Raw genomic sequence first — 62,433 nt, forward strand, 5'->3', positions numbered from 1 at the left:
CTAAAGTCTAGTGCTTTTTAACATTTAACATGGTGCTCATTTTGGCCATTATTTTTCAAAGCAAAATAACAAACATAAGTTGTTAGTCTATTTGTATCAGCAAAAGAGGGTCATTAACTTGCAATTATACATTTCTACACTCAGAAAAGTCAACCTTTCTTAGACCCTAAAGGGTCCATATTAATACCTCACTAGAACAAACAGTAATAAAGTAATCCTTTCCTTTCATTTATTCATTATTTTCTTTTTGGCTCAGTCCCTTGATTTATTTGGGGTCACCACAGCGGAATGAACCGCCAACTTGTCCAGCATATGTTTTATGCAGCAGATGCCCTTCCCGCTGCAATCCATCACTGGGAAACATCCATACACACTTATTCACACACATACACTACAGACAATATAGCTTACCCAATTCACCTATAATTTACCACATGTTTTTGGACTTGTGGGGGAAACCGGAGCACCCGGAGGAAACCCACGCGAACACGGAAAGTGATCCTATTCAAGTTTCTACATAGTAGCTAGGTATCAATGACCCTTTAAATAAGCTACAGACATTGTGTAAGGGTACAGTAACAGCTGCCGTTTCTAAGTGTATTTGAGATTTTTATCAAAGTTGTTTAATATTTTGACACTGTTTAAGACTATTATTAACATTGAAATGACTAAATCTTCAATTGAATTCCAACTTTGTTAAATTGTGAGCCAATCGTTTGCACACAAGAAAAGCATGAATATTAGGCCTGCATCACTAATTATTTTAGTAACCACCCAGCTTTGCTCAAAGATTGTGCAGGCTATGTTACATACACTCATTCATTTCCTTTTCATTTTCTTTTTCGACTTAGCCCCTTTATTAATTAGGGGTCGCCACCGCGGAATGAACTGCCAACTTATCCAGCATGTGTTTTTAAGCAGTGAATGCCCTTCCAGCCACAACCCAACACTTGGAAACGCTGTCACATATTAACTGGTAAAAATGCTTCAATGCACAGTTGCTTCTGGGGTTGTTGTTTTTGCTCATAGAAAATGTCGTTGATTAGATAATGTTAGCTATAATGAGTTAGAAACCACCCATTCATGGATCTGAAAGTTTATTTTACTTCATAACGATTACTTTTTATTTTTCTTATTTTTTAGTTATTCACTTACACAACCAAACAGAAATGTTAGGCTGTAGTTGATATCACTATTTGCTAAATCATTACGTTAGATTTGCAAGTAACCTACAATTTTCTCACTTTTTAAGGTTGGCATATTCACAGCACATACAAATTTTTCGTATTTTTAACGCTTATTTCGTCTTATTTATATCAAGTTTAAATGGCTTTTTGTGGAAAAAACTTAAAAGTTATAGTTTACCAGCTGAGGGACTTTTATTTGCACATTTTCTAACTCGATTCCACTACACGGAAGTGACGCGCTTTTGTTGTGTATCTCGTCACCGCAGCACTTTTGTACCGTGTGTTGGCGGGTGTGTATAAAATATTAAAATGATTAATTAATGTCTACCTCAGAGTGCGAATAAACATGACAACCGGGACGTTCTGCTGATATGACAGAAATTATGAAGGTAACGTTAACGCTACTGTAACAGACATAACTAATGTTAACGTTGCTGCTTCAGTGTAAAAAGCTGCTGTCGGTTAAAAGCCAAACTTGCATGGTAATTAAATGCGTTAAATGCAGGAAAAATAAATACAGGTTTCTTTCTGACGAAAAGGGGTTGATAAATAAACATAACTGAAGACGTATAGGACGTATGAAGTGTTCGGGTGTACATGAGTATAATGGTTCACTCTTTATACATCATACCTTCCCCTAAAAGGTTTAAATATGGAAGCCTGAGATGGACCAAACTCGCAAACGGAGACTGAATAACAGAAAACCTGGGCTTTCTCAGTGTAAAGTAGCGAGAGCAGAAGAACCCGAGGACATTTCTGAGAGCAGAGATGTTAACGTTACAGAGCCTGCAGGATCAAACTTCAGCTCCATCAGAGCCTCCAGCCCTCAGTCTGACAGCACCAGTAAGATCTGTACTTTGGGTAATACGTGAGATATTACAATATAACATGTGTCTTTCTTCATAATCTGAGACATTTGTGGGAATGCTGTTAGGTCAAGAGCAACATGCTGCATGTACACAAACATCAGAAGATGATGCTGAGAACAACTTGATCATCACATTTGGTGAGTCAGTGTACTGTCCTCATAGTGATATTGTAATCATTGTTATACTGACCAGGCGTGTGCTTCCAGCAAAACCGTAGCAAGCCTTAGTCGATTTTGGAAACAGTGGGTGACAAATGCAGCCCTGGTCAATACACACTGCAAAAATTATTTTCTTTAAAATTTAATCTTGCATTGCCTTGAAGCAAGATTAGTTTGCTTACGCTGTTGGTTGATTAATTTGCTTATTTTAAGGAAAAACTGACTTAATCTTGACATTTTATTTCTTAAAACAAAACAAAGTTTTTTTTAAATATATTTTGACTAGAAACAATAAAACTAAAACTCTTGAGTAAGAAAGATAGATGTATTTTGCAGTGCATGTTTGATATTTGGCATTAGGATTATTATGTTCATTCTGCTTTGATGACCCCTGTTGATTAACAGGACTAAGCCAAAGGAAAATAAATAAATGAATGAATGTACTAGAACAAAGAAAGAAAACAACCTAAGAGTATATTCTAGTGTAAAATGTTTAAGTGATGTGAAATGTATGCTTAGGGAATACATTGATGACATGAATTTAATATTTGAGCCACAAATTAATTCTCAGTTAGTTAATGACTGCACTGGAGTTTTGGGAGACACAATTTGAAAAGGCCTCATCATATTTACTCATCCCATTGTTTTCCAATGTTTCTTTCTTTCTTTGAGGAAAACGTGCTGTATTTTTCTCTGTATAGTGGACTTCTATGGTTACTCAGTGGTTTGAACCTCCAATTTGCAAGTTCAGTGCAGCTTCAAATGGGTTTATTAAAATATTTTTTTGTTTAGTCTCCATTTTAGAGGTCACAACAGTGAATAAACCATCAACTATTCCAGCATATGTTTTTATGTAGCGGATGGCCTTCCAGCTGCACCCCAGTACTGGGAAACACTTAAACACTCTCACATTCACACACGCACACACACTCATACACTATGGCCAATTTAGTTTAATCAAATCACCAGCTCTGCATGTCTTTGGACTATGGGCGTAACCGGAGCAGCCAGAGGAAACCCACGCAAAATATTGTTTTATTAAATGTACTTATATATTCATTTTTGATATTTAAATAAAAAAATTTATTTATACTTTAATTAATAGGTCACACAAATTCTATCATAATTTAATCACCATTGTCACAAACCTGTTGGACTTTCTTTTTTTTTGTTGTTGTTGTTGTTGATCTCAAAAGTAGCTATCTTGAAAAATGTTGTAAACTGCTAATCCTTGACTTTCATCGTATTTATTTTTCTACCATGGAAGTCACTAGCTTTGTTTCCATCCAAAAGTGCGGATGAACTGTATGCACAAAACTGGATTATCGCATAAAAAAACATGCAAATTAAGCAGCGTTTCCATTCCATTCACTTCCTGATTAACTGGCGCCAAATATCGACTGTAAAAACTGAATTTGCTGCAGTAAGAGAAGCCGCGTCAATCTTTTATTTTTTTCATCTAATAAAGGACTTGCACCTCAGAAGGCAATCTTGACACGCAGTGAATGTGCGGTGGCAATTGAAGGGGTCAGATGCAGAGCACAGACTCTCTTGATTCTGGAGGTCATTTATAATAGAATAACACTAATAGTTAAACGATGAGGTGTTTTTAAATGACCTAAACAACATTTCAGATGTTTTACAGGGTGCTCAGCCTGCTGGTTTGTCCATTTACACACATTTTCATCATTACATGATCTCTTATAACAAAGTCACATGACCTTTTTTAATGCACATACTGAAATTTGTGCGGTAAAAGTGTTTCCATCATAGTTTATGCGTTTCTTTTTTTACCGGATAAAAAGTTTATCCTACTCAGTTATGTGCATACATATTTTATGCACATTTTCAAAATTTATGTGCATCATGATGTTTCCATCAACCGTTCTTTTATGCGCGTATGCAAAATGCGCATAAAAATAAGTGGATGGAAACATAAATAAATAGAATAAATAGTGAATATGTTTTTCTTTTGGGATAAATTATTTATTTTTGGGGTAATCTATGTCTTTAATTGTATTATTTCATTAAAATTAATTAGTAGAGTTACATAAAATCTAAAGCCCTCTCTCTGCTATTCTAATAAAGATAAAACAATATCAGTCTAGCTAGAAATGTGTAGAAAAAGCAGCTGTGTTTCTCTCTCTCTCAGATAAGGAACAAGCTGGAACCCGTGGGATGGGGCGAAGGAAAGGCTTGAGAAGGAAAAAAGACGCCATCAATGAAGTAGAAGCTCAGCAGAATGAAGTGGAAGATGAAATCCAGCCGGAGGTGGAGATTGACCGAGAGCTGGACCGAGAACTGGAGAATAAATCCAGACAACATAACTTAACTTCTGCAAATGTTCGAAGCATTATTCATGTGAGTGTGACCTGAAAATGTTGGAAACACCAGTCATCATAATGATGTGTTTGACTCCGTATTCAACATGTAGCTCAACATCTTCACTGTCACTCTGCAGGAAGTGATTACCAATGAGCACGTCGTGGCAATGATGAAAGCTGCTATCAGTGAAACTGAACCCATTCCTGTGTTTGTGAGTATCTCTAATCATCATCTGCTCGGCTAGAAAGAGATTGAAAGCTGTTTAAACTCTTCTCTCTAAAAAGTCTAAAAACTCTTCGTCTGTCTGTTAGGAACCCAAGATGACTCGCTCTAAACTGAAAGAGGTTGTGGAAAAAGGAGTTGTAAGTTGCTTTGATTGTACAAGAGCCATGTGCAGTACACTATTTATCACATATTTATCATTGTTTTAACTTTTAAACCTCATTATGCATCTGGTTTGATCTATTTTTATAATAGAAAAAAATGTAATTGTATTTTTGTCAAATGATCAATTGTCAAAACTTATGTATATATGTATGTGTATGTATGTATATACATATATACATGGGTATGTATATATATATATATATATACATATATATATATGGCTGATTCCAGCGTTATGGACGTGACATTTGCAGAAAAAAAATTAAATGTATATACTCGGAGAATGTATATGTTAACAGAATATTGAAATATCTGTTTATATTTTTATTACCCCTTAACCATGGAGTTTAGGTATCAAAAAATATCAGTCTATGCAGGCGTTTTATATTTAAAATGACGGCAAAATGAATGCGTTACGGACGTGACAAAAAAAAGACATGAGTTTTGTGAGTTGACATACTTGGTTAAAATTCTGTGAATAAAAATGCAGAAGCCAAAAATATTTATAACAGTCAAAAGGATAAGGGTTGGCTCTGCATGGGACATTTATAATTCATTTTATTTAGTTTTTCATTTTTGCATTAATGAGGGAAAACTATCGTTACGGACGTGACTTGTCTTCGTTACGGACGTGACTGCTCTGAAATTGACAGTTGACACATTATGAAAATCAGATAAATGCTTTCAAAACTTGACAAAAGACCTATTTGTGGATATCTGTTGGGTGTGTAAACCAATAAACTTTAACCTCTGAGACATCTGAATGGTAAGGTTGCACAATTAATCAAACTTTAATAGATATCACCTTGTTATATTTAATTAGTATTATGGCATGTGTGTTGTTAAAGGTTAACGCACGTTCGAATGTTCAAAACTCAATTCGTAAACAGTGGTGCATGCTAACATGGTGCTTTTATCCTCTGAATAATATAGAATTGATAATAAACATAATCAGCTATAATAGGCCTATGTTTATCGGGCTCCTTTCCAGACAAACTTGAATTGAACCATTGCCCGACTGTTAGTGCGCAAGACCGCGTCTACGTGGAGAATATTCAAAATCTAGTTGTGTCACAGTTATGGCAATATTATATTTGACAAAGTTTATTTTAGTTTATTCTAGTTAATGTGTTAGTCGATTGAATAAATAGCTTAATTTGTCCACTCGCGCTTGCTTTCTTTTTCTCGTCGGCAGTCACTTCAGGACAGGTTGAAAAAATTTAAACAGAGGAACAGGATGAGAGAGAAAACTTTATTATGAAAGGTTTTGTGAAAAATAGCCATTAATTGCAGGCATGTACGATGGATGACTATAATGTTTATATTTTTAGGCTATAGTTTATAACCGATTGTGTAAAATATTGAATGACCTTACAGCTGCAGGTGCTATCGATTTACTAACAAATTAAATGCTCCTATAATATAGTTAAAGCTTAGATCAATATCAAGATTTTATTCTTATTTTGCCGCCTGTAAAATAATTTTAATAAGCACTCAAGCACATTTGCCGGGTGCTTGAAATCTTTGAAAATGTTTTCATTTTAATGTAGGCTATAGCCTATTTTCCAGCTTTGAAAGTGCTTAGATTTTGGATAAAGGGCTTGGAAAATTAATTGTGTCGCTATGATAATTTATCTTTATAAATAGTTATTAATTAATAAAATAAAAAAACATATTTATGCTTTGCATGAAATGAAAACTCCGCTGTGGCCTGTGCAAGTGCCTGCAGCCTGACCCACGGCGTGCGCATTTTGAGCAATGGGAAAAGACCAAATGCATGGAGGTTATTGATTTTGCGCCCTGCATGCGCGCCTCGCGTTTTGCCATTGCCCGCTTTGTGAGCTCCAGAGGAAAAGCATGTTACCTCAGTGGCGTCTTTCATTCTTCAATCAAATGAAAGATGAGGCGGGGTTTCCTTTGAGGTGACAAAGTGTGTTGTCAAGATACGGCGAACTTTTTAATAACGTAGTAGAGACTTGTGGTCGCTCTTTTAAGTCATCCAAAGTTGTATGACTTTACAAATCTTGAATTTCATAATATTATTTTAAAAATTAAATTATGACAACATTGACAGCAACATTAGCGCACAATAGACCAGCTGATTCAGTTGTTACCAAAAGTGACATACCAAAGAGCACCGTGCTCCTTTTTTTCTTGTCAATTTAAAATGCATTGCGGAGCGCCTCACGTCTCTGGAATGAAAAAGCGCGTTCGTTGTGATCGGCCTCTATGAGCAACACATATTTGTTAACTCGCAGAACAGTAACACGTGCAAACACGTGCTTACAGATGTATTTTGCCAAAGAAGCTAAATGAAAGTAGGATATTCTGGCCACAGTTTGACACAGGAGTTGACACAGGAGTTGACGAACCAGCGCTGATGCTGGTCGTCTGTGCAGCCTGGAGCCGCGTCATAAACTCAACTAGGTATATTGATGATTTAGTGCAGACTAACCAACAAACCAATTTTTTTCCATTGGAAAATAACAGTTATTATTAGTTCTTATATACATTTTTAAATAGCCTACATAGCCTAATCTACAAATCAAACAAAGCCAAATATTTTAGGATAACTTTCATTTTACAGCTTATAAAACATGTATGCAAATTAAAACAGTATCACATGTAAATAACAAAATTGTTATATCCTTAGCCTATATTTAACAAAAAGTATAGGTTCAAAGCCTTATGGTTCATTGTCATTATGTTTCACTATACTCAGCGCGCCCGCGCACATGAACCGCAAGTAAGACAGAGGAAATAGGCTAATAAATCATAATTAAGACATAATCTTTAAACTAATGACCTCTATTAAAAATGTTGACAGGTTTTGTAATATTATAACAGCGGAGCATTAATTGAATGCATTTTTTCCGTAAAGCAATCTATTTGATCTAGCCTAATATTTTTTTATTGACGGAAGAAAAAAAAACACGATTGGACAAACAGTCTATGCCGATTCTTAAAAAGCATTCAGTCAATGTTTTCGTTTTGTAATCTTAATTTGTCATTTAAGTAAAAAGGTTTAGAGCAGGATTTATTTTATTATTTTTGTTAGTTTATTCAGTTATTCTGTGCTGCTAAAAAAACACTGCAGGTGCGTGAAGATGCTCCTTCTGTATGCTGTTTGCATGTTAAAATAACCTAAATCAGTATTTTAAAATGCAATATTTAATGTGTCAGACAAAATAGGCACGTCAATTTTTTTTTATTAAATAATATTTTGATATTAATCTGTTAACGGTTAATATCGCTTAACGAGCGGTTGTTGGTTGGCAACATGAATCGAAATCAGCATTCCTAGTTTGGCATAAATTGTATCTTAACTATTTGATCTATTATTTGACGGTCAGTTACCCTATCTACAAAAGAAACAAGAAGTGCTTCAACACAAGGTGCTGCATCGCCAAAACACCAAGATTATGCGCCAAGATTATGGCATGTAAAATGTTGTTCTCTTTATTAAACATTTATTTTTTAAATGTTACTAAAATGGTTTATAGCTAACTGAAATGTTCAGTTCTTGATATAACATATGGATGTTATGTAATGTAAGTCAGTAATTGTAATGCAGCATCATAATGAACAAATATGCGCTAGTCATTGGCTTATATTAATAAGGAGTTCAAAAATGGTCACGTCCGTAACGCAAAATTGTAGTTGTTTAAAGCAAAGACCTGAGATGAGTTGGCGATCATAATTAGTATGGACATATTTTGGCTTTGTATACAAAGTTTCATTTTATTTGTTATAATATTTATTCCACAATATAAACTTTTTTATTAAATCGTTACGGACGTGACATGTGACCGAAGCTGCCTGATGTCTTAAATATGTAGCTCATAAATCAAAAGGGCAGTAATGTTATGAAAAAGTAAGGGTAATTATTTATACTACAGACTCCAATCCTTCTGCAGAATGATTACTGTTAACATAAAGCATGGAAAAGGTGCGTCTTTAATCCCTTTTTCTAAAGCACGAAATGTGGTTGGATTATAATGAAATTTACCATTGGCACAATCCTCATATTTCATGGATAAACAAACCAATTTCCTTAAAAATTCAACAAGAGCACATCATTACAATAAAATATAGACCTTAATGAGCAAATTTAAATAGGTTTTGTTATTTTGGTCAAAAGTTTATTTTTTCATGATAAGGTTGACATTTTCATGGAATTGACCATATATATATATATATATATATATATATATATATATATATATATATATATATATATATATATATATGTATATACAAACATATGATACAAAAATAAAATATATATATTACAAAACATATATATACACAAAACTGTATATATATGTATATATACATATATATACATATATATATATACATATATATATATATATATATATATATATATATATATATATATATATATGTATATACAAACATATGATACAAAAATAAAATATATATATTACAAAACTATAGCATCTTAGTACTGGTGTGTTACCTGTGCAAGTTGAAACTTCCGTTTTCTCAATTATAAATTAATTTAAAAAATACTAAATGCAGTGTTTTTTTGCAATTTGTTGGTTTTTTCAGACAAGAGCAATCCTAATTTTCACATTTTGCATTTTGTGCCATTTTTAAATAGCAAATCCTGAACTGAACATATATGTATACTTCTCCATTTATTTACTTCCAGCAAATCCATTTGTGCCATTTTGTGGACTCATGGGTGTGCCAGTCTAGAAAGAAGGTGTGTTAATTGTTGGCGCAATGTTGGAACTGAATTTGACCTCGCTGTTGACCAACTGAATGCAGGTCTAAATTCCAGTACAGAACGCATTAGTTGTGCGTCTATGCATCCAAACACTTACACATTGCTTAATACACACACAAAAAATCAAAGGATTAAATTGTTACAAAAAATATTATTTTCTACATAAATATAAAAACCACTGCCTTCATGCTTTCTGTATCTTGGATGGCACTTTTTTTAGTTTATTCATGACCGTTTGCTTTTGTATAATGTTGTTATTATTATTTATTATATGCATATTTATATTTGTTTTAATAAAAACAAGTTTAGCGTTAGATTTGTCCGACTGTTAGGTTTAGGACCAAATAGGGGCACAAAAATAGAAAGTGTGTTTGGATATTTTTTTTGACCACACTTTGTTATTATTGTTCATTTATTTGTTTGCTGGAAATTAGAACTGAATTTTGAAACAATTCTTTGCACTTAACAAACAAAATTTAATATGTAGATTAGTAGATGTCTTCAATGTAGTGCGTACAACAACATTTCCTTATCTACAAAAGTAAAGGAGTAAAGTAAAGAGGAAGTAAAGAGGCCAAATGGAGAAGGCTCATTCTTTCTCCTCGCGCTTCAGATGGTCTGTTTAACTGTTTTCTCAGTAGTGAAGCGTTTAGTTTTTCCACTTATGAAATCCGCCATGTAAAAAGCAAATACATCATGGCGCGATGCAACTGACTCTTAAAGGGAATGGGAGATGAGATGTTATGCTCAAACACACTTAACTTATTAAGAGAATAAGCACAACCCTGTTAGACCATGTGCTTTCACGCAAATCAGAATTTTCCATCTCTAAAATAGAAAAAGAAGTGGATTCGGACATGCCCTTAATAGTTTTGCACCATGCGCTTTAGACTTTGTGCCTAGATCGTTAAAATAAAGCTGTTTGTGTCTTTCTTTTTTTTCATTCTTTTAAAACTTGTTTTAAAACTATAATTTAGTCTATTTTAAATAATTTTTATTCTTTATTGTTATTATTTTTTATAGATATATTTCATATCTTTTTAATTTTTGTTTATGTAAAGCAATTTGAATTACTACTGTATATGAAATGTGCTATATAAATAAACCTGCCTTACATTACGTATAACGTAGAAAACTTTTTAATAATGTAAATGTTTAGGTTATGGCTGTTATTTACTTGTATGCATATTTTTAAATCTTCAGGTCCAAATGGATTTAGTATGTTGAAATAATACCGTTTGATTGCATTAAGAGGGTTGTCTCCCTGTAAAATGCTTTAGCAATTAATAAACGCAATGGAGTATTTTTGTTTGCTTTTATAGGTCATTCCCACTTGGAATATTTCACCAATTAAGAAGCCAACAGAAGCAAAGGTGATCAGCAGAGTACATTTGCAAGAAAACATGCATGAGACTGGGAGCAGGCTGTGAATTAAAGGTAAATAAATAATGGTGTGTGCACTTACAGAAGGGGCCCCAGTTTGTGGATATTCCATTAGAAGAGGAGGACTCTTCTGATGAAGAGTATCGGCCTGATGAAGAGGAGGAGGATGAGACAGCTGAGGAGGTTGGAGAGAATAACTTTTCTTTTATTTGATACTTTCTGCTCTCTGGATTTATAGAGTTTGTTATGTGTGTGTGCTTTATAGACTCTTCTGGAAAGTGACTTGGAAAACTCCTCATCTTCTCCACGGGTGAGTCGAGTACAAAGATCACACTCTGAATCTGAGGATGGAGCCAGTAGATCCAGACTGGTAAGACCTTTGCAGATGGAAATGCTATTGCTAGAAAGTACTGTTGATGTCCATTATCATTCATAGGTTTTGTGTCTGAAATATTTATGAAAAATATCTGTGTAATTAAAGTCTGTTATATTGTAAAATAATGCGACACATTCAAAAACAACTGTTTTCTGTTTTAATATATTTCAGTGTATTGCAGTGATGGCAAATCAGAATTTTCAGCTACTGTTACTCTAGTTTTAATGCCGTGTCTTTTCACAATTAATGTTAATATGTTGATTTAAAGCTTAAATGTTTATGTTGTTTTAATCAGTGAAACAAATGCATTGCTTATTATTAATGAGATGAGAAGAAATAAAAAACATATTATCACTGTAAAAATATATATTTTCTAAATTTCTTTTATAAAATTGGCTGTTCCATTTATTGATTATGATTTGCTGAGCCAGATTTCCAGTCATTATAAAATATAATCATATAAATATAATAATTATGTATAATAAAAACAATCAAACAAGAAAAGCACACGTGATCAAACTGCACTATTTTTCTCTTTATTCATTTTTTTCCTGTTTTTTTCTCTCTCGTCATTACTAAAGAAATGTTAGAACTACTTATTACCATCAAGAAATTATAAAATGTTTTTCTGTGTATTTTCTAAAACGTTGACTGGCATAAAAAAGTAACCATCTAACAAAAAGCTGCTGAAGCAGTACTGTAGTAAAAGCCATATTTTATCAATATTTACAGAACCTTTGCCGATCCAGACACCTGACAGTGGCTGCCACACCAATGGGGCCCCCGCCGCCACCGGACACCTCCAGGGCTCCACCAGAGTGCAGTTTCTTAGAGAAACTCCATGCTGTGGATGAAGAGCTGGCCTTTGGAACTGACTGCATGGACTCATATCAGGTACAGCTCATTAAAGTTCATTAATATGATAGCTAAACTAAAGAATGATCAATAGAACCCATAATTCTTTGCACATTAAGTCACACAGATATCATTACAAACACATTATCAAACCATTGTTCTTTTTGTATTGTATTGTAATTTTGTTTTTCTTGCTATTCCGCAATCTTGAATTTTATCATTTTCCTGAACATTGATCTTAAAAATCGATCAAAAAAGTGATAGTCGGGATGTGGTCAAGTATGTAAAACCCCGTACCCTGCATCTTTTCTATTGTGCACTCACACAGCAGAGAACATACATTTAGAGCAGTGGGAAGCCGTTGGCGGTACCTTGTTCAAGGAACTCACCTCTGCTGTAGTATTAAGTGTAAGAAAAAATGAGGACGACGTGGAAATCTCAATGATAATATTTATTCAGCAGTTTTTTCACACGGTAGTACCTTTGGTTCACCGGAGTAAGAATGAACCCCGAGCATGCTTAAACCTTTTATACTGTTTTAGATGTTGCCTTAAACTTGCCTTTAAATGTAAATGAAGTAGCTCCTTGGCTGCTGACCCAGCTGTTCTCTCCATCTCCCTATGTTAATGCAGTTTCAACACCATTAATGAATTGGTTCTCTGTCCAACTCACCCATCCCCATTCTACAATTGTCAACATTTGGGTTGAGATGTAGTCACCTAAAACAACGCAGAGACAAGAAACTGTTGACTTCTATTTTCTCTCATAACTCAGCCCTTTTGGGAAATGAGCATCAACACACCATTTAGGGTGGAAGTTGGGTTGAGGCAGACTCATTTCAAGGATGGTGAGAGAGCTGGTTATTGTGATTTGAACCTGCAACCCTCACACAATCTTGACATGAAGCCATGGAATTAAAGTAGTTTAATTAAATTTAGAGCAATATACTGTGTTAGCATTGATGTATTATTACTAAACTCAAGATTTTGAGGTTGTTGTGTTTTAAAATATTATTCCTAATTTTAAAGGTCCCTTTTTTATTATTGTCCTTACTTCTAAGTTAAGTCTTGATAGATTGCAGGAGTTTTGCAAAGCACATTGATACTAGGTATGCTATAATTGGCCAAGCTTTCTCTCCCGTTTTGATTTTTTTTTTAAATATATCATAGACTTTTGTTGTTATTTTAATCAAATTAGATCCAGATAATGTTTTGTCCATGCCAGCAAAACAAACTACACTTGGGGTTGTATCTCTGCATCTTAAGTTTAAATATATTTACACCAAACCATGTCATTTCTTTGCATATAGTCTATACAGTTGAAGTCAGAATTATTAGCCCCCTCTTTATTTTTTCCCCTGTTTTCTGTTTAGCGGAGACATTATTTTTTTCATCACATTTCTAAACATAATAGTTTTAATAACTCATCTCTTAATAACTCAACTCATAACTGATTTGTTTTATCTTTGCCATGATGACAGTAAATATTATTTTACTAGATATTTTTCAAGACACTTATATACAGCTTAAAGTGACATTTAAAGGCTGAACAAGGTTAATTAGGTTGACTAGGCAGGTTAGGGTAATTAGACAAGTTATTGTATAACAATGGGTTGTTCTGTAGACTTACGATACAAAATTAGCCTAAAGGGGATAATAAATTTATCCTTAAAATGGTGTTTAAAACATTAAAAAACTGCATTTATTTTAGTCTAAATAAAACAAATAAGACTTCCACAGAATAAAAAATATTATCAGACATGCTTTGTAAATTTCCTTGCTCTGTTAAACATCATTTGGGAAATATTTAAAAAAAGAGAAAAAAAATCAAAGAGGGGCTAATAATTCTGACTTCAACTGTATGTCACCACCTATTGATCAAGAATGATAAATTATTAAATCAAATTACTTGTATTTATGATTTATTTATACCACACTTAACTCTTCATTCGGCATCTTTTTAACTTCATTACTGCTATATAAATTATTTTCAACATATTTGTAGGATTCTGCTTCAGAATAACTTGAATAAAAGAATCATTTATTTAAAACGTCATCCAAGCTATACTGTCTCAACATTCTTGCTAAAAATGTATCATTGTTTTTAAACCTAATCTTATTGTCTCAAAATTACTGGTACCATTCTATGTAACATAAACAAACGAAGTATCTTTATTGTCAGTCCTTAATATATCATGTAGTAGATGTGATAAACTATTACTCAGTTTGTAAATCTCTTTTTGGCATTAGAGTCTCGGTGGTGCAAGTGGAGAAGAGAGTTTGATTTCCTTCCGCACGCGATCAAAGCGTCCACTGAGAGACGTCCCTCTGGGTCGCCTGGAGGCGGAGCTACGGGCTCCTGACATCACTCCTGACATGTATGAGTTTGGCTCCGCCCCTGAGGACAGAGAATGGACACAGTGGCTGCAGGGCCTTATGATCTCAGATATGGACAATGATGGTAGGTATGGACAGACCAAAATACTGAACGTACATGTGCTCAAATGTGCTCAAAAACGATCTTATTCGCTTGTCAGAGGAGGGTGATGATGAAGACGACCCCGAGTACAATTTTCTGGCTGACATTGATGAGCCTGATGTGGAGGACTACAGGAATGACAAGGCAGTGCGCATCACCAGTGAGTTCATTAAAGAGAATTAAAAAGGCCGGTCATCTTGATAGTTTTGATATTAATCTCCTTCTTTTCTTTGTTATTCAGAAAAGGAAGTCAATGACTTGATGGAGGAACTCTTTGATGCGGTAAGATTTTTTTTATTATTATTTATTTATAATTTTATTCATAGAGTTGTTAAAACAATCTAGTTAATAATGATTTCTGAAATATGAAATAAATCGACTTAATTTGAGGGATCCAGGCTTAAAAAAATGCATTTTAAAGCAGAATGTCACAAGATGGGACAATTTAGATGAATTAAAAAGTAGTAAATGCTTTGATTTACTTGTTTTTTTTTCTTTGTTTTTATATATAATATAATATAATATAATATAATATGTTTAAAGAAAGACCTTTGACTGTTCTTGTACTTGATAATAGAGAATGGAAATCTATGTCATGGCGAGTTGTGTTTAGTCATGTTTGTAGACGCACAAAGGAGTGTATGATATACACTAATGCAAATTACCAAAGAAAAAATATCGTTTTTTTCCATCAAATTTTTCTTTTATTTTGTATTATTCGGACACAGAAAAGCATGCCGTAGATGATCAGCATATAGCAGTGTGCATAGTTATACATGTAATAACTAGGCCCACACGGAATCTGCGCGTGCAGAATTTTGCAGATTTTCTGCAGAATTCCACAGATTTTTAGCCCATCATTAATTCTGTTTATTTACTTGAGCAAATGTGTTTAAATCTATATTTATTCAATTTTTAAATGAATTACAGTACTATTATTATGTGATAAATAAATGTATTATTATTATTGACTAATGTGAAAATGATCATCTGATTTATGTACAATGCAGTTTGTACAGTAATATTTTCTCTGTCTTTTAGTGGATGAGAGACTTGCTTTGTTTACTAAATAAAGTGAATCTACTTGGATTTGCATTTTAAACATTAAATAAAAGTTAAAACGACATTATTTTTTATTACATATATTAAGGTTTTAGTTATGATGCTACCAAAATAATTCAGCAGAAATCCGCAGATTTTTACCAAAATTCTCTGCAGAAATAGCAAAAAAACGTCCGCAGATTCCGTTTGGCCCAAGTAATACCCAATATACAGGTTGTTGAATAATAATATTAATAATAATGCCAACAACAACAATAGTGACAATAAAAAGGAAAAAACTAAAGAATAAATAACAAAGACATACTAAAACAAATAAAAATAATAACAAAAAATAATAATATACGTATACACATACACATACAAATACATAAAACAAATTTCCAAACCAAAAAGACAATTATCAAATCTTTATTTAAGGTTAAGAAATTTTCAAATTAAGCCAGTTAAAAATAAATTAATAAAAGAATTGTAATACACAAATAGAAATAGGTATTCAAAACTATGCTAAAAGAGGTCTACGACAATGAAGAAAAGTTATTAAAAGCCCAAACAGGGAACCTTAAACAATTACTATACAGAAAAAAACTAATTAAAAAATAATAAAAAGGGAAAAATAAAGAAGATTGTTTTATAGTAATATCTTTTGAAGTACATTTTACAAACACTCAGAATAAGATGGATTTATATGTGTCTGCGAAGTTGAAATTATATAAAGAATAATGTCTCCAACAGTGAATTGAAACTAGAGAAGCCTAGCACATACACAGAGAGATCGAATCCTAAGCCAAATTAAATCAAATTATTAAAAAGCTTATCTGCAAGTAACAGGGTATCAACAAGCTGCCACAGGAAAACTTTTCCATACAGTATATAACTTTCTTCTTTATTTGCAGTATGAGCACTTACAGTTTATTCAGGGTGTCTGCAGAGTCTTAAAAGTTATTACAAAAATTAATAAATCAATTTAGAGAAATGTAAGGCCCTTAAAAAGTATTAAAAGGTCTTAAATGCTATTTTACAAGGTATTCAATTCTGAATCGGTGTGCTAAAATTAACCTGAATTTAATCTTTGAATATTGGGATGCTGTGTAGTTTAATAGAGTTTTAGATTAGGATTCATTTTTTGCAATCAGTATTTAACAATGAATACTGCAAGTTAAAATGTTGACAATGTTACTGGTTGAAACCTAAAGTGGTGATGAGTTGTTAAAATGTATGCAAAGTCTTAAAAAAGGTCTTAAAAGGCATTGAATTTCAGTCTCTGACTCCTGTATATACTCTGTTATTACTGACTGACTAGTGTATATTTGATTCAATACATCAATAGAAATCAGTAAGATCCAGGTTCCCTTGTCTTAAATACCCAGAATGCTTTTCACTGTAACTACACATTCCCTTTCTCTATAGCCATTTTCTCTTCGTTCAGTCTTCACAGAAAATCTCTCCACAATATCGAGCACTAGGAATCTTTGACATGACATGACATGAATGTTAACAGTAAAAAGAGGCCTTTTTTATCCTTATGCACATAATTCTTATTTGTTTTAAATGTAACACAATTACTGCTCCGTTATTATGGTTATCTTAAATAATTGTGATTTAGATCAAATTGACACAGTCTTATGATTAATTCATTTCAAAAAGTGACAAACCTAGTCGAAAGGGCCTACTTACATTACACATGTATGTTTCTTTCTCAATGCTGAACCTGATCTCCATCACCTATAGTTTCAGGATGAATTAGGAGGTCAAGACGACGAAGGACATGAAGAAGAGGAGGAAAAAGAGGAAGAGGAAAGTCCCCTGCAGGAGCCGCCTGGCATTCTGGAGAACATTCAGTATGTTCATCCTAACATTATTTTCTGCATGATCAACTTATGTTATTGGAGTGAATTTACAGGTGAGATGTTTTCTGTGTTTAGATATGAGGACCCATTAGCTGATGTGTTGAAGCAGCGTTATCGGACCGTGCGTGAGCAGCTGGCAGCTGTGAGGAAACGGAAAGCTCTGCTGGAGAGTAAAGGAGTGTCTGTACCTCCAGCCTGCCCTCAGCGGTCCTCCAGCCCCATAACATCCATGACCCTGAATGCAGCTCAGAGACTACAGCTACAGCAGCAGATCCAGCAGGTCTGGAAAGAGTCGAGCTTTCATTTAGGCAATTTAGTGATTAACAATTTTATTAATTCAGAGTAGAATACAGAATACAACTCTGTAAAGAATAAGCATTTTACCTTATTAAAATCTCAACCCAAACTAATCCCTAACTAAGACTTTAAGGTCCCGGCTTTGCTATCATTAAATACTCCATCTTCATATAATGAAGAGAAAAGTAAAATTAAAATACAATAAAAAATGCATAGGTAAGTTCAGTTAATAACATATCACATTTACACTGTCACAATCAGTATAATTCTCACACATTTATTACTGTTCCATTTCCTAACAGGTTAAGTACTTGGACCATTTTTATACTATAGGTTTAGCTTGTCCATTTGCTTATAAAACATTTTTTTTTTTAAATGTGGCCGCTAACGTAAGTTCTGCTGCCCATTCTTAAAGGGAAGGGGTATCTTCTGATTTCCAGCTTTTAAGAATTATCTGTCTGCCAATCAGTAAACTGGTTTGGACCCAGGATTTGATCTTTTTATCTTTTATTTTGTTGTCTGTCCAACCACTTAGTATAAACAGTCCAGGACATAGTGAAATATGGAAGTCTAAAACCAAGCAAATGTGTTCATGAACTCTTTTCCAGAAATCCTGAATTTTTGTACAAGACCAAAGAGCATGAACTAAAACAATAAAATAAAAAATAAATAAATATCATACAGTGAGCATTTGCTAACACAGGAAGCTGTGTAATAGAACCAAATGTTATACAGAGTAAATGTCTTTTATTAAGGTCTTTCAATTTAAAGTGCAATTAACAAATTCATTTTTTGAAAATAAGCTAATTTAGGTTGAATTTTTGTTTTTTACTGTAGACATACAATAAAAAATTAATTAAACGGCTCGGTTGAGTGTCTGATAGAAAAAAAACTGCTTGTGGGAAAAAAACTCACAAAAACTTGCTTTTATACTTGCATTCTGTCAGTAGAAAGGCCTATAGAGTTAGAGATTCCATAGAGAACAAAAAAAAACTAATAAATTTATAAACATGCAAGTTTCAAAACTTGAATTTGTAAGTTAAGTTAGCCTTTGTGCTTTTAGACATTTAGTACAGCAATGTCTGACATTTGTCTGACAAAAAAAAATGTAATATAAACGTTGAATAAATTGCCAGGGATACAAATAATTTCATACTTGACATATATATTTATTTATTTTATTAATTAATAATAAAAAACACGTCACTGTATACAACAGTAGTTAAAAATTTACATAAAATATTATTTAGATTTTTTGCCGTTATCTGGTTTTCTAACAATGTTTATGTTTAAAAAAAAAAAAGAAAAAAAACTGTGCCTTTTTCACAATATTTTTTTAGTTTACATATTATTTTTAGGTCAAAACGACCTGACCAAAAGGTGACAGATAAAGCATCAGTGATCAAAATTGTAATTGAAATCATTATTTTCATTAATTTGCTTTTCCTCTCTTTTGTAGGCTGTGTAACACGAGTTCATTCAAAAGTGTTTGTGCCTTACACTGAGTGCCCTGCAGAAATAATATAGACTCTGGAGAAATAGTCTTAACATATTCCCATTCCCATCAAGTGGTCACAAGATTTGAATGTGTAATACCTGCTGGAAACAGTAATCCAAATCGCCTGAAAATATGTGTGATTGCCAGATAAAAACCGGACCTTAGAAGACATTATTGTAAAACATATAATTGATGTTTTTTTTCAATGGCTGTTCTGTATATCCTTCAGCATGTGCAGCTCCTCACGCAGGTGAACATGTTGAGCAGTACAGTCAAGGGTCTGGAAACCGAGGCTTCAACAAGCAGACAGTTTTTGGTGAGACATGCACCCTATCTACAAAAGACAAGCTAGAATGTATGTAGATATAGGTTAATATGATTTAAAATGTTCTCTGTTTTTCATCATCCTCTCCTAGTTGGAGCTGCAGATGTTTGGTCAGCGTGGAGAACACAACTGCGGACGTGCAGAGCATGGCTTCTTCACCAGCATCTTCAATGCCTGCAACCTACAGGGTGCTGTTTCTCTGCTGGAGGAACTAGATCAGTCACTCAAAGGAGATCCTGCAGTCTTGAGTCCATGTTTACCTGGTAATTGTATACTCTTGGATGTTCCCATCAGTGTATGAAAGCCTGAAGTTAAAGTGTTGCTTATACTGCATGTATTTTTGCAGTCGTCGGAAGGGGCAATGAAATTATAACTATTATTGCCTCAAAAATTAAACAAATGCAAGGTTCATACACTATGCAAATTTGGGAATTTCCCCATTCAGAATAGTATTGAAAAGCTTAAATAATTAAAAATAAATACAGAAATATCAAAAAGTAAATGTGTTATTACAGATCATACTTTGTGATGTTCATTTTTGTTATAAAAGTTGCAAGAATAAAACATCAGATTGTATGATGAAACAGGGCTCGAAATTGCGACCATTTTGGTCGCAAATGCGCCCGAAATTTTATCTATGCGACCTTAAAATTTATTTGGGAGCATTTCTGCGAGTGCTTAAAATTGTTATGTGCGACCAGTTTTTACTGTAAAATTATCACCACATGCACGGATTCGGGAGACATTCACGCAGAATGCATCTCTGCACTTGCAACGCGAAACGCAGCGCTCGGGAATGGTTTAAAACAGTTGTCATGTCAACTTGCTGCAGTAAACAAATCCAAGTCCGTTATGCGTGCCCCGCCTTCACGCTCTTCTTATTGGCCCACTGCTCTAGCACTGAACGCGAATGATTGTTTAATATCAGCTGTCAATCACTCAGTCATCGCTTCTGGCTTGGGATGACAGAGAGAGAGCTGCTACCGCGAAAAATTGTAAAGCGCTGAAGAGGAGAATGAAGATAACACTGACAGATTTTGTTTTAGAAACCATGGCATCTAAAGTTATAAATACTGAAACATCTTAGTAGTGATCATGTGCTAAATGTTAATCCACTATCTACACTTTTCCAAGAGTAACGTTAGAAGACTTCCATTGGCTTCAAGTCCGCTATAAAAAGTCTGTGGGATGGTGTTTAGGTAACTGTTTGCCACATCTAGCACGAGAGCTTCTGTTTAATCCTTCATATAATCGCCAGATGCTGTCTGCCATGCAAGGGGCAGCTATATGTCAAATTGAACACCACGTACACCATCGCGAACGGGCTTGCATTGAGTAAACTAATAACGCTACTCATAAAAATAAACCGGTATTGCTATTAACATGTATGCATATAATAAGCTACAATATGTGTCAAAAGCATTAGTGCAATATCAGACAGCACTTGTGAGAACAGCACAGTTATACCGTTAACAGATTCATTTAAGTGTGTGCAGGGCCGGTGAGCGCTCCTTGTATCTTTTGCTCACTCAGTTCTGTTATAAAAATCTATTTTCTTGCAATAACGGGATTTCGTTGAGACATATTTTCCTCACGCTTGCATTTATATATATATATATATATATATATATATATATATATATATATATATATATATATATATATTTTTTTTTTTTATATATATATATTTTTTTTTGCTTGTTAGTTTGATTAGTGTTGATTTCAAATACAATAAATATGTTTGTATAAAACTTGTAGTAACGGTGCTCATAATTGGTGGGTGCGCCTAAATTTTGGCTGATGCGCCTAAATTTTTAAAGTTAGGAGCACCGGTGCTACCAAGCAGAAAGGTTAATTTCGAGCCCTGTGAAAGAAACAATACCACTGACTAAAAAGAAACCTTGTCACAGAATGTTACGTTTACCCCAGAAAGCAATTAATTTCCATTAAACTCATTAGATAAAAGTAGTCTTTGTTTATAAACCTGTCATGAATATGTATTTTTATTTCATATTGTAGTAAGGCTTTATTCACCTGCTTTTGTGTTGTGACAATGAAGAGAAGTTTAAAGGGCTAGTTAAACCAAAAAGAAATATTCTGTCATCATGTACTTAACCTCCTCTTGAGTCTCTTTTGGATTTTCTAAAGAATGTTGGAAACTGGTAGCCATTTACTTACATTGTTTTTTTGTTTTTTTGCTTTAAATATCAGGGGTTACAGGTTTCCAATGTTCTACCAGGTGGCTTCTTTTTTGTTAAACAAAAAAAAAAGAAAAAAGTAGGGGTGTATTGGATCGGTTCGGAACACACGTGACACACGGATTTATCAATGTTTTTTTTTTTTACTTTACTAAATTTGTAACTATTACAGAGAGATCGCCTCTTGCATTGTTCAAATCACATGTGTGAAAGCATTTAGGCTTTCCTGTAAAATATAATGATTGCGGAAGAAGTTGTGGTAGGTTATTCGGAATGTGGTGGGTTTCTAAATGTGTTTTCTGTCACTACTTGTTTACCCTGCATTATTGCATTCAGTGTAAGCTGCATGATTAATCATTAAAAGATCTGGATCTCAATGGCCACGCAACATAAATTATAAATGATGATAATTTGCATATGTTTATTAATCCTTCGAATCGCTGCATTCAAATCTGTGTTTGAAAAACGCAAAAATCAAGAGTTTCAGTCTTTAGTTTACAAACAGTCAAATAACACAGAAGTACTTTGATAACAGTTTATAGTTTAGATTTAACCACTGATGTTTATGGTAAAGAATAGAAAAACTGTTATATGCATTTAACTTGACGCTCAAAAATTTAAGTTGTGAGCAACAATTACATTATTTAACATATAGGTGGCAACAACCAGCCATCAGAAATAATTCTTCAACTTATATACATCTAGCAATGAAACATGGAGTTTTATAAATGAATAACTAAATAATTTATTGAAAATGAGACTATAATTTGTACACCCCATATTTATTTTTAATGTTAGATTTATAAATTAAATATTATTAGCAACACTACTAGTAACAGTGCATTTTTCGTAATACTAAATATTTAAAAAAATAATAATAATAATTTTCAGCTGATTATTTATTCATTTTTATTTTGAATAAAATTACAGGTTCTGTTTGTTAAAACCAAAAGTTTCTTGCAGTGCAGTTTTTGTAATAAATAGAAAGCAAATTACATTTGTCTCCTTCTCTTTTTGAAAAATGCTCCTATCTGTGACTAAAAAAACATATCATGGGCCCTATCATACACCCGGCGCAGTGTGGCGCAAGGCGTGACGCAGTAGTCTTTTGGTAGTTTAAGCTTGGCGCAAGAGTCGTTTTGAGGCGCTGTTTAAATAGCAAATGTATTAGTGCTCATTTTTGCGCCCATAGGCATTCTGGTCTAAAAAGGAAGCCGTTCGGAGGCGGACCGCTGGCGCGTTGCTATTTTGAGAAACTATAATAGATTTTTCATTAGACCAAAACTAACCCGGTCTAAACTCCGGCGCAGAGTTGCGCCTCGCTTACGCACTGCTTAATACGCACAAGAGAGCAATAGGCGAATATCTTTACATATGAAAAAATGTAAATATTAAGGATATATATAGGATATAATAAGAATAGATATAGAATATAAATATAAAGGATTAAAATATTACAAAACATTATTTTCTAGCCTATATAAATATGAAAAACCACTGCTTTTATGTCTTCTTCATCTCGGGAGGCTTTTTCAGCTCATTCATAACAATTTGATTTTGTATTATGTTATTATTATTAGCAGTATTATTTATTATATCCATATTTATATTTGTTTTATTAAAAACAAGCTTAGATTTGCCCACCTGTCAGGTTTTAGACCATATGGGGTAAAGCATGTGTTTTAGGATATAACTCAGGATATAACTGTGTTTTAGGATATAACTCATATAAATGTGTTTTAGAGCACATTTTGCTATTATTATTCATTTATTCGTTTGATGGAAATTAGAACTGAATTTAGAAATAGTTTTGAAACGAATGTTTGCGCTTAACAAACAAAAGTAATTATTTATAGACTAATTGATGTCTGTGCGTAAAGATTTCCCTATCCAAGAGCGAAGTCATTTATCTCTCATTCTCACGCAGTAGATGCTCTGTTTAACAGTTTTCTGTTAAAAAACTGTTAACTGTTAACTGTTTGCTTGTGAACTGCTCATTTTTTCCACTTAGACTTACTTTGCGTCCTGTAAATAGCGAATGTGCTCTTGGCGCTACACAGCTGACTCTTAAAGGGAATGGGAGATGAGACTCTAATTGGTTTATTCTTAAAACACACCTATAACTCATTAAGAAAATAAACTCAACCCTTTTAGACCATGCGCCGAAGCGCAAGGCAGATTTCCCGTCCTTAAGTTAGCAAAAACGCATCCTAACACGCCCTGAAAGCGTTTGCGCCCTGCGCTTTGCGCATGGACCGTCAAAATAGAGCCCAATGTCATCCAAAATGTGAGATTTGTGATCCATTACACCACTAGAAAAAAGCTTTGGAACCTTTTGTGAATAAGTGATTAGAAAATTGGCTTTTAAAATGGCTTCACCATTTCCCTCGAGACCAAAAATATGCATTTAAACTTGAAATACATACTGATTTTATATTTAGTGTGGTAATTATCAATCAGTATTAAAAACTATAACTCAATCATCCAACACTATGAAACGGTGACTGGGACTTTCACAAAAAAGTGTATTGTATTTTCCGATTGTACTGTAATCTGTCTGGTCTTTTTGTTCTTGTAGGATGTCAGTTTCCTGCTTCACTGGCCTGGTTGATGGCAACTCGCTCTGTGTTTCTTTACCCAGAGCTACTTCCTACAATCCAGCTGCGTCCGTCTAAATTCAAAGGGCCGTTCACCTCAGCAGAAGACTGGTACTAGACTTATGGTTCAACCTCGACCATTATACATTCTTAGAAGACACCAACACTTAAATGTTTATTGTGTTTCTCTCGCTCTTCAGTCTTGTTGTTCTAGGTCATAAGCACTTAAGAGGTACCCTACACCCCCTGCAGATGACTTGTCGTTATTTGCTTGCTACAAGGAGTTTTATCAGTGTAAAATCACACATTCGTGATGCATGTCAGAAGCCTTTTCCTAGTGTCATCAAGGTGAGTCAATGAATACAATTTATGGCTAGCATTATCCTTAGGGAATGATGGCATTCTTTAGAGAATAAGGTAAACTTAGTGCTGCAGCACACATGCAAATGTGATATTGATTCTATACAACAGTTCAGTAAACGATTAATTATAGTTCTATAATTTTGAGACATTATTGTCTGTCATTATTGTCAATGAAAATATAAAGCAACAGCAGTACTGTGTTTCTGATCAACCCACAGCAGTGATTCCTATCTGATGGAATCCATGTTTTGAACAAAAAGAGTAAACCAATGATTCAATTACTCATTGATTGTGGCATTTATTTAATTTCTTAATGAATAAAATAAAATGAATAAGTGACTCATTGACTCACTCATTCGAAATGTATTGCCATCTATTAGCAGTTTGTTATTTAGAGTATTTTTCACCTTCTTATCAATTAAGACATGTATGATTAATTGTAATTTAAACAATACATATAATTAATAAGCTTAAAAATTTGAATCTTTTGACAGTTTCAGTCTCAAAAAAAAATATTATAAACTGATTATGATTCATTAAAGGGATGTTTAGATACTTTAATCTTACCATGCCTTAAGCTAGTGCTTCCTCTTGTCTGGATGGCTGACATGATGAAGTACTTGAAATACTTTTCACATTATAGTAACTAAACTTTTAAACTCTGCCACAGTATAATAGTAATTTACCTTTGCTTGACATTGCAACCTTTATCACTGTACTATTGTTTCAATTTGTACCTCAAAATCTGTGATAAACACAACATACTGTTAAATAATTTCTCCTACATTTTTCAGACGTACTTCATGGCAGGAAAATGCCCCTCCATGCCCTTGGCCAGTAAGAGGGTCAGTCCCTGTGACCAACGCCCCCCAGTAGAAAGAGAACAGAGTCTCATGCCTGATTGGCTCTCAGTAATAACTCTTCTAATTTTATTATAGGTTTTTCATTTAACCCACTGGGTCTCCTCTGTCTTTTTTTGTCAGAATTGTGTGAAACTGTGCCTATTTGAATCTTGCTTTTTTCTCATGTATACATTGCAAAAACAAAGTCACAAAGTGGGCATAAAAAAAACTTTAAAAATCTGTCAAAACTGACCGACCATAGGAAATGAATGAGAAATCTTAAAAAATAAAAATAATTCTTACAATTTTTACACAGACACACACTTATCCACACATATAAAGCTGCATCCCCAATACAGAGCAAAGTTTTGAAAATATGAAAAATCAAATAACTTGTGACAGTCTAAAACATAAAGACTGAAATAAAACACACAAACAAATCTCTAAACTTAAAAGAAAAAGTTAATTATGTCGAAAAACCTCTTGGAATTCACAAGCTGTTTTACAGGCATCTAGTTGGTCATTACACCATGACATTAGACGGGTTTTTCTTTTTTTACCACATGGTGCTAATCTGTCTCTAATTATTTTAATTAGAAATACGGCACTAATAAACAATTCTAATAATACAACATTTTAAAATCCAATTGTTTTTAATTGTGAAAATTTTAATATGAATAACTGTATTTTTTAACAAATCTTCTCAAAATGCATAATTGAAAAGAAAAAATATTATTAAACAAAAAATGTGGAATATTTTCCTGAAAATTATGTTGCGTCTTCTTTCACTTTTGACCAAAATGGGTTACAAGTGTGATTCTGATTTCTGGAGACCCAGAGGGTTAACTATAATAGCATACAATTTTTTTAGAATCTCTAACATGTATCTATTCTCTACTCTAGAAAAACCTTAAGTGCATTTATAAGCATGTAAGAACATATAACCAGGCATCTGGAAACCCCCAGACCACCGAAGCCACTGATCCTGCAGGTCCAGGACCACACTTTTGCTTTCCTCCAGGCATGCGTTACCCTCTCAGTCTCCCTGAAGACCTTGCTCAGACCCTTGAAGCTTCAGCTCTGAGTGCCTTCAAAAAGAAAAAAGACAAAACTGATAAATCTGCTAAGCCTTTAAAACCTCCCCCATCTGCTGAAAAGCTGGAGTTGGTTCTTAACCAGTTACCAGCCATTTTACCAAAAACCCTGTCGCTTTCCAGACCTCAACCAAATCCATGCTTGCCTGGAAATAGAGCTATCACTGGCCCATTCATACTGTCCAGAGTTCCTCCAGTGGGATCGAAACAAGCTAGAGCGATTGCCACTTCACCAAATATTTCAACCACTTTTAAACCAAGCTCTTCAACGTCTGCTCCTGTAAAAAATGCTGTAGAAACACCAATGGGCATCTCTTGCTCTGCAGCCCAGAGGGACATAATCATCACCTTACCTGCTGCTGTGACACCAGAGCTCAAGTCTTATCCTTCTGGGCATATAACTGTGAATCAAACACAAATAGTCACCTCTAATGTTGTTGAACCAGCCGTCCCAAGAGCTTCAAACCTCATCATTAGTTTTCAGCCGCCTCAAGTCGCCAACACCTTTATATGTCCCACTCCCATCATAAACACAAATGTCCAGATGCCTCAAAATCACATTAGTCAGCGCTGTGGCACTCTGCCTAAACTTCTACCAAAGGTCTCTGGTGGTCTAGCGCAAGTCTGTCCAAAACCTGTAAATCGATTTGTTCTTCTCCCTTCAGGAAATGTGTTTGCAAACAGCAGTTTTGGCCATCAGAGAGCTGGTCAAGAACAAACCTTAAAACAGTCATCAGCTCTGAAATGCAAACATGTGAAACTCATGAGGCAACAGACATCGCAAGACAGTTTGCACAGCGCTGATCGACTAAAAGGAGATCAATCACAGATGTCCTTCATTCAGGAGACTCCTAATGATGGCTTTGAAGAAACGGCAGAAGCAGAGTTAAATGATGATGATGATGATGATGATGGAGGAATAGTTGAGAATGAGGAGGAAGAACGTGGTAAGATCGACTCCATAGAGATGTCTCTCACACTTTCTGAATCCTCTGGGAGCCCGATGCCTAGTATAGATGGGGAAGATGCTGAGATGGAGATGGAGAAACCAGAGGAACAGAAAGAAAAAGAGCAGGAAGGCTGTAACAGGCTGTTTGGGGATGAGGAAACAGGTGGAGCTGATAATGTTTCCGGTGTCCGGTTGGTACCAGAACTCCAGGTAAGATTATATGCGTAATTACTGTACTTTTAACCCTTTATTAGGTGAAGAACCATACTTGGGACCTACATAGACATTGATTACAGTATATATTTTTTGGACTAAGTTCAAAAGCCTTGTAAAAACACCCAGCAACTCTCCTGTTTTTTTTTTTTTTTTTTTTTTGAGCATGGTATTAAGGGTTAATACTGAATACCAAAGTATATGAGCAATATCACATGAGTAGCGTTGCGGTATGGTTGTATATCAGCACTGGTGGGTAGGCGTGTGTGCCTTAGTGTTTCACCAGTGACAATATACAGTCATATTGAACTGCTATCAGTGTAATATTACGTTTATACAACAGTTCACTGGCAGAATTGTGTATATAAAAAAGAAAATCAAACACGTCTAAAAACCCATTTGTATGAGGAACTACTTTCTTCCGCCACAGCAGAAACCATTACGAATTCACAAACGTCACTTTAGAGTTAGTAGTTGAATGATTCTCTAGTGTGATATCTAAAGTAATGACAAAACAGGTGATTTTGCTGACATTTAAAGATTATAAGGCTGAACGACATGAAATGTCATCAGTTTACAGAGATTGCCCAGTATTTCTCTGTTACGATCAGGATATCACAATAATTAACCCCCAAAAAAGCCAAAGCAGCACAAATACTACCAGATTACTGTTTTGTTTGCGATAAGAATAAACGCTAAACGCATGCAGGCATTTCTTCTTTCTTTCTTTTTACTGAACTAGTCTGCACTAACAAAAACTTAATAAACAGTTGTTAATAAACAGTTGTTAATAAACAGTTGTAGTTAAATAAATGAATGGGGCACAACTGTGCAACAGAACTTCAATAAGCTTGGAAGAAGCAAAGCTTAATAGAATAAATTACGTGATTGTTTTCAGCAACAGGCGTCAGCCACTGTTTAAAATCGTCTTTCTCCAACCAGGAGTATGCAAACTTGCTTTATCCCATTTGCTGTCTTATTTGCTCTATGGTTTCGCTACATGTGGAGAGAATCAAATCATTTTCCCGATTTTGTCGCAAATCATGTGACATCAACCAGACCCCCACCCCCCAGCCAATTGTATTAACATATTCTTTATTATTATTATACCTGATCAGTGATTAAAAAAAATGTAAAGTCACATTTTGTTTATTTTTGTTTTTATAGATAATCCTAATTTACATGAAAATATGTACTAAAAATGGGCCCTTTTATACAAAATAATGTGTTTGTTTGGTTATACTTTTGTTGTAAAATGTGAACAGTTCTCAGAAGATTTTACCATTTTATGAATGTGGAGTCCTCATTTATGCATTGTTGTGTTTACGATATGTTTCCATTTAATAAATTTGATTAACCTTGTCATTGTAAACCACCAGGAAACCATGGAGAAATTCTTACATCTGGCTACAAAGACAGTATCTGAAAAGGAAGGACGTTCAAATATTAAATCAAAGCATCAACCTTCAGGTCAGTTCAGTCATTATGAATTCTGTAGCTGAAAAACGTTTGTAGCAGTTAAGCAGGCACATATACAAAACTGTTTATTAATAAGCAGTGAGCATATACATCTAAACTAAATAATGTGACATTCACAGGTTCCTACTGGACTCAGACTGAAAGAAAGACAGTCCTTCACAATGATGCATCTGACCACGATCCCTACAGGGATGCTAAAGATATTGCCTTTGCCCAAGCATACCTGGAGAAGGCAAGAAGTTTAATAATATAATATTCATATCTGTATTTCAATATTAATGTTCACTTTATTCAGAACTTTCTCTTCGTCTAGGTGTATGAGGTGCTGCATCAGGTGCCAGGCAAGGTGGATGAGTTTTTGTGCATTCTGTCTGATTTCGTGAAAAATCCAGAAAGTCACACGTCACTCCAGCTGCTGATGAGACTCAAGCCTATTCTGGAGGACTGGCCTGAACTGCTTCAGGATTTTGCTGCCTTTCTGCATCCAGATCAAGCCCGAGAGTGCGGCCTGGTAGATGAAAATTACCAATACTTTAACATGCATGACCAATTATAATTATGGGACAAAAAAGCTTTTCAAAGCTAAAAAAACATTTGAACCAATGGGGTAAGCACACACAGACTTTATTTTTCAGTCAGCCAGCTCAAGAGCTTCCAGTCAACTGTCATGCCATTATAAAATCACCACATTTAGATCTGATTTTTTTAAAACTCAATGATCTTCATTCCCTGACTGAGAAATATAAAGAGGGTATCAGACCAGACAAGAAGCGCTGAATTAAATTACATTGTTCTGTGCCATGTCTGGAAATTATAATAATAATAATATGGAAATGTTATTTTACCACTGTATTTTCAATAGAGTTATGTACTAGCCTGCTGCTGCTGATGGTACTTGCATTTAAATGATCTTTCATCTCGTTGAGCAACTAAATGATTGATTATAACTAAGTATATTTTAATTATATTACAACAAAGATGCTGTAAAAAGAACCTTATGTAATTGGAAATGGTCACATAAAACTTTCACCGAGGTATGATTTTTGTGTTTCAAAATGTTCTAAACACTACTTGCTAGGGACAACTGGAGTTTTGCTTTATTACAATTAATTTAAACAGACATTTATTAAGAAACTTGAATTGGCCTGTGATAAAGAAACTCTGCTCTAAAAGTAAAACTTAATAAATTACTAAACACTCTTGAAAATGAAAGTGTAAAGCCTACAGCTCACAACAAATGTGGAAAGTTATTGCGTATCATATTTAATAAACCGTTTAATATGAATTTTATGTAATTTTGCTTACAAGGATAATTGAATATTATTCAGGTGATGTCATTACAGTCCTGTGCTGTCAGCCAATCACTGTATTGCTGATCATGATTTCGAGTATCAGTAGATCAGTCCTTCACAACACACACAGCGATCTCAGATCAGTTCATCCAGACATTTTAATCTGATTCGCAAACTTGTTTGAAGAACCAAATTAAACAGAGATCAGTTATCAATATTAAAAGATCCAGGAATTGCCAAATCGTCTTAGATCATTTAAGCGAGGTACCAAGAATGGACCCCTGGTAGTCAAAACAGTGTAAATGCAACAAAAATGTTTATTAAAATTGTATAAAATAGTATAACATATAAAATAGTATAACCTATAAATGCACTTTTCTATTATAATTAATTAATTAATGTCTGCATAATATGCGTTCTTTTACAAATTTTCAAGGCATATGTTTTGCTTGTACCATAGTCCAACAAGACTCTATTAACTTTTATTACTTTTGATTTTATAAATGTTTAACTAAAACCTCTACAAACTCGGAAAACTGATCTGAGATTAGCTAAAAGCTATGTAACCTATTCAGCGATTCACCCTTTTCACAAGCCAGTTATGACTCATTTAATGGTCATCATAATCTTAGATGCTTGAAAGTTTTTAATAATTGAAATATATTTTTTTAAAAACGTGTGAACATTTATGTGTATTTACAAATGTATTGTATTATCTTTGCATCAAATTACAAAAACAAATTACCACTACACAAGGTGAATCTAACGCACTGTCTATGGGCAGGACTTTAAATTTGATGTTGTTCTCTCCTCTGCCTCCTGTTCTCACTCACGCAATTTTTCAAAAAAAAAAATTTCCTTTTTTCTACGAAACACGACTGCAAAGTTTTTCTTTTATTATTTCAGCAAATAGGATTGTAAAAAAATTGTTGTTGTACTCTACTATTCAATACAGCTTACCAAGCTATGATGATATCCGCTTCTGAGAAATCCGCAAATGTGGGGTCCATATGCACTCACCGGCCACTTTATTAGGGAAACCTGTCCAACTGCTCATTAACGTAAATTTCTAACCAGCTAATCACATGGCAGTAACTTAATGCATTTAGGTATGTAGACAGGGTCAAGATGATTTGCTGCAGTTCAAACTGAGCATCAAAATGGGAAAGAAAGGTTATTTAAGTGACTTTGAACGTGGCATGGTTGTTGGTATCATACGGGCTGGTCTGAGTATTTCAGAAACTGCTGATCTACTGGGATTTCCACGCATAACCATCTCTAGGGTTTATAGAAAATGGTCCGAAAAAGAGAAAATATCCAGCGAATGGCAGTTCTGTGGGCGCTAATGCCTTGCTGATGACAGAGGTCAAAAGAGAATGGCCAGACTGGTTTGAGCTAATAGAAAGGCAACAGTAATTAATATTGTAATAACAGTAATAACCACTCGTTACAACTGAGGTATGCAGAAGAGTATCTCTGAACGCACAACACATCCAACCTTGAGGCAGATAGGCTACAACAGCAGGAGGTCACACCGGATGCAACTCCTGTCAGCTAAAAACAGGAAACTGAGGCTACAGTCCGCATAGGCTCACCAAATTTGGACAATAGAAGATTAGAAAATTGTTACCTGGTCTGATAAGTCTCGATTTCTGCTTCGAAATTTAGATGGTAAGCTCAGAATTTGCCGTCAACAACATGAAAGCATGAATCCATTCTGCCTTGTATCAACAGTTCAGGCTGGTGGTGGTGGTGTAACGGTGTGGTGAATATTTTCTTGGCACACTTTGGGCCCATTAGTACCAATTGAGCATCGTGTCAACGCCACAGCCTACCTGAGTATTTTTGCTGACCATATCCATCCCTTTATGATCACAGTGTATCCATCCTCTGATGGCTAATTTCATCAGAATAACGTGCCATGTCATAAAGAGCGAATACTCTCACACTGCTTTCTTGGACATGACAATAAGTTCACTGTACTCAAATGCCCTCCACAGTCACCAGAACTCATTCCAATAGAGCACCTTTGGGATGTGGTAAAACAAGTGAGTCACATCATGAATGTGCAGCCGATAAATGTGTAGCTACTGCGTGATGCTATCATGTCAATATGGACCAAAAGCTCTGAGGATTATTTCCAGTACCTTGTTGAATCTATTGCACAAAGGATTAAGGCAGTTCTGAAGGCAAAAAAGGGTCCAATCCAGTACTAGTGAGGTGTACCTAATAAAGTGGCCAGTTAGTGTATGTGGATTTTATGGTATTAGACAGATCACCTTCAAGCAGAAAACAATTACATTTTTTAAAACTGCAATAACACAATGAAGCTTTGTTTACTAAACCACATGACATTTCCAATTTAAAGCCACTGATTTAAAACAAAAGATTCGTAAAGGTTTCGAGGCTTTATAATGCAGTGTTTTGACAGCAGCTACCATTATAGCACACACTCGGAAGAGTTTTATAACATTAATGTGATGCTGTTGTTAATGTGTGGCTTTAGCTGGCAGAGCAGCAGGCGTTTGAGCGCAGCAGAGGGTTTCTCCGCCAGCTGGAGAGCACTTTTGGAGAGCAGTCATATCTCTACAGAAAGGTGGTGCACATTCTACAAGGGGATCAGTCACAGGGTCTCGCTGATTTAAAAGAGGTACCCAAAAAAAAAGCTTACAAGCAGATTAGCAGTGCTTCATTAATTTTCTGAAATATGATAATTTTATTCATGTGTATTTATTTTTCAGATAAAGGCTGAAATGGCATTGCTGCTCCGTGATCACACTGACTTGCTGGAGGAATTCTGGGAATATTTTAAACAGATATACCCTCAAGTGCAAGAAAATGTGGAAACAAATCAAGTCCTGGAAGAAAAACAGCCGTCTCAGCCTAGCAGAAATATGTTAGCGGATAAAAAACTGGAGACAGACAAAACATCAATTAAACATAGAAGAAAAACAAACAAACATGCTCAGGTATTACTTCTTTCATATAGCCCTTCTATTTATTTTTTGTCAATTTTTTTTTTCTGTTTTAGTTGACTTATCTTACACGATATGTCATTTCTCTTAGATGGCAGAAATGAGAAGGAACAAGGTCAAGAATAGCAGTGCAATGTTGGATAAGGATTCTGAAGCTTCTTTGGGGGACAGTCAACAGTCTTTATTTAATGCCACAGGAAGCTCTGTTTGTGCCAAAAATATCTCTCACACATCAGCTGGGAAAAAAGTAGTCCTCTGGACAAGGTTAGAATTGTTGCATTCATGTCTGGCATTACAACATATATCTGTTGTTTATTTCACTGGTTCCCAAAGTGGGGGTCAGGACCCCACATTGGTTTGCAGAAGAATGAAGCTTGGTGTCGCTTAGTGATTTCCAAAAATCTCATTCATTTTTTTAAACCATTAGAATTTCCATATTTTGTTGGCGCATAAGCCTAGTGATTAGCATGCCAATGCTAATAACTATGGTGCAGTAGCACGTCAGAGTGTTCCAAGTTGGAATCCCGGCTCAAGGACATTTCCCTACCCTACCCCACTCTCTCTAGAACTTTGCTTCCTGTCTCAATACTGTCCTATCTAATAATGGCAAAAAGGGCAAAAATAATAATAAAAAAAAGAATTACCATATTTTATCCATAACCTACTGTAGATAAAAATAGTAGTTTATAATTACAGCCTTCTGATTTTTTTTCTATTGGATTTGCAACCCTTGGGGTGATTACATTGTATTATAGACACAACAATAGCGTCAGTTGCTGCAGATTGATTTTACGGCACCAGGTGAAACTTTCTGATACTTTTACAGCACTCGCATACATTTTAAAGAAATTTAATGAAGAACAGACTTGGGCTTATAAGTGTTTGTGTGCTGTTGTTCGCAAGGTTTCTATATTTATAACCACCCCAGAGGTTATTGGGGGTCACAATTCACTGGCATTGTTATTTTGGGGTCGTGGGTTGAAAGGTTTGAGAGCCCCTGCTTTATTTGTTGGTGCATTATTTTAATTTCAAATATTCATTCATTCATTCATTCATTTTCTTGTCGGCTTAGTCCCTTTATTAATCTGGGGTCACCACAGCAGAATGAACCGCCAACTTATCCAGCAAGTTTTTACACAGCGGATGCCCTTCCAGCCGCAACCCATCTCTGGGAAACATCCACACACACACACACTCATACACTATGGACAATTTAGCCTACCCAATTCACCTGTACCGCATGTCGGAAACCGGAGCACCCGGAGGAAACCCACGCGAAGGCAGGGAGAACATGCAAACTCCACACAGAACCAACTGAGCCAAGGTTCAAACCTGCAACCCAGTAACCTTCTTGCTGTGAGGCGACAGCACTACCTACTGCGCCACTGCCTCACCAATTTCAGATATATTTTTTTGTTATTAAGGTTTTGTGGTATTCAGAATTAAATGAGAAATATTCTATAAATATAGCTAATAGAATTCAAATAAAACTGGGAAAAGCAAACAAAAAGCATTAGTTTAACCGCATACATTAGATGTTCCCACCTTTTTATATTCATGTGTATTTTTATATACAGAAATGTCTCATTGTTGCACACTGTATAGTTTGGGATGAGTACAAATTTTATTATTATTATTATATATTTTTGTTTACAAGAAGAATGCATTTAATTGTGCATATTTTTATGTTGTTCATTTGACATTTCTGTTCGTCAGATAAACCTGAAACAAACTGATATATTTTTTCTTCACAAAAAAATTTTATATTGACCATAGGGATGCTCCCTTCGGGATTTTCGCCGCTGATATTGAGTACCGATTTCTTGTTATGGTGATCATCCGATACCGAGTGCCGATTCTGGTGCTTCAAGCATTATGATGCATAAAGCACATTTTTCTTCTAAGTATGATGCTTAAGTGAAGATCTCTCCTTGCCTTAAATAATTAATTAAGCATGCAGCATATAATCCCTTAAACACATCTCTTATTACTATTTAGGTATGAACATGTCATGGCCAGAAAAAGCTTTCCAGATAAAACAGCTCATGCAGCTCAAAACACTGGATATACAATGGTTGCAACAAAGAGACCCTCATTCATGCGAGTCGAACCTATAGACTGTAAACAGAGGTTGCTTCACATCTGTATATATTACAGCTGCAATCACTCACACTTGTAAACTCATAAATACTTGCGATCAGTTCAAGAGATCATGAAATGTTATTATCGGCCAATACCGATCTCCGCTGATCGATCGGAGCTTTCCTAATTGAGTATAATAATAATTGTTTCTTGATCAGCAAATCATCATATTAGAAAGTTTTCTGAAGAGATTGGAGTAAAAATACTGTTTTAAATAATGTAAAATGAAAACAGATTTTTATTACTTTAATCATATTTGACAATATTACTGTTTGACTGTATTTTCAAATAGGGATGCACCGATAAGGATAACCGATGTACTATAGTGATAAATATAAATATTTCAAAATGTTATATTTTTGTACAGTGAACAACTGATTTTATTTTTAAAACTTTATAAAAGTTTGAACTGATCTTAAAATAGTCTACTCAAAACAAAAAAGCAATAATTTCAAAACTGCTTGGTGATTATATTGACCTATTCACAATTTCACTTCAAATTGCATGCCAGAAATAAATAATTTCCTTTCTTCACATAGCAAATTAACATGCAACTTGACTGTTGCATAAAGATAATAGGTTAAATGACAAAACTGGATTTAATTAGCAAACAAGTTAAATATATTTTAAATAAAAGGAAAAGGAAAAATAAAAAGAAAGAACTAAGAACTGAAACCAGCTCAAATGGTTCTCGAATAAAAAGTCTTACAGTAATATAAAATTGTTAGTCATTTTACACTTTTAGTACTTCACTCCCACAAGATTCTCTCGTGTTTACAATGCAGGCAGTTCTGTACAATTTTGTAATTTATCGGCTTAAAGATATCGGCCTAATTGCCTAATAGCGTTAAGAATTACGGTAACACTTTACAATAAGGTTCATTAGTTAATGCATTTACTAAAATGAACTAATCATGAACAACACATGTACAGCATTTATTAATCATAATTGAACATTTACTAATGCATTATTAACATTCATGTCCATGCTTGTTAACATTAGTTAATGCACCATGAGTTAACATGAACTAACAATGAACTACTGTATTTTTATTAACTAACGTTAATTAACGTGAACAAATACAGTAGTAAATGTATTGTTCATTGTTTGTTCATCTTAGTAAATGCATTACTTAACATTAACTAATGAACCTTATTGTAAAGTGTGACCAGTATTACTATATCAATATGGCTGCCAATATATTGTGCATCCTATTTTCAAATAATACAGCTATGAAAAGCATCTTATTGACACTAGATTTTGACCGATATTATTATTATTATTAAATAGTTATTTTTTTGTTATACTGCTAGTGCAAATTTTTGGTTAGTTTTGAGCAAACTCCCCAAAAAAAAAAAAACAGCCAATTCTTAATTTTGTTATTTTGCACAACTCTGATTGTTGTTGATTTTGGTAGCTACTCAATCTTTGTACATCTGCAATTTGTGAAGTTTAAGCACATATTCAGTGTATATAAATAATGTTTCTGTGCTTTGTTTGTGTGATTAAAAAGGGAGGCAGACCGTGTAATATTGACCACCTGTCAGCAAAGAGGAGCCAAGCAGACCACATTTCATGCCATTGCAGCTCAGCTTGGCAACAAAACAGCCAGCGAGGTTTGAGCTCTTTCATGCTTTTTCTCACAAAAATCTTGTCCAAATAAATCCTAATTCAACCTTAAAACATGAAAATAAGATTAAAATAATATCACAGTGCAATTCTTTTAAGGCATTGTTCACCCAAACATGGCAAGCTATTGTAAAAACCAAAACATGAATGTTTTAACCTATCCAAGATATAGATACAAAAACTTCATGTTGCAGGTGCAAATTTTATGAAATTTTAAAGGGCACCTATGACGAAAATCATCTTTTGTAAGCTGTTTGAACAGAACTGTTTGTAGGTATAGTGTGTCCATAGTCATATTGGGGTCATATAATGACAATAAGTGTCTTTTTTTAAAAATGTCCTGACGTTAAAATATGATCCAAATTGTATGACAGCCACATTAACATGTCTTTGTAGTAACGCGAACAATCATATCAACAAGACAGGACATGTGCAAAGCTACTGGGATATCTGTTGAGCTCTCTATGATCAAATGTGATCAAGCATGAGTTTTACAAGTTAAAAACATTTTCAAAACAGTGCATGTTTGTAAAAATTACAGTGTTTATACCGTCTTTATTTCATCACCACAGTCACATGTGAGTACAATTATAAAAGAAGATGCTTCAATACTTGTTTGTGGACGTTAAATAAGGTTTATTTTGTACATTATTATAATGGATACCCATACAGCAGTAGATATTAACGTGTCCTGCCACATTTGCTGTGCAAAAAGAGTGCAAAGTTAAATGTGCACGCTGCATGTTTGTATGTGTGTGCATGAAATATGTAACGACATTGTTTGTGACTCATAAGCCCCTTTCACACAGTGAACCCGATAAATATCCAGAAAATTTCCGGAACGACTTTACCGGTATATTAAAAAAAGCGCTGTTCACACAGGCGAGGACGTTACGGAAATTTTCCGGAAAAGAGCATTCACACATCCATTCCAAAATACCGGTAAAATCTGACATCATTCACCACAAATGAGCTTTAAACGGCTGCGCTTGTATTTGTAAACATTTGACTACATCACAAACTCTGTGGATGATCAATATTGTGAACAACTTTCGCAGGATCACTTTCGCATGTCGAGATGTTCATAATATGTGCATGTGCAGGCGCTCACAGGCTGTTTCACAGGCACACGCAAAGCTTGAAGGTAAACAAACAACGGCTTATCATAAGCATCTCATCGATGATTATTTACACAGTTGACATTAAGAAAAACATATAAACGTGATCTGACTAACTTCTAGCAGCTAAATGTGTCTGGAAAAATATTCAAAGGCTTTTATCCTCACAAACCGCGCGGACGTAAATGCGTCTGACTGTTGTGATTGGCTAAGGCAGACGTCTCACGTCAGCACGTTCTAGACGTGCACGCGCTTATTACGGGAATCTTCCTTCTGCGTTCACACAGCGCAGCATTCCGGCAAATTGCCGGTAATGTTACAACTTCTCTTTCCGGAAAATAGCCAGAACGAATTTAACGGTATTTTCAAAAAGGACCTGTTCACACATACAATCTTTCCGGCAATTTTCCGGAAAGGTCTGTATGTGTGAAAGGGGCTATAGAAAGGCTTGAATTAATTCCACAACAAATACATTGAATAATCATTGGGAAAGTTCTTACTGTAGAGTTTCTCACAAACGTTTCATGAGATCTGCTTCCTTCATGTCTGTCACTGTGCTGTTTATCTGATGCAGCCGAAGCAGAAATTGAGGCACACTCTGACAACCACGTAGGAAAAGTGGGAGGAGAGAACTAACATTAAAGGCACAGGCAACAAAAACAGCTACATTGTGTTTAGAGCAGAAAACTCCAATATTCTGAAAGGTATAAGAAATTATCTGATGGGTTTTTTGAGCTGAAACTTTACAGACAAATTCTGGGGACACAAGACTCTCTTAAATCTTGAAAAAAGTTGTAAAATAGGTGCCCTTTAAATAAATTAAATTGTAATATTAAAATTAAATCCAGGTTAACAATTTAGTTATATAAATCTGTACAGAAAAAAATTTAGACAACGCATCATTTAATGTCAAACTGCTAAATAAAATAAAGTTAGTGATTTGACCCTTCATTCTTACTCCTTTTATTGTCACTTTTATTTCAATTTTTACAAAGTCAACCTGTGTACAAAGCATATTTTAATAAGTGAGTGGGGCATATTGTTGAAGTGACATTGAATGCATCGGTTTAAGAAAGCTTCATAAAATAACTTTTTTAGTATTTATTTTTAATGTGTTACACAGGTTTTCGGAAAGTCTATTCTTGGTTTTTAACATATTGTTTAGCAATCCAGTCTAATCAACTGTGTGCTGCATTCATATCAGCCATTATATATTGTTATATATAGAAAAAGTAATTTGTGCTTTTCTCCTCAGGTTTCAGAGCGATTTCAAGATCTCATTAAGCTGTTTCACAAATCCAGCAAGTTACATCACACACCAGACAATTGGACACAGTGATCCAGTCCAGTATGATTGAAGATTATCTAGACTGAAATTAAAATTGTGAAAGAACTTGATAAAAAGTTGATGAAAAGACAGTGGGTGCAGGCTGGACCTGCCGCCTGAACTGATAGATGAACAGTATAACACATCAAATTACAATTCCTAAAGTACTTGAACATGTAGTATTACAAATGTATGAAGTCAGACATGTTTAAACTGTAGGAGGACATTTTTCAACAGGATATATTTTTCCTACGTCAACAAAAAGAACCATTTATAATGCCATAAATGACCATGAACTGTCTTAATTTAATTCATAACCTTATGAATTAACAATTGTATAAAGGGCTCACGTGTGATTTTGTGAAAGAGTAACACAAATAAATTATTTAATTGTTTATTGTTATGAATACGTCGAATATTGATTCATGACCGTACTACTGCAATAAATGAGTCCCCGGGAGGAGCATTGAGTGATGGAGAAATCCGCCAATGGCCTTATTACATCTCATCAGCTGTAGAAAGACTAGCCAATCATCGCCCACTTCAGCGACACACTGTGTTTTCATCCCGCCCTTCACACTGGCACACACACATATCAGTGGAAACCGCCCGGTCAGGAGCATTTTTTAATCCAGTGTTATTTCTGCATGTAGTGAATTGTTCTGTTTTTCTGCCATGATGGATGAAATGATTTCGCGCGGGCTTTTATGTATATTGGTGTGTTCGTTGAGCTCGTCGGCGCGTGAACACAGTGATGTGCTCAAGCTGACAGACGCGGACTTCGACTACCTCGCGCCCGAGCACGAGACCCTGCTGGTGAAGTTTTATGCTCCATGGTGAGACAATAATGATTCATTTACAGATTAAAATGTGCAATTGTGAATATTTTGTTGTTAAATGAGAATATGGAGAATGCCTACGCGCGTTTGCAACTCGCGGTACAATGCTGCTGTATGTGATGGCGTGAGCTGTCCATGGTACCGGCGTACAGCTGCCAATTACGAGGAAAGTGGGTTTGTGGGAGAGCCGTTGTTTATTTTAATAAAGCAACGCAATGTTTTTTTTTTTTTTTTTTTGGTTTTTTTTTTTTTTTGGGAAACGCTTAATCCTGGTTTAATAAACGCCATACTTTTAGATTGCATGTTCATCATTTAAAAGCATTACTGCTATTATTTAATGCAAACATTCCAGCTTATCATTTGATTGATTATAAATTTCTACTCTGTTTTGTTTTCAGGTGTGGTCACTGTAAGAAACTTGCCCCAGAGTTTGAAAGTGCAGCTTCTCGACTGAAGGGAACAGTTACTTTAGCCAAGGTGAGCAATTTACTGTAGGAATTAACATGGCCATTTCTGGATCTCTTGCCTTTGACATTTGAGGAATTGACATGTACAGTAATGCTCTTACTGTACATTGGAAGTCAATGTAACAGTGATAAATATTGTCAATGAACGCCTGCATGATAGTTGATAGATGCATAGGAGTTGGACATAGGATAATTCTATAAAATCAATAGAGATGCAAACAAAAAATTGAAGCAATTTCTATATCAACATTTATTGCAAGGTTTCCCAAAATTTTTAAGCCCACAACCCCAAAAACTACAATGCCGTTAACTCACGACCCACACATTTCTTGGCGGTGGTAAGAAATATTCAAATGTTGCGCACACAACTATAGGCCTATATAAACACGAGCATATTGACAACACAAAAAAGTGCAACAGTCTAATAACTGGATACTTTTTATAGTCATTTATTTATTTAATGTAATATTAACCTTACCTAAAGAGGCTGGTGGATACAACATTTTCAGCACAAGTTTATTCTTAGTTTAATTTTGGAGATGGCCACTCAGAGATCATTCCCAATATTGATTTGTGTCCTGTATTCATTTTAAATGTATTTGATTGCCATAAAGGTGTCAGTAAGTTTAACCTGGTGCTATAAAATTAATCTGCTGCTGCTGACGCTATTGCTGTGTTGTTAATCTAACATAAACACACCAATGCTCTAAAAAAATAAGTTTGAAAGGTTGATGGTTTTTCATTTGCATGTTGTTGTTTTTTATGTAACTATTAAATATTATCTTTATCGTCTTTGGTTTGTGGATAAAATATGGTAATTGTAATGGTTTAATAAAATTTATTTGACTTTTGAAAATCACCAAGGGACGCACTGACATTGTCCCCCAACCCCCACTTTGGAAACCACTGATTTAGTAAACAAGGTATTGGTCATGTGACTTTCATCATGCATTTCCTAAAATTGCAGAATAAATGTTGGTTTTTTGTAACCTGGTACAATGTTTTATGTTTGATACTAGGATAAATACAGGTTGAAACATACACTATTTAAAAGCATCGTCAAGGGCATTAAATAGCATTCCTAACCTAAAAAAAATATATATATACAATTATAATTATAATACTAAGCTAAATATTAATAAATTTGACCTAAAGAATCGTAGTTTTATAAATCTTTTTTTCCAACTAAAACCTTATTAAATCTGATCAACTTTTCAATTATGAGAGAATGTAAAAGAAAATCTAAATTTTAATGTTTATATGTTTTACCATGATATTTAAATACTACTTATTGATTTAACTAAACATTTATTTATTTATTTAATTTTCATTGTTTGTGTAATTTTAAAAATGAAAAATTATTTGATTGTATAGATACGTGAAGTTATAAGAACATACACATATAATCATATATCATGCCATTATAGATGCAGTTAGAATAAATGGAATGTAGATCAATTCATTTGAAGCTTATGATTGTTCAAAACTGTGTAGATGTATGACACACCTACATATTTAATTTTACCCACACAACATAACAAATATTGCTTTGAAAGATTTTGACTAGTAAATTAATTTTACTTTAATGTGCATGAAAGGTGTAATATCTTTTAAATGTTATAGATCTTAAGTAATAATTGTAAAAATGTTTTTGAAATAGTACATAATGCGGATTACTCTATTTTCCCAGTCAGACTAAGTGCTTTTACTAAAAACTATTTTAGCATTTACAAACTGAGCCTTAGTGATCTTCTCCAGCAATCATCAGCACGGAGCCAGATTATTCTGGTAGACCTTGCTTTGTTGTGAAACTTTATGGACACTGAGTATTAAAAGGCCTTATGTGATGCAGTGATGTTTGCAGGGGAATAAGCAGAGATTGGTGTTATCTTTGTGTGTTCATCTGATGATTTAGGGATGTTTGACTTGCTTTGTTCAGGTGGACTGTACCGCTAACACAGAGATCTGCAAGCACTACGGTGTAAATGGATACCCCACACTCAAAATATTTCGTAATGGGCATGAATCATCTTCGTATGATGGGCCGCGCTCCGCTGGTAAGTTTATTTTTCATTTCGAATGATGTGTGTCTAATGCAAATTTGCTAATGATGCCATACTTCCCAAACAGATGGAATCGTGGACTATATGAAGAAACAGGCCGGTCCTGATTCTGTGCTTCTGCATAGTGAGCTTGATCTGGAGAAATTCATCAATCATTTTGATGCCAGTGTAGTTGGTAAATACATTTTAATGGTTGTATATATTGTCTATTGTTTATGCTATAAGTTAAAAACTTATAATGCACTGTAAATATAACATTGAGATCTAAAATGATGAGCATTGAAATATTTTCATTCAATTTGATTACATTTTCACCATCTCTCCATCTCTCAGGGTTGTTCTCAGGGACTGACAGCTCTCAGCTTGCTGAGTTTCTTAAAGGAGCCAGTTTAATGAGGGAAAGTTTCCGCTTTGCCCACACCACAGACCTCCAGCTTGGACAGAAATATGGTGTCACACATGAGTAAATAAACTTCTTATGTTTTTTTCTTTTTCTTTTAAGGAGCAATAATTTAACATTTGCAGGAAGTTTGATTGACGGTTGGTTTAGTCAACCATAACACAGATGTGCCACTATTTTCGGCCAACAGACAAACCATGCACCTGATTTGATCAGAATAATGACTTGAACATAGAAAATGGTTAAAAAAATGCTCATATTGGACTTGGAACACAGACAGCTGTGCCAAGACAAGCTAGGATAATGCAGAATACAAATCTACACTATAAATATGGTTTACTGGGGACTCCAAGGCCACAACAACATATGCGGTTTATCAAATTTTTATATTTCTATCTTTATTGATAAAGCATGAATACAGTGTGTCCGTGCAGTCTTATAACTTCAAATGTCTTCAATTTCATTTAATTATATGTTATATATGCATTAAAAATCTGTCAGAAAAAAAGTGTTTTATGTATATTCGGTCCACGAGTCCACATATATGGACATCATTTTTCTCTAAAAGTACATCATATCAAAAGATGATACTCAGGTTTTATTCTAATTAGGTTGCATTAAGCCCAAATAGCAAAGACACATTAAAAATGCATGTACAAGAACACCTTGGGCCTTAAGAGGTTAATTGTCTGCTTTACAAGAACATTTTTTTAAGTTTTGCATCTATTTATATTAACCTGTGGACAAGCAAGTAAAAATTTACGGGGACAAGTAAAAATCATTTTCATTGCTCCAAACAAACCATTAGAAAAAAAATCATTGTGAGGTTCATCGTCATCAAAGCAGACAACCAAATGGTTTTCCTCTTCATTTTTCATCATTTTCCAAAAGGAGCTGCAGTAACTGCTTCATTCCGGACATCTTTCAGGGATGTAATTGTAGACCTACCTATGCTACTATAACAATATTGTGTAATATTTCCGCTCTCACATTTGCACATCATGACTATGTGTGCTCTATGTACATTGGAAATAAAGCCAGGATGCATATTTTAGAACATGTTATTATCCTCTGCAAGTCACCTGTCCTTATGTCTTCATTTATTTAGTTCTACAGCCTAGCACCTGAAATGTAATACCAAAATATTTCATAAACTTAGATGATATTACAAATTTATAAAAATGTTTTTTTAATTACTAAACTAAGCCGAAAAAGTGAAAGTGATAAACATTTTAGCTTTGTATGATATTTTTTTCAGTGTGGAATGTTAAAGTATATTAGGCTACTCAATTTATCTGGACTTAATATTTTTGCAGTTTGAATTGTTGACTGGCTTGTAGTTTATTTATCCCGTGGAATATTTCTTCTTTTTTTTTCTCGGCTGATCACATGCCTGAAGTATGAACTTTATTTATAATGTTCTTTAAAGGTTTTTTAAAAAGACTTAAATTTTACTTAGTGAAACCTGCAGAAACCGTGGAAAGACAACTCATCTGTCATTCATGTATATGAACTGCAAAACTAGAGAATATTTGTTTCTGGTTGGAATTGGTTCATTTAAATTCCAAATGCATCACAAGTGCAATATCCTAGTTTAAATGAGAAAAGTCAAAATAGTTTCATAGTAATTCTTTTAATTCTCAAAAACAGTGAACAAAGAAAAATAATACTACCCAAACACCATTAACAGAAATTAGCTTAAAAGATTAACTGAGAGGTTTATTAATATGAACATATTAAAAATGATTTCTCAAGTATCATGTGACACTGTTGACTAGAAAAATTACGCTGAAAATGTATGCTTTAGTTTCTTGAAATAAATATTCAGTATTAAGACCAATCTATTTAATCTATTTAAATGTTTCAATTTTGGTTTGCTGTACTCATAACTTTGAACATTGCATCGTATTGCAACAATTCTGGTTATTATAGATCTGTAAACTCTTTCCCTTTAGATCCATTCTTCTGTTCCGTGCGCCCAGACTAAGCAGTAAGTTTGAGGAGAGTGTGGTTCCTCACACAGGATCACTGTCCGTCACTGGCCTGCGTCGCTTCATCAGAGACAACATGTGAGCAGACACTCACACAACGCACACAGTCCCATGACAAACATACAGACGGCAGCTGTTGACATCACCATTGTTTTTGCTCTGTAGTTTTGGGCTCTGTCCGCACATGACCAAAGATAATAAGGAGGTACTAAGGAAGAGGGATTTACTAACTGCTTACTATGACTTGGATTATCTTCACAACCCAAAAGGCTCCAACTATTGGAGGAACAGGTGAGTCTATCACAGTCAGCAAGGAAGTATGTTTTTTTTACTCGGCACACATTTGTTTTGTACTTCTTTTGTCTTATTTGTTAATATTGTATTCAGAGTGCTGAAGGTGGCAACTAAGTTCAGTTCTCAGGGCATGCTGTTCTCAGTGGCGAACCGTAATGACTTTATGGAGGAGCTGGAGGAAGAGTTTGGTCTGAGTGCATCAGATGGAAATGAGTTGCCCTTTGTCACCATCAGGACACGAACAGGAGACAAATACAGTATGAGGGAGGAGTTTACGTGAGTACAGACGCTTCATACTGGAACCATTCGGATTTAGAAAAGGTTATGCATGATTTATTGCTCAAATTTCTTGCCACTACAAACCACTAACACTAATTAAACACTCATTTTTTGTATACATTATTCAAATCATAGATGTGCAACTCTGGTTATAATAAGGCAGCATCATAGTTATCATTGGTTATCTAGATTTGATATTAATACACTTTTTGACAAAATTCTTGTCGTCAATTCAAGTTGTAAGAGCAACAAATAATTAGTTGACTTCTAGTTGATCATTGAATTGAATTGAATTGAATTGAATTGAATTGAATTGAATTGAATTGAATTGAATTGAAAAGTGGCAGAAGGTAGATTTTTCAGATGAATCATCTGTTGAACTGCATCCCAATCAACACAAATACTGCAGAAGACCTATTGGAACCAGCATATACCCAAGATTCTCACAAAAGTCATTCAGGTTTGGTAAGGAAGAAGTCATGGTTTGGGGTTACATTTCAGTATGGGGGGTGTGAGAGATCTGCAAAGTGGATGGCAACATCAACAGCTTGAGGTATCAAGACATATGTGCTGCCAATTACAATACAAAACACAGAAGAGGGCAATTTGTTCAGCAGGATAGCGCTCCTTCTCACCGGACATGAACATTATTGAGCATGTCTGGGGTAAGATGAAGGAGGAGGCATTGAAGATGAATAACCTTCCAAATAATCTTGATGAACTCTGAGAGTCCTGCAAGAACACTTTCTTTGCCATTGCAGAGGACTTTATTAATCAGTTATTTGAGTCAGTGCAGAGCTGTATGGATGCAGTCATTCAAGCTCAAGGGACTCATACACAATATTAATTCTTTTTCCACTGCACCATGACTTTATATTCTATACTGTACATTATTTCTGTTGAGCGACAAGACTTTTGTCTAATCGAAGCCAGACCTTAATGTGCTAATTAAATAATAAAAAATCAAGGCATGATCATATTTTATTTTGGGAAAATAAGCGTTATCTGGAGGCCTTTGCCTTTCATATTAGCCACTTCTGATACCAAATGATCAACTAGAAGTCAAGTTAATATTTGTTACTCCTAAAACTTTTGTCAAGTAGGGTAGGTGTGTGCTTTATGTAAGGGATAATCAACGTATCAGTTATCCTGTCTGAAAACAATATTGTTTATTTATTCCAAGGTCTGCTGAAAGTCTTGATTTTGATTGGCTGTCCTTTAATCCTTTAATGCAGAGGTAGTTCCCAGTGAGTTTTGTTTACAGTTCAAAATAAATCCTCTTCCCTCAAACATTAGCAGTAACCATAGCAACTTAGTGACATGCTTAACCCTTGGTTATTTGTCAAGGATTAGACGGGTTAAATCTAGTAATGTGTTTTGCAGCATAATATTTGACTGAATTTATATCAGCTATGACACGTTAGGTCTCCCTGAGGCAAAGAGTGCAGGTGAGAGAGAGAGATCGTGTGTGCATACACATGACAAAGGCACATCTAATAGCTTGTAGTAACATGAGTTAGCTTCCTTCTCACATATATTTTGTGCATGATTGTATGTTGGTTGATAAACATTGGCTCCCTGATACAGCACATGTGTGTGTTTTCTCGAGATGAAACCGCAATGTCTACTTCGACAACTATCACCGAGTTGCTATGGTGACTGCTAGCGTTTGAGGAAAGTGCATTTATTTAAAACTGTGATTGAAACTGACTGTAAACTACCTGTGCATTAAATGATTTTCTTTCACACCTTCTAGCCAATCAAAATAAACAATTTAAAGAGACCATGGATTAAATAAACAATATTGTTTTCAGACCCTAAATTACGGTGAACGAGAGCGCTTAATGCTCTGCAATTTAAGAAAACACATGCAATAACAAAAAAAACAGCAAATTGAGAAAAGATCTTCATTCGTTTGACAGCACACATGCTGCAAATCCTCAACGCAAATATATATTTTTTTAAAATGCTGCATTTTCTCACAACGCAAACAAATGAATAAAACACACTGCATTTTCTCACAAAGCAAGCTATTTCTGAGAACAAACTGCATTTTCTCACAACACAAACAAATTAATAAAATGTGCTGCATTGAAATAAATAAACAATATTGTTTTCAGACCCTAAATTACATTGACCGAGTGAGCTTAATGTGCTACAATTTAAGAAAGCACATACAATTACAAAATTGCCCGGCAAATTGAGAAAAGAGCTTCATCCGTTTGACAGCACCCATGCTGCAAATCCTCAAAAAAAAAAAATGTATTAACCGAACTGCATTTTCTCACATCGCAAACAAATTAATAAAATGCTCTATATTTTCTAACAAAGCAAACAACTTACAAAAACGCGCTGCATTTTCTTACAACACTTTCAAACAGAACGGAGAACAACGGAAATGTTTTAAGAGGACCCTAAAACATGACAGACCCAGCTATTTAGGTTACGTTTATTTAGGCTAATAAAATACAAAAGGCAGGAGATTAATTCACGTGAAATGCACGTAGAAACAGTGGGCGGAGAGGACTAGCCTTAAAGACGCAGTACAACAAAACCGCCACCCAGTCCAAAAATGTATAAAATAGAATCTTATAAAAGGTATAATAAAAAATCTGATGGGTGTTTTGAGCTTTACAGACACAGTCTGGAGACACAAAAGATTTATAATAAATCTAAAAAAAAAGGGTAACCTAGGTGCCCTTTAAAACATTTCTGTTGTGTTCCAATGTTTTTGCAAGTGTTGTGAGAAAATGCAGCACGTTTTCCTAAATTATGTGCGATGTGAGAAAATGCAGTGTGTTTTATTAATTGTTTGCGTTATATGAAAATGCAGCACATTTTTTTTTATTTTTATGCATTTGCATTGTGAGGATTTGCAGCATGTGTGCTGTCAAACGGATCTTTTTTTAATTTGTTGGCGTTTTTTGTAATTGCACGTTTTCTTAAATTGCAGCATGTTAAGCTCTCTCAGCCACCGTACTAAGTACTTTAATGTATAATATTAATACTTTAATTGAGTAACAATTCATAAAATGTATTATAAGTGGCATTATAACCCAATACAGAATCTGCACCAGATTATATTTAAAAATAGTTGTATATCAATAGATGACATCTAAAATTCAAGTAAAGTGCCTACTTAAATATTTTCACCATAATATGAAATGAAACGGCATACTGTTGAGGCTGAAAGGGCTTCTGCTGCGTAAAACATATACCGGAGTAGTTGGCGGTTCAGGAAGGTTCAGCCGAAGGAAATTGATGAATTTGTGAATGTTTATTAAAATATATAAAGGATTAAACCAAATGTCACAGTGACTTTTATATTTAAATTGAATAAAAACAGAAATATTTGAATTTGAACAAAGCTGAATGAAGTATGATCATTTGAAATACCAATAATTTCCTCAGCAATGAATGTCGTCAAATGATTCTAGTTCTAAATATGCTTGACCAGATATCTTTGGTAAATGAGATTATGTAGTGTTAAACTGATTAACATTGTTCTTCTTAAAGTATATTAATCATGAGCTTTTCCTTTTTAATGTATTTTTGTGTATTAATATTCTTCATTTATCTACACTACACCTCCTTGTGCTTTAATAACATCTGGTTTTAACTGTAAATCTGGACACTCTGCAGACGAGATGGCAAGTCTCTAGAGAGTTTTCTAGAAGACTATTTTGCTGGCCGTCTCAAGCGTTACGTCAAATCCGAGCCTGTTCCTGCCATAAACAATGGAGTGGTTAAGGTTGGTGAGGATTTTAATGCACTTGATTGATTTTATTTACAGTATCACTAAAAGCATGATGCCTCTGAACAGGTGGTTGTGGCAGATACGTTTGAAGAAATCGTCAATGACCCAGAAAAAGACGTGCTGATTGAGTTTTATGCTCCATGGTGTGGCCATTGCAAGAAACTGGAGCCCAAATACACAGCGCTTGGAGAAATGGTGAACTTTACAAGACATTCAAAAAATCGGTATCAGTTTTATCTCTGTCTGATTTGATTCTGATGCTGTTTTGTGTGATCATTAGCTATACAGTGATCCCAATATTGTAATAGCCAAGATGGATGCGACTGTCAACGATGTTCCTGCAGGCTATGATGTGCAAGGGCAAGTAGAAATAGCTGAACACACATCATACAACAGATTGCTATCGGGAGCCAATGTTTATGACTGAATGTTGTTTTTTCTTTAACAGATTTCCTACAATATATTTTGCTGCTGCTGGGAGAAAGAGTGAGCCAAAACGATATGAGGTAGAATTTATTCACACTATGGTGTGCATTATAAAGGGATAGTTCACCCAATATACACCCACCAATCACTTTATTAGGGACACCTGTCCAACTGCTTGTCGACGCACATTTCTAACCAGCCAATCACATGGCAGCAACTCATTGCATTTAGGTATGTAGACATTGTCAAGATGATCTGCTGCAGTTCAAACTGATCATCAGAATGGGGAAGAAAGGTGATTTAAGTAACTTTAAATGTGGCATAGTTGTTGGTGCCTGACAGACTGGTCTGAGTATTTCAGAAACTGTTGATCTACTGGGAATGGTCTGAAAATGGGAAAATATCCTGTGAGCGGCAGTTCTGTGGATACAAATGCCTTGTTAATGTCAGAGGAGAATGGCCAGACTGATTAGAGCTGATAGACAGGCAACAGTAACTCAAATAACCATTCGTTACAACCGAGGTATGCAGAAGAGCATCTCTAATTGCACAACACGTCCAACCTTGAGGCAGATAGGCTACAGCAGCAGAAGACCACTCCAGGTGCAAATCCTGTCAGCTAAGAACAGGAAACTCACACAGGCTCAGCAAAATTGGACAGTAGAAGATTGGAAAAATGTTGACTGGTCTGACGAGTCTCGATTTCTGCTGCAATGGTAGGGTCAGAATTTGGCATCGACAACATGAAAGCATGAATCCATTCTGCCTTGTATCAACAGTTCAGGCTGGTGGTGATGGTGTAATGATGTGGGCGATATTTTCTTGGCACACTTTGAGCCCATAAGTACCAATTGAGCATTGTGTCAACACCACAGCCTATCTAAGTATTGTTGCTGACTATGTCCATCCCTTTATGACCACAGCGTACCCATCTTCTGATGGCTACTTCCAGCAGGATAACATGTCATGTCATAAAGAGTAAATCATCTCAGACTGGTTTCTTGAACATGACAATGAGTTCACGGTATTCAAATGGCCTCCACAGTCACTATGTTTTTTTGCAAGATGCTGTACACATTATGAACACATAAAGATCCTTTTATCTATTTATTGTTAGTTCTTTGTTTTGAGATATAGTATGGTCATATATTCATATCAGAAAAAAAATCAGTGAGCTGTCAAATTTAGATTAAAGGCTGGCTATTTTTTTCTTGTTATTTTAGCTGGTGGGGCAAGAGTTAAGCATACAGGCGAGACTAAATAAATACCCATAGCACTTAAAAATACATTGAAGTCTTATAAAGCATTGTTCTGTGTATGTAAGAAACTGAACATTATTTAGTGTTATGTTGAGTCAATTATTGGCAATTTTGCATTAATTGGTGAACTATCTGTAATCTATGTTGTCACTGTCTAATATAATTTATTTATCACTGTGAGCTAAAAGACTATATTCTATTTCAGGGAGCTCGTGAAGTGAAGGATTTTGTCAACTTCCTGAAGCGTGAAGCTACCAAACCTCTTATTCTCAATGGAGTCAAGGAAGAACTGTAAGTGAAGGGAAACACTTAAAGAAAAAAATGAAGACTTTTGCAGGATTCTGTTCAGCCATATACAAACAATCATATCAACTGAACTGGCAGCAGTCGATTAATAAAACCAACTGTACATTATACAATGATCTTATGTCTACATGAAAGATTGAGCTATTTGTTTAGTTGTTATTCATGTTGTTTTTGGTTTGTTGTATGCGCTTCATATTTCCATTTGTAAATCTACATTAATAAGATGCTTTTACACGCCACTATCCATACCTCATGTGGAGGGTAAAATTCATACTTCATGCAATAGATTGGATAATTGATTAAAACCCTTTTGTTAGGTGTCAGGTCAGGTCAGGTGTCAGGAGACGTTATCAATGTCTACAAATTTTCTACTGAATTACTAAGAAAGCACTTTTCTTTATTCTGTATTCTTATATTGTTCCTAAAAGTACAAATTATTGTTGCAGGTTGCCTATGTTTGTTTATTGACTGCTTTAGTTTGGACTTGAGACGGATGCAGTTGACAATGTAAATGTCCATTCATGGTTTTCCCTCATATTGCATTCATTATGATGTAGGTATTTTGTTTGACATCTACATAAAGAGCTTTGTTCAGCAAGTTTGATACACAATGAGCAGGCAATGCAAAACTTTCTAAAATAAATTGACTTTGGTCAGGGATTTCTTTAGTTTACATTGATTACAAAAATGCAGAACTCAAGCACAAGTTGTAGGAAAAGACATTTATTGTGAATTCTGAACCCTGGTTCCTCAATAGCTGTAAAGGAAAAAAAACATTCAACAGGATCAAAGAAAAGAAATAGCACACACAAAAGAAATGCATTTAAACCCATTTTATATTTTCTACTCTGACTCTTCTCTACCAGAAGAAATACTTTAAACAAGAGAAGAAAAACCTGGGCCCATACCAAACATAAAAAACATCCTAACTCTGGTCAATCTAATCAAATTTGTCTGAAGAATCTGGACACTGGAGGAACGCAGCAGGTTGGCGTCAATCTGAAGAAGAGTGCAGTACCAAATATTAAAACAAAAACATGTCGAATTAAGATGGCGTTTCCTGATTACACTTGTCTTCCCATTTCTGCTCTTATCTTATGCATGCGGTGAAAGCTTGCAGTCTGTCAACAAAAAACAGTCAAAGACAATCCCAGCGACGTCACTTAAACCCAAAACATACTGCATATATCATGCAACAGCCTTCCTTTTTATTTCAATAAGCCAAATATCAGAGAAGGGGATTGAGCCAATTTAAATGGGGTTTTGATGACCAATCAACCCTACTTTTACATTCAAAGCCAACCATCCACCATGCCGAGAACTGACAAGACATCAATTCAAGACTGTTTTATATGTTAGCATTAGCAAACTAAAACAAACAGTAACCAGAGAGCGAGCAGAGCCATCCTACAGTTATCTATCTTTAAGTAGATCTTTATTTTCTATGTGGAGGTTGAGAACTGAAAGAAGTTTGTTTTTTTTACAAGGAACACCTCATTTTCTGTACAGTGTTTCAGAGGTAAGCTTTTAGTTTCTCCCCAGTGTTTTACAGTCTCACTCTCTCCACATTTAAATGTTAGTCTCGGTCAAATCGAAGGAGAAGAGTGAGCCCTTGTTGACGGACACACAACCCACCCGACATCCCACCCCACCCCATCCCATCCCATCCCAGGTGTTTAGCGGATGGCTTTGACGGGACTCTTGAAGCTGGAGGCTGCCTGCAGCTGGAGCTGGTAAGCCATTGGGTGAATCTTAAAACCATAAAGCCTGAAAGAGGACAAAGACAACAACTATGATCAAACTGAACAACTGTAGACTTCATCTGAGAAAATCAGGAGGAAGGACAAACCTGGGCACAAACTGGTTGGCAGGCCTTTTTGGCCGGTACTCGGGATGCACCATAAAGAGCATGTGAGGGAAGCCGGTGCCAAAGTAAGCTCCGTCAGTGTGATGGTGCCTGGATGACTTCGGCGTGTACACATCCATACACTTGGGGCAGTAGAGCTTCACCATAGCCTCGCCGGGAATGTCAGAGAGGCCTGGAGAGGGCAAAAGATTCATTCCTTCAAGTTTCAGTGGAGCTCATGTGAACAATGGACTGCCTGAAGACCAGCGGCCTGTACCATAACGCCAGATTAGCTGGCTAGCCAGTTAAGTTTGCACCAATTCTGGGTTTTAGGTAGCATGAACGTAGCTTAGCTTATATGCTCCATAGTACCATGAGAACAAAGAGGGACTAAAATTGAGCTGACTTCATGTTACCTAAAACCCAAGATTGGGTCAAACCAAACAAACTGAACTGGCTGGCCAGCTAATGCTACAGGCTCCACTGTTTACACTCTTTCGTCAGATCACAAGTCTTCCACATTTACTCCTTGTGTTTTAATCCGCCTTTTGGCTTTTAACATGCAGTAACGGTTGTGCTCATGAAATAAATCAGCAAAGTAGGCGCTGTGAAATACAGTGTACAAGTTACATTATATTTGTGCTTAAATGCTAAAGTGAAGACATGGTGAAATTAAAAATAAAAAAACATTTATTTTTAAATAAAAAATACATTTAAAATAAATAAATAAATGACAAATTAAAAACAAGTACAGATTTTTGTGCCAATATTTTAAAATATGACTTGTTTTTAACTGTATATAAGGATAGACCTACATAAAACTTTTAAAGACAGAGCCTACAGTGCTCAATCAAATGATACATATTCTTTATTATTTTTATTAATATTAATGTGTCGTTTAAATGGTTATATTTAATCAACTAAATAATTGTATGTCAATATGCAACTACTGCAAATACTTTTACCTTATACATTTTTCTACTACATGAAAACTGGGTTGGTAAAATAACATGCACAAAACAGGCTGAGGCACTCACCAATAGGCAGCATTGGCTGATTCTCACAGTAAACACGAGGACAGTAGCCAAAGTCTCCCTGCTGATATTTCTCCAGCTCCAAGAGAAAACAGCACATCATGTCACAATACAATAACATCTTTCTTAAATGAAATGATTCAAAAAATTGAAAAGGAGATCATACCATCTGGGCAATGCCACGGTTAGTGAGGATATAGCGAGCATGAATCAGCCCATAGAGCATCTCAGCAGCCTGCTCAATCAGGTCACTCTGGTTAGGGTTATCCTCCAGCTCCTCATCTGATGAACACAAGAATCATCTCACTATTCACATGACACTGCTTTCCAACAAGAACAAGAAATATTTGGCAGGACTTGACGTCATCCATTGGCAATTGACTGAATGCTGGTTTAGCTATTGGCTAGTCTCATGTAAGTGACAGGTTGGGCCGTTAATGCGTTTAATTAAAGCTTAAGGTTGAATTATTTAAAAGAAATGCTGACCATAATGATGGCACAAAAGTGGGATTGTGTAGAAAAACTAAATGACTGACCAGGTTCCAGATCGAGGATCATGTCCAGAGCTTGTCTGTAATGGGGAACTTGCTCGTTGAGTCCTGTAAGATTAAACTTGTCCTGAATATAGTCCTCATCCACCTGTATAGAGGGGAAGAAAAAGAGCAAAGCACATTAGGAATGCATCAATGAAAATAAAACAATTGTTCAAAAAAACTAAACAAAAAAACTGATTTCTGCTTTATTTTTATATAAAAAGCAGTTTCAGAGAGTTTTTGATGCTGTTTTAGCTAGACAGACAGATGGTGGTTTGTTCTGTATATTTTATTCCACTTTAAGTGCTTCCCACAGATTTCAAATATACTTGCGGTGGTAGCCGGATTGAAACACCTTTTACCCAGAGCACAAAAATAGTTAACCATATGCGACAAACAAAACATAATTAGATTTTCACAATATTTTGATTTATTAAGGATCTGTTTTAAACTTTCTTTTCAATGGCTTAAAGTTTGTGGGAGTGTTGACAGTTCTCGCGCACACAGAACGAACAGTACAAAATGGGTCAAGGAGAGATTTTCCACTACTTAATCGCTTGCGGATGTTTGTTGATATTGGGCGGATACAAAAAAAGTGTAAAAGGAAGATGATGATGATGATAATAATAATAATAGTTAAAAAAAAAAAAAGTGTCACTAAATATACTTGAGCGGACGCTTGATATACCTGGGCAGCCTGCCCAAGTAAAGCCTATGCATGGGAAGCACTGAAAATTCATTCCTACAACATCGTTTCAGAATCAGCACAAAGGTGATGCTCATGTCTACTGGCAGGGCTCGAAATTAAACATTTTGCATGGTAGCACTGGTGCTCCCGACTTTAAAAAGCAAAAATTTAGTCGCACCCACCAATTATAAGCACTGTTACTACAAGTTTTAATGTTATATTAAGCGATTTACTGCAATTATATTAGCTGCAATATAAGTTGTATGTCGATAAATGCAAGCCACTTTGCGATGGTGTTCGTGGTGTTACATTTTACATATAGCGCCACCTGCACAGCTGACAGCATCCTAACGATTTAGTCATTTTCATAGCGAACTTTTAACACTGGAAGTCTTTTATCCACTCTTGGAAAAGAGTAAACGCTGGATTGACATTAACCACATGACCACTAATCAGACGTGTCTTTATTTGTAACTTTAGGTGTTTTCTAAAACTAAATCTGTCAGTGTTTTCTTTTTTTCATCTTCAGTGCTCTACATGTTCGCGATTGTAGCTCTCCCTGTCATCTAAAGAAAGCCATCGACCAAGTGATTGACAGCTGATATTAACCAATTTGTTCGCATTCAGTTCTAGAGCAGTGGGCCAATCAGAAGAGCTTGAGGGTGGGGCAAGCATTGTGCGCTTTATGGCAGCAAGTTGACTTAACAACTGTTTTAAACTATTCATGAGCGCTGCATTTGGCGTCTCAGGTGCTAAGATGCATTCTGCGCGAATGACTCCTAAATCTGCATGTGTGGTGAACATTTTGCAGTGAAAACCGGTCGCACGGCACCAATATTATGCAGTCACACAAATGCTCCTAAATATATTTGGAGGTCGCATGGATAAAATTTTGCCCGCATATGCGACCAAAACAGTCGCAATTTCGAGCCCTGAACGGTGATTTCAACTGCAGTTTATACCCAATCAATATTGAAAAGATGAAAGTACAAGTGTGCGAATATAAAACTAACTTTACCTCAATAACATCTCACATCATATGTAATCGCTTAATCAGTAAAACTGCATGTAAATGTGTCATCTACCTTAATTTAGTGTGTATTTCTAAGATATAAACTCGAAAGAATAGTTTTTTTGCCTAAACATTGACACAATTAGGAGCTTTTCTTTTTATTAACGCATTAGAAGTTAGGCATGGGCCAGTATAAGATTCTGACGATATGATTACCTTGGATAAAAACACAACGGTTTCATGGTATTCATGGTGCTCTAAAATATATCCTTTTTAAATGTCTGAGTAAAAAAAAATTAAAACTGTTTTCCCTGTAGAACACAATATATTTTAATTTGAGTAACATTTAAGTATTTTGGAGCAGTAAACATGTCAAGCTGAATAATTCAAAAGAATCATTGACTTCTGTCGACTCCTTTAGTTTCAAAAACACTGATTTCTTTACAATTTAAAACTGCATCTTTGGATATCTTTTCTGCTGGAGATACTTCCATCCTAAAAACCTTAAAAAAAACCCACTTACATATACCGTAGGATCGGTACAGCAGAAAATATTGAAAGTTTTAAAACCTTGACTTTTCCAAGCCATGGTATAACTTGAAAACAGTTATCGCACCATGCCTATTAAACGTAGCAGAATACATTGTACAAACTATACAGCAACTGGATGTAATAATCTAGGCTTTGCTGGATAATGGAACCATTTAACATTTTATTAATGTGCAAGTTCTTTCAGTAAAAAAGGTCATCAAACATGTTCAATAAACCACAAAACTGCAATTCTATCTTCATTATATGCCTGTATATGTCTTCAAACAAAAGGCACACACCGATTTTTTTTAACTGTGTATTATTACACACCTGCTTATTATACAACATAACAGAATAACTTACAAAGATGACAATACAAACCTCACAGAAGAATTCATTTCCCCGTAGACCACAAAACCAAGAAATCCACGACACTTCCTCTGAGCTACTCATGTTGGGAAACTAAAAAAAAGCAGATTAACAATTAGTCACTGTAAAAAGTAGCAGTCACTATTAATAATACAAGAAAGGGTCACTTTAATAGTAACATACGACAATTTTACTGAAAATAGGTTAATACTGCCCTGTTAATAAGTCTCGGGTAGCAAATTATATTGCGTTGCTAATACGTTTAAGATGAGTACATGTTTATAACAAACTGCATCGAGTCTAAACAGTTTTCACGTAAACAATTGACTGGACTGGTCTGACGCACGCTAGCATAGCCTGCTGGTCACATTTTAAGCCTCATGACGAATACAGTAAAATACATATGCACAATAGTTCCATCTAAGGCCGAAAAAACATTGTGATGTTTAACAGCCAGGCAAGAGTTTTAATAAGTGTTGATTTTCTGGTTTGTGTGCTCAGCTAATGCTAGGTGTGGTTAGCTTGCCGCTGCTTCAAACTAGGCCGCATCAAATTCGCCGACTGATCCACAATTATGTAAAACGGGGAGCGTCGTGATGTGTGAAATAAACTGCGAATTAAAATAAATAGATGCTAATTAACATAACGTCGAAATTACTTCACATCCCTGCTCATAATAGCGATAAAAGCGTTTACTGACGTTACCTCAAGGATCTCCCGGGGTCGATGTTAGCCGCAGCGACACAACTGTACGCTGATTGGAGGCTTCCGCTGTGCATCACGTGATCACAAGTCACCTCACTTCCGCTCACGTCGCTGATCTTGTAGGAGTTGTAGTTTCTGAGTTGTAGAGTCGTTCCTTTTCTATATTCACTTTTTGGTTTCCTTGCATTCGTTTTCGTGTAATATTCTATTGATGCGATCAATTACTTAGGTCAGAAAAACTGATATTTCAATGAAAGTAACTGACACGTGATCCGTAGCTGGCGGGCATGTCACTTTTATTCATTCATTCATTTGTCTTTTTGGCTTAACTTTAGTCCCTTTATTAATCAAGGCTTGCCACAGCGAAATGAACCGCCAACTTATCCAGCATATGTTTTACGCAGCAGATGCCCTTCCAACTGCTACCCAACTCTGGGAAACATCCATGCACACTCATTTACACTTGTACATTAAAGGCCAATTTTAGCTTAATTCAACTCACATTCTTCATCCTTTTTTTTTTTTTGACTTGTGGGAAAACCGGAGCACCCGGAGAAAACCCACTCGAAAACGGGGAGAACATGCAAACTCCACACAGAAATGTCAACTGACCCAGCCGGGCAGTGGTGTCCCTAGAAAATTTTCTTAGGGATGGCCAGAAGAGGCTGCACCAAATCTTGGGGTGCCACACAAAAAATAATGAATTCAGCAAAAAGTTATTCTTTTGTTTTTGGTAAATATATTAATGTGGTTTTAATTCATTTAACTAATTACTCTTGAAATATTGCAATTTATTCCTTGAAATATTTCAGCAAGTACATGTGCAAACCAAATAAAAATATATTTATTATTATTATTTAGATATTTAGTTTAAAAACACTCCTCATATAACATACTTTTCAGTTAATTTTACATACCTTTATCGTACAGCATACAGTATAAACCATGTCTAAAATTATTGAAGATTAATTAATAAATTAATACTACACACAAATGAACAAACTAAACAAAAAGCAATACTACACACACACAACACACACTAAACAGACGCTAATAATATAATTTATCCATATTCCTTTTTGAGCCACACTGTTATTGTCACAGCGACGCAGAAGGTAGCACTGTCGCCTCACAGCAAGAAGGTCGCTGGTTCGAGCCTCGGCTGGGTCAGTTGGCGTTTCTGTGTGGAGTTTGCATGTTCTCCCTGCGTTTGCGTGAGTTTCTTCTGGGTGCTCCAGTTTCCCCCACAGTCCAAAGACATGCATTACGGGTGAATTGGGTAAGCTAAATTGTCAGTAGTGTATGAGTGTGTGTGTGTGTGGATGTTACCCAGAGATTGATTGTGGCTGAAGGGCATCCGCTGCGTAAAAACCTGCTAAATAAGTTAGTGGTTCATTTCACAGCCCCGGATTAATAAAGGCACTAAGCCAAAAAAAAAATGAATGAATATTATTGTCACAACCCCGGCTCATTCCTGCTCACCCAATCAACGTTCTCCTTCAAATACCACCTCCATCCAATCCAGTGATTCTTCACCAGACTTCTTTTGCACCAGCTCCCCTTTACCCATGCACACTATAAAGACCCACCTTCTCGGTTCACTCATCGGCTGATATTGAAGTCAGATGGTTGTCTTCACCTTTGCTCTTTCGTCTTCTCACCTTCTTCCATGGATGTTTCTTATGAGTTTCCGTGTCCTTCATACTGATCAACAGAAGTGATTATTCTTATCTGATGTTTACTAGAAGATCTGCTATCACTCTGAGCTGTGTATCTGTGTACTCACCTGCTGTGTCTACAGCGAGCGAACTTCTAGTGAGATTGAATGCTACACTATTGACACTCACATTGCTGTGTATGAAGATCACAACAGCATACATCAACCCTTTGAATTCCTTTTGTGATTAGTGACTTTGTTTTGAATAAAACTAAAATGTCTTCCTTGTCTACCAGCATGACTATTATTAATACCGCTTCTTCTATTGATGTACCTTAAGGTAAATATTAACTTGCCATTGCTGTCTAATGAAGGTGTGTGTGTGCTGTCAACAACGATCGGGGAGGGGCACCTATCAACCCACAGTCATTTAGTGGCTATTTATTAATTATTTATTCTAATATTGTGAATTTACATAAGTACATTTAAATGAATAATTTTAACAGCAAAATCATATTAGGGTGGCCAGACTTGGGGGCGCCCCTGCAGCCAGGGCTTGAACCAGCGACCGTCTTACGATTGTGCTACCCACTGCACAACTGCGATGCCCCGTGTCACTTTTAGTCTGAGGTTTCAATAAAGAAACTGTATGAAAATGAAAATAGTCACTTAAACTTTTTACCGGAAGTTGATCATTGGCTGAAAAACAGGAGCTGTGCCAATAGTCCAATTCAATTAAGAAATGGGCAAATGAGGGAAAGCGGGAGTTCCATTGAACATTTGAGCAAAGTTTCCTCACTTTCCTGACAGAAGAAACAAGTATCTGCAATATCAGTCAATTTTGAGATCAATGCATTTATCAGGTGTATTTAGTGTAGAATTTTAAAATGAATTTTCTTAGCATTGCTTGGGATTACTCTAAGAGTTGAGATGCAAAAACCTCTAAACACCATCTGGAATGTTCTTCTATAATGAGCATTTTTCTTAGCCTATTCTGTTTATGTTCAGATATTTCATATTACAAGCAATGAAGATAATCGATTTTATGCCAAAAAGTGAAATTACTAAATCAAGACACAGGAGCCTGAGAGAAATGTTAATATTTGAAGAACATTTGAGATGGCACTTACAGGTTTTTGCATCTGAACTCTTTATATTAATAATTCCTTACATTTATATAGCGCTTCTTAGACACTCAAAGTGCTTTACACAATGGGGTGAGATTGATGTAGAGGAGAGGAGACATGAGTGATGAAGGCTATTATGATATGTGGATGGTTAGGAGGCCAGTGGGCAAATTTGAACCCTTAATGACCTCAGTTGAATGTGTCGTCTAAAAGCAAGTAGAGTGTCCATCAATATAGTGGGGCGGTAGGGCCCCGTTTGCCTCACTAACACCACTTCCGGCAGCAACCTAGCTTCCCATGTGGTCTCCCATCCAGGTTCTAACCGGACAGAGCCTGCTTAGCTTCTGTTAGCAAACATGTGAGAGTAGCAGAGAGCTAGCAGCCACCTACATTATTCATATAGGAGAAGCTATTTATCTTCATATTTATTTTGGAGAAGACTTGTTCTTTTCCAATCAATATTCCGTATTAACGCTGACCAATATGATTTCCCTCTTGGAGCGATTAAATTTTTTTGTTGAAGAACTGGAAGAATTCATTTGTTGTTGTATTTGTGAACATATATACTAATACCTTCTGAGAGTTCTGTGGTTCATTTATTTATCAAATATAAATAGTTGTTAGATGTATTCATTCTTTTAGGATAGCATTTACATCAGTGTTACATTTGTTATAAATAGAAAACTGATGAATTTGCATAAATTGTTTCTAAGTCCACGAGTTCTCACTTTTAGTTCAGTGTTTATCCAAAATATTTCATACTACGTTGTATTTTACAAATATAGATACTTTCATAAACATATAGATTCAAAATAAAGTATTTTAGAA

General features: G+C 35.1%; 3 protein-coding genes across 4 annotated transcripts; 2 read left to right on the top strand and 1 right to left on the bottom strand.

Annotated features, from left to right (window-relative positions):
- The first annotated feature begins 1,425 nt into the window (after positions 1–1,425).
- On the top strand, positions 1,426–40,429 carry gon4la (gon-4 like a). Its single transcript, XM_087295817.1, is given in 30 exon segments — positions 1,426–1,576; positions 1,832–2,030; positions 2,122–2,193; positions 4,367–4,575; positions 4,676–4,750; positions 4,851–4,901; positions 11,005–11,055; positions 11,150–11,248; positions 11,331–11,435; positions 12,174–12,335; positions 14,546–14,756; positions 14,833–14,934; positions 15,016–15,056; positions 17,565–17,674; positions 17,759–17,963; positions 19,708–19,794; positions 19,895–20,066; positions 24,580–24,709; positions 24,799–24,946; positions 25,756–25,872; positions 26,707–28,056; positions 29,439–29,529; positions 29,658–29,770; positions 29,852–30,049; positions 33,337–33,480; positions 33,572–33,799; positions 33,897–34,069; positions 37,462–37,564; positions 39,951–40,007; positions 40,010–40,429. Coding segments are annotated over 29 exon segments (4,842 nt in total). The 5' UTR covers positions 1,426–1,576; positions 1,832–1,852; the 3' UTR covers positions 40,070–40,429.
- Positions 40,430–40,586: 157 nt separating this feature from the next.
- pdia8 (protein disulfide isomerase family A, member 8) lies at positions 40,587–52,763 on the top strand. Its single transcript, NM_001003517.2, has 13 exons — positions 40,587–40,858; positions 41,260–41,338; positions 43,268–43,385; positions 43,459–43,566; positions 43,725–43,854; positions 45,747–45,860; positions 45,948–46,073; positions 46,170–46,352; positions 49,998–50,106; positions 50,179–50,307; positions 50,393–50,472; positions 50,561–50,618; positions 52,003–52,763. The coding sequence occupies exons 1-13, from the start codon at positions 40,701–40,703 to the stop codon at positions 52,090–52,092; spliced, it is 1,482 nt and encodes a 493-aa protein (NP_001003517.2). The 5' UTR covers positions 40,587–40,700; the 3' UTR covers positions 52,093–52,763.
- A 47-nt stretch (positions 52,764–52,810) lies between these two features.
- csnk2b (casein kinase 2, beta polypeptide) lies at positions 52,811–58,869 on the bottom strand. 2 transcript variants are annotated; one of them, XM_087293876.1, is made up of 7 exons: positions 58,822–58,869; positions 58,129–58,209; positions 55,520–55,622; positions 55,150–55,265; positions 54,987–55,062; positions 53,953–54,142; positions 52,811–53,870 (listed from the first exon to the last, which is right to left on the bottom strand). In XM_087293876.1, the coding sequence occupies exons 2-7, from the start codon at positions 58,198–58,200 to the stop codon at positions 53,780–53,782; spliced, it is 648 nt and encodes a 215-aa protein (XP_087150002.1). In that variant the 5' UTR covers positions 58,201–58,209; positions 58,822–58,869; the 3' UTR covers positions 52,811–53,779.
- Between the last annotated feature and the right edge of the window lie 3,564 nt (positions 58,870–62,433).

The sequence above is a fragment of the Danio rerio genome, chromosome 19, assembly GCF_052040795.2.
Source record: "Danio rerio strain M-AB ecotype USA chromosome 19, GRCz13ab, whole genome shotgun sequence".
NCBI classification, from domain to species: domain Eukaryota; kingdom Metazoa; phylum Chordata; class Actinopteri; order Cypriniformes; family Danionidae; genus Danio; species Danio rerio.

Coding starts and splice junctions, on each gene's coding strand:
- pdia8 (NM_001003517.2), top strand. CDS start 40,701: ATGGATGAAATGATTTCGCGCGGGCTTTTATGTATATTGGTGTGTTCG. Junction 40,859..41,259: donor GTGAAGTTTTATGCTCCATG/GTGAGACAATAA, acceptor TTTTGTTTTCAG/GTGTGGTCACTGTAAGAAAC. Junction 50,308..50,392: donor ACACAGCGCTTGGAGAAATG/GTGAACTTTACA, acceptor TGTGATCATTAG/CTATACAGTGATCCCAATAT.
- csnk2b (XM_087293876.1), bottom strand. CDS start 58,200: ATGAGTAGCTCAGAGGAAGTGTCGTGGATTTCTTGGTTTTGTGGTCTA. Junction 55,266..55,519: donor GATCCTCGATCTGGAACCTG/GTCAGTCATTTA, acceptor TGTGTTCATCAG/ATGAGGAGCTGGAGGATAAC. Junction 53,871..53,952: donor GCCAACCAGTTTGTGCCCAG/GTTTGTCCTTCC, acceptor GTCCTCTTTCAG/GCTTTATGGTTTTAAGATTC.